Raw genomic sequence first — 72,089 nt, forward strand, 5'->3', positions numbered from 1 at the left:
AGAGTCAGCTAGGGATTCAGGTGCAAGCAATGTAATCCAACATGTACTTCCAGAAACTACTGTCCAAGGGTGGGAAGATGAGAAGCCATAGCTAGTATTCAGCAGCTATACACCATTATGTGTTGTTAAAATATGTAAATACCTCCATATTAACCAGTAAATGGTGGTAATGCTATACAATTAATAATGTAAATTCTAGTATATGTGGTCTATCTCAGAAACCACAATGCCAAAAATATTCTTCTATTTTAGGTACAGGATCTTTTGCAATCCAGGTACTGGGTTTTATTTTTCCTTTTTTTTTTTTTCTTGATTAACTTGTACTTTTGTTGACATAAAAATTGTACCTATGTTTGGGGGCAGTATAATGCTGTTATACATGTGTATATTTTATAATGTCAAATCATCTAAGTATGTATCATTGCTTTGTGATAGGAGTAGTCAAAATCCTCTTTTCAGAGGAATTTACCTTTCTCCACATTATACTACTTCTCCAGTCATTATATTGTTCAGCAGTGTATGAGAACTTATCCCCAGATAAAACTGTAATTTTGCAACTGTTCACCATTCTCTCTCTTTCTCTCTCCCTCCTATTTTACCTGGCCTCTTGTAACCATTATTCTGCTCTTAATTTCTATGAAATCAACTTTTGAATATTTCACTTGAGTGACAGAATGTGATATTTGTCTTTGTATGCCAGTCTTATTTTACTAAACAGCCATGTTAAATCCAGGTTGATCTATGTGGTCACAAATGACAAGATTTCATCCTTTATTGCTGAATAGTGTTCCATTTGTATACACATATTTATTACATTATGTTTTCATTTGACAAACACTAAGGTTAACTGAATATCTAGGCTTTTGTGACTGGTGCAGCAATATACATGGGTATGCAGATAGCTCTGATTTCATTTCCTTTAGATATACAGTATATCTAGTAATGAGATTACTAGATTATATGATAGTTATAATTTGTGTGTGTGTGTGATTGACACACTGTTTTTTATAATGGCTATAATGATTTATAGGAGTTCACCGTTCTCCACATTCTCACCAGTGCTCTTTTGTCCTTTTGATAATAATCATTCTAACTGGAATGAGGTAATATTTATTTCATTGTGGTTTTTATTTTCTTTTCCCTAGTAGTTAATGACAGCATTTTTTTTCATATGGTCCTTGGCCACTTACATGTCTGCTTTTGAGAAATACCTATTCGTATCATTCATTAGCTTGGTTTTTAATTGTATTGGTCGCAGTTTCATGAAACTGTCCTGACTGGGAAAATCACAGAGAACCGGCACCATTAACCGGGAAGCAATTGGTTGGGGCATTCTCCATGTCCTGGGGCAAGGACAAAGTGAGAGCAAGAGGAGGCTGGACAAAGAAGAAAGATGAGCTGGGGCTACTGGTACCCTTCTGAGGTGCATTTGATCTGAGCTGGGGGTACTGGCGGGGTTGGTGCAGGGGCTCTTTGCCAAGATATCACCTGAGAAGGCACTGGGGGCTCACATGGCCTCTGGCTGAGATGTCCGAGGCAGAGTCCCACTTGCAGATTCTTTACGGTGTCAGGAATGGCTGCTTCCCATTTAGAGATGATGAACTCCTCAGGCTCACCCAGAAGCCTTGTACTGACATCTGTCTAGGTTCGTGGGCCCTGGCCATCTCTTCATCCACTACCTGAGCCCAGTTAGATTTGGTATTTCTTCTGGATAGGTAAGAATAGATCTTCCTTAGCTTGTTCAAGCGGCTTGCTTCTCTCACTCAAAGACCTTTGAACAAAAAATAGCCTCATATTAACATTAAGCAACCAATTCCCTCCACAGAAAGGCAAACCAAAGGCCTAGGTCTTAGCTCCTGCGACCAGAAACAGCCAATTTGCCCTTTGCTTGCTGTCCCCAGCCTTCCCTCCTCTTCTGTGCCTGGGTTACTCCTTTGCATCTCTGCCCTCAAGGCAGCACTGGCAGAGTCACAACCCAGATGGTTCTAGACTGACTAACTGTGGGAAGAGGAAGAGTGAAGAAATGAAGACCCTTAGAAAGTTTAAAACAGAGACAAAGGCACAAACCCACAGCCAAATCCATCTCCCAGTGGCAAGCATCATGGGAAAGGCATTGGAAGCACCTGGTGCAGCTGCCAAATTACAGCTCTCACAAATGGTACTTTAAAAGAAGTTTTAGATTATATAAACTTTCATTTATGTAGAGTATATACATAAAGTGTTAGATCATATAAACTTTCATTTGTATATAGTACATACATAGTACTATATATACTATGTCACATGAGCACATAAAATAAAATTACATAAGCATAAACACATAGTATATGTAGATATCATTTACTATATGTAGTTTAGTTTGGAATTAAAGAAAAAAATTGTTTTGGTATGGGGGATCAAATTGATGACCTCACACTTGCCAGGAGAGTACTGTACCACTGAGCTATATCCCCAGTCCCTTTGTTTTTATATTACATACCAGCTCTTAAATATTTTAGCTACAAATATAATCACATATCTAATTAATGATAGTTATATAAGATATAATAAAATAAGACATAATGATCCTATGCCACTCACAAGTGTGAATCCTTTAGTATCATAGTGACTAACTCCATAATACTGTACTCCAAATAATTAGTCTAAGCCTATTATGGTAAATCTAGCTCCTTACCAGTCACTAATTAAGGAATGGGCATACAACTCAGTCCTTCTCAATGCAAAATCATATAAGCCTCCTTGTGTTGCAGGAAAAAGGATTCTGCATGTAAAGAAAAGGCCACCAATGCACGGTTGTGTTTTGATGCTATTAGGAGCTAGATGACTGAAGTTGCTGAGCTCACCAAGCTACAGACTGAGGTCAAAACCAGCACATTGAGAAAGGCATAGACAATAAGTACAGAAGAAGCCAGGGTCACAAATCTATCATGAACTGTGCTTGTGGAAAATAAGGTTTCTTTTTCCTTCTTTGTGCCATAGCTTTCTACTCTTTTGTTCCAAAGAGATAAGATGGTATAGGATCTCACCCCTAGACTGCCATGGAGGGCTAGGTAGCCATCTCTCAGGAGATAATACCCCTGAGACACTTACTTTCACTATTTTTTTCTGCACGTTAATCCCCCATTTTCTTTCTACGTGGTTGCGACTTTTCTTAGTCATAGCCTCAACGTAAGTGGGCATTTCCTATCTCTTCCCCCAGTTGTTGCTGCTTAAAAGGGGAGCAGCTCTATATCATGACATAGTGGAGGAAGGAATAGGTTATTATTCTGGTATGGTTTAAATGTGGAATGTTCAACATACAAGTAAACACTACGATAGTGACTATTACCTTGGTGGTTCACTTCTTCTGCCTGATTTTACTAAAATAAATCTGTCTATTTCTAAGGCTGTAATTTCCTTGTCTAAAGCTGTCTTATATCTCTTTAGCTCACAGAGGTAGAGTGGGAAAACAGGGCATCATCAGAGAAGCCATTTCTTACTAAAATCTATGCCATTTCTTACTAAAACCCACCTAATCTCAAGAAGGACCCACGCAGTTTTTATCCAAGAATTATCAAGACAGAATTAAACACATTTAATACTGGTTTGCTCTCATGTTTTATCTGGCATCAATTTTTCCATGAGTTATGCATTCTAGAAAGAGATTCTTGCTCTAAGTTCTCCAGGAATTTAGAAACATTAGTCCTTGAAGCAATGTGTTCAGGAGGCACCTGAAGACTTTTAATAATATGTACAACATATTATTTTTGTTACTGTTGGTGTTAAAGGTACCATTAGATTTTTAAGACCATCAGGGGTTTGTTGATACTGACATAACTATAGTAATTGCTACTGAAGATAAGACAATTAAAGATAATACGTATGAAAGGTCAGTTACTAAAGGAGCACCCCTATTTCTTCTTGAGGAGTTTGTGAATAGGGATAATCAATTTGAGAAGTTCAATGAAAAGTAAGAAATTTAGAATTCATTACACACCTTATTTTCAAAGAAGGTACTATAGCCATGACTTCTTCTAAGCAACGTAGTTGATACCTCTAGGTTAATGTCAGGGAACATTCTGGTTGAAATTAGAAAAATGTTCAGGTAACTTTCTGAATAATGCTAAAAATATTACTGATGGAGAATCACTGGATACTCTGTTTAAAAATACTTAAGGAAACCCACCAAGAGCAAACTGTAACACTTCTGACTATAGAAATAATAAATTTGAGTTCACTGAAGTCTGGATGGTGTCATTAATGTTTTAAATGCTGAGAATTATGGTATAAACATGGTAATATATAATATTCAAATTTTTCAGCTACTGAGTTTTCTTATTCCTCTGCACTTCCACTGTATTACCCATCTCTAGCAATCGAAATAGGGGAGTACCTTAAAGATAGCATTTGTGGGATATTGTGTAAGCACACAGGCATCACTCCTGGTTCAGCTTCAACTATAGGGATGGGAAGGAAATAGAAATGTGGAGTCACAGAGAAGACAAGCATTTAACCTAGTTCTCAGACCCTGAGATCTACAGTAATCAAATCATGGACCATCCTTCTCTTTCCTTGTCAGGTCATATATTAATGTAGTGAGAATTAGATTTGCCCATAAAGAGATGTTTCCTGAAGTATTGTTTGCAGGTGAGTTGGTTGTAGAAAAAAGCAATAGAAAGAGCCCAGTTCCCCAAAATTTATCCAAGAGAACTATTCCTTAATCTCATATTTAGGAAGACCTTTAGTAATATTAACAGGGTATGTGCATATTTTTCAACATTAAATTGAAATTTTAAAAACATTTTACAGATACCAGTTTCCTTGCAGTGACTTCTGATAAAAATAAGTAACAGAAGGAAAGTTTTTCTTTCTCTCCTAATACAGCTTTCATGCAACCACTCCATTCTTTGAGAGCTCGGAGCTCTTTGATCCTCTTAAATGAGTAAAATTTTGAAAATAGTTGGAGCTGACAAAGCCACTACAATGAACCTCAAGAGAAGGGTGAAAATAAGGACAGAGCGTTGGCAGGCCCTCGTGGTCAGAAATCTCATCAGAAATCTAGCAGCAAGGACAAATGATGTGGATAAATCAATCAAGAAGAAAGAACACTTACCAGACCACAGTCAGAGCATCTCTGCTCATGCTTCAGAAGCCCTTGGAGGGACAGCCTCTCAAAGCAGATACAGGCAGACATCAGGCTTGATGAGTGTAACCTGTGTACCTTTCTTTAATAAACCCTCACAAGCTCTTCACTCTGTCCTTGCTGAGTTTCTACAGTGCAAATTACAAGATTCAGGGCACAAAGATTACCCTTGCCTCCAGAGATGATGACCTGTGTCATTTAGTATAACACTGGCTTCTGTAACAAACCTAAAAATTAATAATAGAAGCACAATAGAGGTTTACTCCTTATTTACATAATAGTTGTTGGTAGAGAATCAGTTGTTCCACATGTGTGTTCAGAGTGCTGCTTCATCACAGATCTTCAACACATGACTTCCAAGATCATCTTGAAAGTCATCTCCACTCCAGGTAATTGGACAGGGTAAATACCATGAAGGAACTGACTGGGATTTTATAAGCCAAAGTGGGAAGAGGTATATGCGATCCACTTCCCAGTGCACTGAGCTGAACTCAGTCAAATGACCACACTGAACGCTGGGAAGGCTGGGATATTAATAAATAGAGTTGAACCTGATCCTAGAGCCCATATCCTTGCTACCACACTAAACCAGGGGCAGGCATCAGCCTGATAATTCCTGAAAGTCTTATTAAAATTTTGTGGTGCACATAAGAGGAAGACATAGCTCTAAATAGATCTTTCAGATTCCAATTTCACATGTCATTGTGTTTATTTAGAAAGAGGGAACTATAAGCCGGGCGTGGTGGCTCACACCTGTCATCGCAGTACTCGGGAGGCTGAGGCAAGAGGATCGTTGTGAGTTTGAGACCAGCCTGGGCTACAAAGTGAGCTCAAGACCAGCCTGAATCGCACAGCGAGACCCTGTCTCAAAAAGAAAGAAAGAGACAGAGAGAGAGAGAGAGAGAGAGAGAGAGAGAGAGAGAGAGAGAGAGAGAAAGAAAGAAAGAAAGAAAGAAAGAAAGAAAGAAAGAAAGAAAACTATGAAAGTTCATTTCTTTTTGCCTTGGCATCATTCAACCCAGGATTTCTTAATCAGCAGCTGACTCTAGAGTTCAAATTTCTTTCTGTATCTACATACAAATAATATAAAATACCAAAAATGCTCTTTAATGAAGAATGGAAACATAACACAAAAATATATATTCTGAAATCTAATAGTGAAAAATAGAAAGTAAGCAAAAGTCATTGTTTTGTTCAAATCTAATAACATTATTTATCTACTAAAGCAAACATCCATAAATCTGATGTTCATTCCTGGGCCCTCCTTTGACTGATAACTTGACATAATGGAAAGTAAAGAGGCCAGGAAAAATTTTCTTTGCTCTAAGACCATGAAGGTTTTTTTTTTTTTCCTCTTTTCTTTTAAGTGCACCACACTACATTTAGAAAGGTTTATTTTGAATAACAGAGTAGGCTCCCTGAACTATCAACTGTGTACCTTCAGGTTCCTCATGGATAAAAATAAGAGTAAAATTAAGACAAATAAGATATTACAAAGAATGCAACACAACATTAATACTATTGTGACTCAACTGCTGGAATTAGTGGCAAGCATAGGGAATTTTAAATAATCATAAGCCTTAAGATGACACCTTCTTTGGAATTTGACCAACTGTGGAAATGTGGAATAAAATAATTCTCCCTAAATTTTAGAACAAATAAGATATAATAAGGAAGGACTCTTTCCTGGGCCCTCCTTCAACTGACAAATTTTCTTTTGTCACTGAAAGTAATTCCTCCAGAAAGCTTCTGTGACCTGACCAACTGGGTAACTTCCTGAACTATGGTTCCACTGCACATCCACCAACCTCTGTCTGCAACTGCCATTACATTCACCAAGAAGGAGCCCATAACTGCTCATTCATCTCGGCAGTGAGCACATTTTGTGGCAGAATTGTGTCTTATTTACATCCTTGTCAGTCTGACAAACATTTATGAGGAAATGAATGAGTGCTGATACCCAGGAGATGTCTGCATTCTGTGCAGAATTATAGATCTCAGGGTAGGAGGGAAGCCATGCTCACACCTACTAACTCCAGCTCCTTCCAAACCAGTCATTAAAGTCTCCATCAGAAAACTTTTAGCAAAGACTTCTGACAGCTTTCTCTAAGATATTAGAGAAAAGAGTGGCAGTTAGATTGAGAGAAGCAAAGAGGATAAGAAGGCCATAGTTCCTTTTCATTGACACCACAGAGAAAGGATCTGGTTCAATGAAAATTATATATACATATATATATGTATATATATGTATATATATATATATATTAGAATGGAGTTAATTATATATATAATGGAGAAAATATATATATATATATATATATATATATATATATATATATATATGAATGGAGTTAATTTTTTCCTTTTCACTCAACACTGAAATAGGGTTATTTTTTTAATAACTTGTGGCAGCTTGCTTTCTACAGTAGCTCTTTAAATTGAACTCACATGGTAATAGTTTACATCAGAGCAACTGAAGCAATTGGAAAAATTCCTGAATGAGGAAAAAGATGAGAAGGAGCTAGCCAGAAAAGCCATTGGATTTGTTTTCATCTTCTTTCTGAGATTATCATTAAGCACAGCATCTTTTTTCCAGACCTGAAAGATTCAAACAAAGACTAACAAATCACACAGTAAACCAGCAATAGGCTTAGCAATTACTCTAAGCCAGAAGATGTATTTCTTATGGGAAATGTGATGTGAGTACTGAGATTTTTAAATTCACCTCTGCATGCTCCTGGGCCATGCTGCCAATAACAGGAAAATTCCAAGCTATTTGGTATTCTCTCCCAGGTGAGCTGGGCATCATTATTACCTGATCACTGTTGTTATTTAACATTCAGTGACTATCCATCCGGGTTAGGTTCTGTTCTGATTCCATTAAAGTCACTTCTCTCTTCAATCTGTTTGTATCCCAGAATGAAAAAAAAGGAAGAAACACAGGGAATGAAATGTTTTAGAGATATATTGTGGCACTGGACATGGCTTGCATACTTGGGCAGGACTGGCAACTTTCATAAAGAAGGAAATTTCCCCTCAGAAGACAAGAGACTTTAATACTCAGGCTATTTCACAGGTGAATGCTAGATGCCAGGCAGTAAAGGCATTTTCACCCTTAAAACTATTACAAATCAATAGTGTGGGATCTGTATCAGTTTCATTTGAGGATAACCTTTACTACTTTTTTCTTTTTGTTCTGGCATATAAATGATTGGTTAGGCTGAGGGTTTTGTCAGTGCAGGCAGCAAACATAGCAATCTAACGCAAAATGAAACAATGGATAGATGGAATGCCAAAACCAAGCAGAGGAGGAAAAACCGGGTGTCTTGCACACACCTATTTAGTAACAAAAGACATCCAAAAGAAAAATTCATGAACATTTTCTTCCCCACATCCAGTTTACTACATAACTTACACTACACACACACACACACACACACACACACAGACAACAGAGAAAAGGAAGATTTTTTTCAAATGAGTTAGAAACAGAAAGTATCAGTCTAGATGAGGATGCTCTCGCAGGTAACCAGCACAGTCTGGGAGAAGCAGCCACACTCCCAGCCCCCATACCCATGTAGGCTGCCATCAGGATTCTCGCATGGGTAGCCAGCATGAGTAAGAAGAAGAATGCAGGGTGGCCATTGCCTTCAGGGACTTGTAGCCAGCATGCCTGGGAGAACCAGTCAGTCAAACCTTAGAGAAACTGAGAATGTCTGGAGAGGTCGACTTCATATACCATCAACCTCCCAGAGAACTTGGGTTAGGAGAAATCCAGGTGCCTGACCCATCCTCCTACACCGTGGATGGGTAGCCAATGTAGGAAGTGCCCGGGACCCCACAACCCACATGTCTGGAGGAAAATGTCAAGACAAAAGAGTAAAAGGCAATATCTGGCCTCCAGCCCAACAGAACAAGTCCAGGAGACATGGACATGTAAGGAAGGGGAAATCACACACCTAAAATTTATGGGATGATGGCAACTTCAGTAAAGAAACTACTCATGAGGCTGTAAAAGAAATAAGATCAGAAATAATGTCTCAGATAAAAGAAGAAATGACAAACATAATAAAAGGGTTGCTGAGCAAATCTTTTTTTTTAAAAAGAGGAGTATAGGAGAATGAGGGAAACCCTGAATGAACAATATAGAGAAGAATCAAAATGCATGAAACAGACTCAAAGAGATATCCAGGAAGTTGAATACTTCATTGAAAGCCAGTAAAACAACTTGAAAGAAACTGAAGATAGACTTTCAGACCTGCAGACAGGATGGAAGCTAGAAATTGCAAAAAAGAAACATCTCTTAAAAATAACAAAGAACCAAGAAACAACAATTCAGCAGCTACAAGATGGAACAAAAAAATAATTTAAGAATAATAGGCATCAGTTAAAAAGCAAGAGTCAACACAAATGACATATAAAGAGACAATTTACAGAAGTAATAGAGAACTTCTCAAACATGGGAAAGGACTTGACATACAGAGAAGTGAGGCACATACAACTCCAACTAGCCATAACCAAAATTAATCTACAGCCAGACATATAATAATCAAGATGCCAGAAATTCAGCACAAGGACAGAGCATTAAAGACTGTCAGAGAAATGAAACAAATCACCTATAAAGGGACCATAAGAATCATGACAACACAAATCATCAACTCAAGAAGAGCTTGGAGTGAAGTATTTCAAGTCCTGAAAGAAAACAACTTCTGATGTGTACTAGAAAACTATCTTTCAAAATTAATGGAGAAATAGGATACTCCCATGACAAAGGGCAACTGGAGGAATTCATGACCACTAAACCAACCCTAAAAAGAATACTGAAGGACATGCTAGCGAGAGATAAAAATGACTATTCCAGCCACCAAAGACATAATAAAGTCAAACAAAGCAGAATGGAATAAAACCAATCAAAACAAGGAGCCAAATGCAGGAAAAAAAAGTATGGCAGAGATGAACCAGTGCATGTTGGCCGTAACCATTAATGTAGATAGCTTCAATTCACCAATAAAAAGGAATACAGCCATAGTAGATCAGAAATAAGATTCATCAATATTCTGTATAAAGAAATACATTAACTTGAAAGGAAATTCATAGGCTGAAAGTCAAAAGAGAGAAAAGAATGCTTTATGTGACAGGGAACTAGACAAAAGCAGAGATAGCTTACCAATCAACCTGCAGAATGGATAAGAACAATACAGTATTTTTATACAATGGAAAACTACCCAGCTAAAAGAAGGATAATCATGAGGATTTTGTAGCTAAATAGATGCACTTTGTGATTATGCTCTCGGGTGAAATGATTCAGACTCACATAAGTGAACATCAGGTTGTCTCCCTAGTATAAAAAACTGAGTTTCTGGGATTTGAAATGTATAATAGACATTGTGAAAGTGATAAGGAAAGAAATGTCTGAAAAGGAAAGGTGGTTGCCATTGTTGGTTCCCTATTGTCTTGTTTTGAAGTCCTGTATCATTTTCATTGGTTTTATTTTATTATATTTGATGGCATGGGAAGCTATTTTGAAGCTAATAAGATACATTATGGTAGTCAGGTTGATTTCCTATTGTCTTGTACTGTATCACTTTCACTGTTTTGTTTTGATTGGTTTTATTCTATTCTGCTTTGTTTGACTTTATTATGTCTGATATTTTATGTAGCTCTTCTGAAAATAACAAGAGGCTTTATTCTGTTTTATTTTGTTTGATTTTATTGTCTTAAAAATAAAGAAAGAGAGAAAATGAAAGTATCAGTCTTCTTCCAAATGTTTGCATTTCTTGTCTTGTAGATCTCCTGTGATGGTACACTTATATCTGGTTTCCTATATTCTTGAGGAAAGTGAATTCAGTCCATCCTTTCATAATATTAAGAAGTAAAAGTTATCTGAAACGTCTTAGGTCTTAGTAAAATTCAAAAATGGACCCAGATGGTTATATTTAGACTTTATCTCATTAAACAAAATAGAGTAATCTGAAACTAAGGTGTTTGGGGCAAAAGGGATTTTTCAGAAGGCTTTGAGAAGATAGTTTGTCCCATTGAGATATTAAAAAGTGACAAAATGATGACTGGATACACGGGAGTAACATTGCAGAGAGGATTGCAGTGGACTTCTTGTTACATAAACTCTGCAACACAACCCTCGGTTTGGAGGGAGATATCCAGTTTCAGGATTTGGCTTTCCTTTTGGTACCTAGATGTTAACTGAGGTCACTTTGGTTCTGAAAATCAAATAAAATTGGCTTGTATTGATGTCACATCCTATGGGAAATCCATGTCCTCTTCAAGTGCATATGAATTCCCTTGCAGCTTGTGTTTTCAGTCACATGAGTCCATGCTGTGGCTGGCGTCTCTACCTCCCTCTCATTGTACTCACTTTCCTTTCTAACTCTTTCTGCCCACCACTAACCCAGGACTATCACACCCTGAGATCTCCAAAGCATCTTTCAAGCATTCAGAGTTGGATCATTTTACTGATTCTTCATAGTGAAATCAAGATGTTATTACATTGCATCAAAGTACAAGCCAGCAGATATACCTGACAGTTAAATGGCCCTGTCTCTACACAGTGCCCCCAGTAAAACCTGCTACACACCCAAAGCTCACACACCCACCAAAGGGGCTTCCTTCTTGAACCCAGTAGTGGTCTTCTCTTCCCAAATTCTTGTGCATTCATCCATTTCCAAAGCTACTTGTAGCTTCCTATTGTTTGCTCTATAACTGTACACAAAACATACACACTTGATGCATACATTTTGGTGAAATTAGACATGTTACACTCATAATACCATCAACACAAAGTACTAACCTCAATTATTCCTACCAACACTGTATTTTCTTATCCCTGTATTTTTAAGAATATTTATTTGCTTTCTTATCTCTGTATTTTTAAGACTATCACGCTCTTGGCATATTTTAAAGTACATAATGCCATATTTTTACCTATAGGCACCACATCATACAGCAGACCTCTAGAATTTATTCTTCATTTTTAACTGAAACTTTACATTTCAATATTCCTTTTCATTTTTAGCACATGGAAGTTAACTACCTACAGCTTTTCCCTAGCACACCAAGGGACCCACTGGGACATTATCTTCAATAATTCCTAAAGCAATAAATTTTTCACTCAACCATACAATCCCTAATTCCCAATCACAATCTTCATTCAAATTTTCATTACTTCATGCTTTAGCAGGACTCTTCCCTGCTTCTAGTTTCTTTCTGTTTTAATTTAATCTGACGCTAGCAGATGCATCTTCTAAAAACCTGCTTCCACAAAGTCACACACACCTCCCCCTCAAACACCTTCCATCACTCCTCACTGCCACTCACATTTGTCAATACATTTTCAAACTTGATTTTTTCCAAAGAAAAATCTTGAAAGCATCAAAATCTTGAAAGTATCTCAGTATATCACCAGAAGAGAATGCTGATCAAAAAATAAATCTACAATTAATACATCATTAAACAAGAGCTGTTAATTCACACAGGTCAAGAAATTATGTTTCCTACACATGATAATAATTAACACAGGATATCTGTGGCACTCCACATGCTTCGTGGATACAGCCTAATTAATTACCCAGATAAAGATATTACAAGTCTTTCTTTTATTATCAGTGGATCCACTAAATTTCCCATTTGGTTAACAAAGTAATTTCCTGGACTCCTCAGTTTCTGAGCAAGGTGAAAAGAAAGGAAAGAGCAGCAGAAATGTCCAACTAGAGTTACTTTTAGTCCTTCTCCTTTCCTGAGAATCTTAGGAAAAATCTACAAGAGTCCCTCAGACCATAGCCCTTGCTCCTGCGGAAAGGGTTGAGAAGTTTGGCTCAGCTTCAGCCAACATCTGCCTCCAACCCACAGTCACCATTCTTACACAAACATTCTGGATGTGAACACACCAGCTCTCTCCCTAACAAGTACACTGCAAGGGTCAGTTCTTCCCTTGGGGTAAAGAATTCAGAATCTTTCTGAAGCTGATCTATATGCTCTAGTTATCAGATAACTCTCATATAAAGGAAAATGGTACAAACCTCTGACAGGCCCATATCACATTCTATTCCTTTGCTTCCCTGGATTTTCATTCCTGCCTATACACAGACCTTTGCTAGAACTTTAGCATTGTTCTGTGAGAGCATTCAGAAACCTTGGGTCAAGACCTACAGATTTGGGCATCTAGCTCTGTTGTCACCAATGAGGTTGCAAATTCTGGCCTACTTGGTAGTTAGGTTTATAGAAGTCTAACTTTACTGCTAGTCTAGAATTGAAATACTGAAAGTTCCTACTGAAAACCACTGGAGACTATCCCTACCATCACTGTCTACACACTAAACAGTATAACAAAGGCTAGACAACTGTATTGTAGGCAAGAACATCAACTAAATTCAGTTGAATTACAGCTCCAACATTTATGTAACCTTAAGAGTCAAAGAAGTTTTGTGGCAAGCCTTGAACTTTGTACTAGTTGTGACTAGGTTCAAATCATAAGTCTTTGAGATGAAAGGAACAAATAAATTTGAAAGTACATGGCATAGAGTAACTATGAATAAGGAGTATTTCCTTAGCTCCATTCACTCAGTCACCTTTACTGCTACTGTAATCAGGACTCTAATCATGACATCTGATGTCCTAGGGTGACACAAAGTAAAATAATATTTTGGCTTCAAGTGTTAAGAAATGGCCTTAATCTATATCAACTGCAGTCACTGGACAGATTTTATAAGATATTTTAAGCTCCAAAATTTTTAAATCTACCCTAATAGTTCTCATATTGCATACCTTCCCAATACACCTTCATAGTCACCAGTGTTGTTCTTTCATGTTCAAATAATCAGAATTAGACTCTTGGACATCCTGTCCAAATTCCCTCCTATCCTAGAGAGTAAAAATGGTACTCTTTACCATTCTCATTGTACTCTTGATGTAAGAGGACACCAATGGGTTCAATGTCTATTTGTCAACTAACAAGAAAGGGGCAATGTTAAAGAACTTTATTCTTCATGAAGTAAGAATTCCTAAAGAAATCCTAAAGTGGAAGCAAAGTTTCAAGACTTTCTTCTCCTTCTGAGCCCACTGAGATTTATAGAGCAATATTAAACCTGTATTCTATAATGGACACTATCCCTCAACATCATATCAGCCCTGTGAGACAAAGTTTTGTTTTATAACTGAGAAAACTCAAGCACAGAATAACCTAGATTCAAAAGAGATCTAAAGAGCTTCCAGCTCAGTAGACTGTGGGGAAATAGTTATCTATTCAGAGGAGAGTACCATTAGAGAGCATTTCCTGACTTGGAGCAGCTGTGGGTTGGGTAGGAGGGATTAAGTGCAGCAGAAATAAGGGATTAAGTCAGAGGTCCCATCTCGAATCCCTGGGCTTTCTGAGAGAGGACCGTTGCCAAAGAACCTGTGGCAGAAATAATGACATGTCCTCTCTCACCCTATTTGCCTTCTTTGTCCAAGGTTGCCTGCCGCTTGGTTCGGCCATGTGACTCACTCCTATATAGGTAGATATGAAACATACTACCTGAGGCCTGACCCTAAGGCTGCCTTTACAAGCCCACATATTCTCTGTCTTTGTCTCCAAGCCAGGGGCAGCAAGTCCAGGAGTGTCCCCAGTGCCCCAGAGGACAGAAGAGTCCTGGGCTCTTGAACGACTGCCTGGAGCAGAGCACTAGCCTCCCCCACCTGCACTGATCTGTGATGTGAATGAAGAGAAACCTCTGTTACCTTCTATTTAGCCAGCGAGAACTGGAGGTTGCACATGATTGCACCCAGCACATCCTAATGCAGATCTGTCCTCAGTAATTCTGCGGATTAGGTGAGGGTTTTGGCCTCCCCCCCCCTTTCTTCTCACCCCACAGAGCTCTTGTTGTCTTTCCGCTGCTCATTAGCACTTCTAACTCAGCCTGCACTGAGAAAATTTCATCAGAAGATGAAATTTAAGTCAGTCATTTTTTTCTTGTTAGCAGCTCTGGTTTTAAGACAAAGCAAAAAATATTTAAAAATAAAAGCTCAGTGGAGTCAGAGAAGAGGTTAAAATTACTGCTGAAAATGAGGCATGAAAATCATCTGTGGATTTCAGTTTTCTGCAATCTTTCTTTCTTTAATTAATCAATAAGTGTGTCTGTTACCAAGGAGCACAGAGTAGAGGGCCACTCCAGCCTACACATACTTCTGTTCTCTTTCTGGGTACTAGGAATTCATATCCCTCATGAAACCTCTGGAAGATGAATGCTGACAGCCACCAATGATGGACAGATGTCCCATATGTCACTTCTGCTTCTGTTGCAAAGCAAATGGTCATAGAGTCTAACCAAGTTAGAAATCATCTAGCCCTACTTGGTTATTTTGCACAGGAGTAAATCAAACACTCAGAGAGGGAAATTAATTTTCCCACAGCCACACAGCAATGCCTAAGACCAGACCTCCTACCTTCCAAGTAAGATGGTGAAAATATGTACTTAAAAAAAAACACAGGAAGGGTGTGAAAATAAAATTTAATGTGTATTAAAATACTAGCAAAGAATATATTAAAATATCAGACAGCATTTGTAAGAGAGTCAGGCATCCCTGAAAATAGCATTGTTCAGTTATTTTTTGAAGGAGGAGAGAAGGAAGGAAGAAGGAAGGAAGGAAGGAAGGAAGGAAGGAAGGAAGAGAGGGAGGAAGAGGAGAGAGAAAAAGGGAGAAGGGAGAAAGGGGGACAGGGAGACGGGGGGGGCATGATGGGAGGGTTAGAACTCTATTCTCAGCACAGCCACCTCTGTGAGGTCATAGCCCTGGTATCAACTCCCAAGTCATGACAGATATAACTTGCAGAGGTTCTCAGATACACTTGATGCTGAATCTCAAGCATGAAATCTTGGTATGGATTTAAAAGTTCTCAGCACTATTATCCACAGGAAAATTGGCGACAATCATACCTTGTGCCAGAAGTAATCCTTCAGAAGCATCTCTACAGCACCCTGGATGAAAGACATTCCTGGCTGGCTATTCACTTAAGATAGAAAGTGCAGGTGAGACATTTCTAACCTTGCATCTTTAAGTTCTTCCTCAAGGATCAATCCTGAAAGTAAAAGTTTTAACGCAAAAAAAATCAACTTATTAAACCCATCCAAAGACATATTTGAATAAGAGTCACACCTGAAGGTGTGAGTGGGCCCACTTTAACTGGCCAAATCTAGAGCCAAATCCTCTAGCATTTAGAAACTTGCCCCCAAATCAGATAATATTACTTAAATATTTCAAACTTATCCTCATATCTAGAGCTCTGGAGACAAATATTGGGAAACTGACATTCCCAGGCCTCCTTTTATGGGTCAGTTTCATTTTTTAAGAGAAACATGACATCCAATTCTTGGAAAGAGGCAATGAAGAAATAATCTTAGTGAATGATTGAGCTAAAGTCAGCCTCTGCTGGGGTCTCTATAATCTCTTCCAGACTCAATATAATTCTCCATCTGGATTCCCAAAGACTGTGAATCAGTCAGGGACCCATCAAGATCCATTTTAGATGAACAGCTCAGAAAAAGACTTATGAAGAGATCACTTACAGAAATGTGGAAAAGTTTGAGGAGGGAAGGGAGGATTGCTGGAGCATTTGGAGGCTGTCAAAACAGAACACTAACCCCGAGGGCTAACGAGACAAAGAAGGCAACTTCCTGAAACTCAGTGAAGACTATGATGTGGGGGGACTTTACAATAGCAGATGTAGTTCCCAGGTGCCATGAGGGGCCTGGGGAGCAGGTCAAGCGCAGGAAGAAAAACATGCTCCAGCCTCTGCCCGTGTTCTCCGCAAGCTCTTACACTCAGCAAATGTGGCTAGAAGCCAGAGTTAGAAACTCCTTTGGGACAGTCCGTATATGAGCATCCCAGAGCAAAGACCAACAGAGAAGAGGCAACTACAAAAAAAGGATAACTCAAGTCCGTACCTTACTGTAGCTCCTAAGCTCCTCTTTTCTCCCCTTTCCAAATCTTCAGGCTCTAAAATTGCCTGTTTCTACTTTTCCACTGCAAAACTCACTTTATCCGCAATGTGGAGGAACAGTTATTTTGATGATGAAAATGACTAACTCAGAATAACGAGTGAATATGATTTAATATACATTTCAAATAATATTTAGTTTATGTTGTTTTAAAAAGAAGCCATGATGCTTTACTGTCATTGCTTTCTCATCCAGTTCTCTTATAGACATCACTAGTCAATTATAGTTTCCTTTGAGTCTGGATATTGTATCAGAATTCTTCCCAGCACAGTACCCTAAGAACTCACTGCTAATCTGATGAGTTTAAATGCACCAGTTGTTCTCAACGTAAATATTTCTCTGATCAAAATCCCAGAGTTAAGTAAATAATTTAAGATTGTGCATCAGACACTTTTCAGATGCACTACTGCTTGAAAAGAGAAGCCCAGTTTCCTAGAACTCATTGGGCAAGGAATAGTCACTAAATAAAGCCTAGAAAAGGTACTTTATCCAGTGCCTGCTACCACCACCATTTAATCTTAGAATCGCTTCTTGCCTCATAGCTCCTCAGACCCTTCCTCCTCCCTACACTGCTCTATCTCCCCAAGAACTAGACTACAAATAATTGCACAAGTCCCTATCTTTCTTTGCTTCTATCCAATCTTACTCAAGGGTTCTAAATGACAGTTGCTTCATTCTCTATCTCAACGGGATATGATCAGACAGATAAAAAAGGGAATCAAAGGTATGGCCAGATCTGGCTGGATGCTCCCCCTAGTGTGTCCTCTTCTTCTGGTGCTCATACATGGGTAGATTATATATCCCCATCCCTTGCAGTTAGGTGTAGACTGCATGGCCAATGAGAGCATGAATTCACAGATCTGGACTAGGTCTACAAACTCATCCAAAGGGGTGTCTTGCATTCTCTTTCTCACTTTACGGCTACTTCAGAAGACACATTAAAGATGACAGAACCACAAGACGGAAGGAGAGTGAGTCATGAATTATTACTTAGAGGAGAGCAATTCATCTGTTAGGAGCATTCATCTATATTTTGCACAAATGAAAAAATAAACCACCTTCTTAGCCCTGAGACTTGAGGGATTAACTATTACAGCTACTAATGTTATGCTGTCTCAACTAATGAACACTCTATTTTCAGGTCAACCAACTAACAACTTGTCTTATGTATTGCATTATCATGATTGGTAACTGCAAAGCATAATCTACTTAGAAATTAAATGCTCAAATAGTTTTTGAGGAACATTGTTTCATATTTTAAAGCCTTAGATATCATACAGTGAACTCAACTGAAAACAGAGATTTTCAAAATTTATTAATACAGATTAATTGTACAAAGTAATGGATTTCACTGTCATATTGTTGTACGTCCATATGCTGTGCACTGATTATGTCCATCCACTCTATTTCTACCCAGGGCCTCCCTCCCTAACTCCACACTTCCCGACTCCTAAAGTTTCTCTCCTCCTCCATATCTTTTTCTATTCTTCTCTGTTGTCCACTACTTCATTCTATACTTCTACAAAGTTTATTTGTTCCAAAATGAACAAGAACATGTGATATGTCTTTATTTTCTGGCTTGTTTCATCCAACATTGTGTTCTCCGTTTCCTTTTATGTTCTTGCCACTGACAGAATTACATTGTTGTTTATGGCTACATAGTATTCTGTTGTATAAATAACACACATGTATAAATCACATACACTTTTGAGAAGACAATCCTTTCTTCTAAGGATGGCAGTGATGGCATTCTGTTGAACCTCTCAGTGTTGGCTCACTCCTTCTACTGGAACAGTCTCTTTCGTGGATAGCAGTGACAATGATAATCCTGTGGAGGAGGGGTGAAATCTGTTCTCACATCGCTGGGAACTCCACCTTCAACTCCCATCAGTTGCAAGGCAAAAGTCTAAGCACTAGATATGCCAATTGCTTCAGCATGGAATCTATGAACTAAGTGTTGTTAAGTTATTCCTAAAGACTATTCAGTTATTCTACTCAGGAATTTTTCTCCATTTCTTATCAGTTGAATTCAGGTTTTCTATCAACTTGGGTGTTTTTTTCCTGACCAGAGACCATCCTCCACTCAGCACATAGAATTGAGCTGAAGGGCTCTTCTTCCAAATAGAGAAGATGACACAAAATAGACACCTACAATCTATGTTTGTTATTGCTGCCCAAATGTCATCATATTGGGCTAAAGAAGCCAATTTCCTCACTACTATAACTATAATTGACAAGGAAGGAGCTGATTAGTGGAGGAGACGTCATCAAATACCATGAGTCTACATTAGCCTGTGCTGAGTTATGTATACTTTAACTATCAGAATCTTCATAAAAATCTAGTTAGGAAATTGCTGTTATACCCATCATATGAATGAGCAAACTGAGATAATGACAGATATCCAGCCAAATTACTGGTTTTACAAATGAATAAATACTGCCAAACTCCAGACTTGAATAGGAATTACCAGAACATGATTTTAGTTTCAGCTCTGCTATTCTTGATGCTTTGTCAGAGAAGTGTTGTGAGAAACACTGCCCTGCCACCTCATGTTACTATTCAGGAAAGTGAACAGGACTTCCTATGTTACATGAAATGACACACAGAGTGACTCAGTGGAAAAACAGAGATACAAAGGCATTTAATAATATATTTTGGTAGCACCAATGTGACAGAGCCAGTGAGACACCTTTTTGGAAACAGCCTTCCAAGTGCTGGTGGAGGTGGACAAATGGGCCCTGTCTCCCCCTCAGACTCCCCTTCATCATGGGTGACACAGGCACAGGTGGCTCCCATTTATTATCGTCCCACACAGAGGGTAGCAGTGATTCAGAACAGGCAGAGCTGCAGGTAAACCTCCTGTTCAGAGTGCTTCAAAAACTATAAACTTCTTTTTCTCTAGGAGTACATGTTCTGGGGAACCATGTGGTAAAGCTATACAGTACATGAGTAGATTATGACGACTTCCATGCCCTGTGCAGTCATACATCTGGAAAACCTGGAATGACTGGGAAGAATCCAAGCACTGTGTGCTGGACAAAGACTTGGCTTTTCCAAGTCAAGAACCAGCAATTTACCCAGTCCATGGCAGAGGCCTATGAAATCAGAGGTGCATATAGAACCACTTAAATGTGCATGAAGATCTCCACCCCACCAAGAACATAAAGACATAAAATCACCACCCTCTTTCTAGAAAAACCATAGACATCATCATAGGAATGACAAAGAGCGGGGAAAAGTTTGATAAGGATTGGCCTTGACCAGGGATTTAGTTCAATGGCATAAGTGCCTAGCTGGCAAATGTGAGGTTGTAAGTTTGCTCCCTGGTACAAAAAAAAAGAGGCTTATTTCCAGAAAAATACTGAGTTGCCTCCAAAATAGAGTTTTAAACATACTGAGAAGGATATCTGGGCAAGATATACTCAGCAGTGGATAGAAAGAGGGAAGGCGGAAGAAGGTTCATTATTAACACTAAATCAGTTACAGAAAAATTAAGGAGCTACACTGTCTTGGCACCTTCGAGCTGAGCTGCACGCATGTGCAAACCTACTACCAATTTCACCAAACCTCTGTTGCTTGAAGAATGCATCCAGCAGCACCACAAGTCCCCTGGTGCCGCTTCTCTACACATTCCATGAAGCTCAACTGGCACAACTCCATGGACCTCATTTCCTTACACTTGTTTATAAGTTTAGGGAAAACTCTTTAAGAAATTGTGTTCAGACTGGCAACCTAGGAGGTAACTAAGTTGAGACTCTGATTTCTTAACAATATCTTTAATGAAAGTTTGCATGATGACATACACACTATTTGAAGCTTGTCTCTTTTTTTTTTCAGAAACAAAAACAGGAAATAAACCCAGATATTTATTTTTGACAGCAAGAAGTCTAATGTCAGGCTGATTCTCACTGTATCACAGGTAACCTGCTTTTTATTTATAAAAATGCTAAAATATTCTTGTCATTCTTAAAACTTTTTAATTTTGTTGGCTGTGTCTAAGTATGGATCTTTCTTCTCAAAATTCTGCTCAGTCTTCACTGTAAACTAGGTCATTGCATTTGGAAGACTTTTACTTCATCTCTGAGAAAAAATTCTTCTATGTTTCATTGGTTTCTTCTACACCATTATATCTGTCCTTACTCTGGAACTCTTAATCAATGCACACTAAACTCTTTCTTCCTCAGTCCTCAGTGGAAAGATGAATGAGATAGATGAAAGATAGATAGACAGACAGACAGACAGACAGACAGACAGACAGATAGATAGATGGATAGATGGATAGGTTTACTTTCTTAGTGAAAACTAGGTACAATATATACTATTAACAACAGGGAATTAATTTTATCTATATTATACCTTTGTGGTAAGACATGTAGTAGTTTTAAATGGTTTTTATTAAAGAAAATCTAGCTGGATTTGCAGTTGAACACAAAAATAATAAATAACAAATGTACTAGAAGAAACCATCAAGAAAAAGAAAAGTTTTAGTGTCAGATTAGGAAAGCGCTCTCTAAATGTGCTACAAAACCCAGACTGTGAGAGAGAAATTGGCAAATTTGAGTGAATGAAGTTTTGAAGTGAATGAAGGGTTCATTCTACCTTTTTGGTAAAATTGATAACAAACAGAGCTGTGTGCAGGTGCACATACTTGTAGCACCAGTTACCCAAGAGGCTAAGGCAGGAGGATCCATTGAATCCAAGAGTTTGAGGCAATCCTAGGCAATATAGTGAGACTCCAATTCAAAAGCAAAAGTATATGAATATAATACAAATTTTAAAAGTATATGCAATTGTGCAAGTTGCTAATTTTCACAAATTGTATAATTAATGTAGCCAGCATCCAGATAAAAAAGGAAATGTCAGCACTACCCAGAAGGCACCTCACACTACTCCCATCGCAAAGGTTCCTCTTGACTTCCTACACTTTTGGTGCCAAGGAATAGTCTTGCCTGGATTGAGTTTTATGTACAGATATGTAGGGAAATAATACTGTAGGAACTCATTATGACTGACTCTTTTTGGTCAGCTTTATATTTGTAAGATTCTTCCACACTATTTCACCAGATTGCATGATGTTCATTTTTACTGCTTCTTCCATTTGTGAATACACTTTGGTTTATCTCCATTCTGCTGCTCTGATGATCTCATCAACTTTTATTTTTTACTCCAAAAGATTTCCTTTACTGACCTTCCAACTTTTGTGTTTAACACTGGTTTTTCTATGTCTTCTGTAATCAGAGTCTTGAGTTCTTTCCTCAAGTATATTTAGTGTATTTCTAGTTTCCAAGGATTCCACTTTTACTAATTGCTCATTCTTTTTTATGAAAAAAATAACATCTTTGCTTGTAATAGAAACAATACTCATCTGTTTCTTATGGTAAAGATACTATGCTCCCTTTTATTTCTCAATTATTTCTGCTCCTCCAATCTAAGATTGCTATTTTTTAATCTTCATTTTTCTGTTACTAGTTTTCCTTCGATGGTTGGTGATTCTTGGTTGAAAGTCCATTTTCATGAGTAAAGAGCTAAATTTCCTCCACAGTCAGCCAAGTGTTTTTCTCTAACATACTTCTCCATGAGTGAAAACTAAAAGCAGGCTCCCCCAAGGAGAAGGCCTGGTGATCCACAAATTTGCCTACTGTGTGCACCCATAGGAAAACTAAATTGTCCACAATAGCCATGTAAAGAGGGCTTGAGTTTTGGATAGGAATGCTTTCCTGAGTGGAACTGTTTTGTTCTTGATGTTCTTATTTCTCTCATCCTAATATTCGTTTTGCTGAGTTAATTTCTAAGTCAATTTCTGACCTGTTCAGCTTTTTCACAGATCCCAAAACCACAGGAGAGTCTCTTCCTCAAAAGAACACACATTTTTTTTCTTCAGGAACTAGTTCCTGGACTCTGTGCCATTGTAAAATGCTCTGTGTATAGAAGTGGGACAAAAAGGGACATCTTTAGGAGACTCAGAGGTTAAGAATTGTTTTATTTTTCAGTTAATAACCCTACTTATCATCCTATGACCGACAATTTTTATTTATTGACTTTGACCTCAGAGATTTTTCTGTATTACCTTGCAGAAGTTCTGTCTCCGGTGCTTTAAGCTGTAGTTTGTCCCATTTTGTTATCTCTATCAAACTGATCACATCAATTTTTTTTATTATTTAGGATCTTCTTACAGCTTTCTTTCACTGTTAGCTTTTGCCTTTACTTTCTAACTTTATTGTGTTTACCATTCTTAAAAAACCCCTTTTTGTAATTTAAGAGACTTTTGAAAGACAGGAAGCAAGATACATCAGTCTTCTATTTCAAAAGTGAAACCAGATATTCATTTTTATGTCACTCCACTAGAGATTAGAATGAAGTACAGAAGGTTGAGAATAACTGCAAGAAGGCATGATTGTAATAATCCGTGCAAAATAAAATAGATCCTGAGGTTGGAATGCAGACAATAAAAATTTAGAGGCATGGAAATATTTAATAATTAAAGAAATGGAATCAACAGGAATTGGCGAAATATTAGACATGGGAGTTGAGGGTAAAGCTTCAAAATGATTCTTTAAAGGCTGGTATCATCAATGGACAGAGTGCAACTAACATGAAATGTAGAAGTTATTATTGCTACTATTTTTTGTTATTACAAAAAAAATGACATTGCAATGCATGCAAACATTCTTGATTGTAGATAAATATCCTACAGGATGTTGAAATGTGAAATGTGAAAAGTGTGAAATGTTCAAGTTGAACCTACAGTCTTTGCATTTCCTGAATCAACCGTGCTAGTGAGATGCACTGAAGATATTTGCTGGAAACTTCACTGAGCAAGCTCAAAAATCAAGCAGCAATAATTTCCAGAATGTTTAGACCTTACCTGTGTCTTAGGCCACTAAACCACTTAGATTGTGTCTTCAAACAAGTTTTAGGGTAACTTGCATGAATTTTAGAAATGAATTATCTTGGGCAAAACTTTAATCTTTTATTTCCTCTGGTGTGCTTCAATATAATTAACTTCATGTCAATAAGTGCTCTATTTTAATAGCATACAAAACTTGGACTGTTTCATTTTGATGCCGTTGGCAGTCTTTGGGGGAGGATGCTAATATCTGACTTCAGACAGGAAAAGAGAATTATTAGTTTATTTCTGGAAATGAGAAAAAGTATAAAGTGAACTTAGGAAGGCAGTCTCCAAACCTAGACCTGTTGCCCTCCACTGCACGCCTCCTGTCACCTTCTTTGAGTGCCTCCCGACTCCTTAACTGCTGTGTGTTCATACCAGACTACAAGGTGATTTAAGGAGGAGTGGCTTGTCGCCAGTATCGAATACCCCATTAACAAAAAAGACTGAGCACTCTTGGAAGATTTGCAGAAAAGCTACTAGGGCTTGTTTGAAATATCTTGATTGCAAGAGCACAAAACCATATTGCAGAATTAGCCAGAGTCAATGACTCAACACATTCTGTTTTCTCTGCTTTATAATAGATTTGGAGAATCAAGGGTTATTAAATAGCTGTACAATTCTAGCCACAACAATCGTTCATTGTTCAATCATATTTTATTTTTCTCTTGGTCAAGTTCATGGGGAAAATGAATTCAAAATGAGTCAAAATACCTCAAAGAAGTTATATAAAAGAGATGAGGTATTGCTGGTAGGAAAGGAAAAGGCATCAATCTTTATTTTGGAAGAAAAGAGAGAAGAAGGAAGGAAGTTTAACAAGGGGAAAAAGTATGCTCAGCACCAGGGCTGAAAGTATAGAAAATGATATGAACATCTTCCTTTAGTATTCTATAAGCTTATAAAGTATTTTTCACTTAACTAATCTTATCCTTATCTGGGATGGAGGATTATTATCTCTATTTTATGGGAAATAACCCCATGATTTTAAAGGAACATGCCCGGGTATTCACAGCTGACAGACAAGGCAATGTCTCAGACTTCCAAATCTCAGTCTGGTGCTTAGTTTTGTACTCTTGAAACCTTGAATGATTTGGGATGAGTCGTGATCCGGCAGGCCAAGGAGCAGCTGAATTGATATTACTCCCTGCTAAAGAAAAAACAAATGGTAAATTCAATTTGATCAGTGTAATTTAAAGTTGACTTTGTGAAATGATGAGGAAGGCAACAGTAATTTGGATTTCCAGCCAATTTGTTGTGCTACATTTAAAATTGCTTTGTAATCACACCGTATTGATTATCTCAAAGTAATATATACAGAGACATGATATGACATGAAATTCATAGCCATTAACCTGGGATTCACTTTTTGTATTTGTATGATCACACAATAGAGAGCCTAAATAGATCTGAAGTACCATTTACTATGTTGTTCTAAGATATATACAAGAAAGAGCACATGGTAAGGTGTACGCAAATGAATGTCTGTATATGTATGTACATGTACATGTGCATGAGTGTGAAGGTATTTCAACATGCTACAGGGCAATAGATTTGCTCTTCTCTAAAGTGAAAAAAAAGATATGCATATACATTTTCCTCAATCATATACATTTCCTAGAATCAGAGTCTCCATGGGGATTTAAAAGCACAAGATCTGTGCGGGACTGAAGAGTCATGCTCTCAGGAGAATAGAGTAGAAGGATTAGGACAGGACGGAGGAAGGATCTGATCAAGGCTGTGATCCCCTCTGGAGATGAACTTCTGTCTTTCCCTTCTGGGAGCACTGGATTATGAACTGTGTCTCTGACTTGGTCCTGCCCTGAGGCAAGAGAATTGATTTTCTTTATCCTTGTATCACTTAGTCATTGGCTTCAGACTGTAAGCTGTATAAGAAGAAGTGAACCTCATATTTTGGCCCAGGCAGCCATTGTTTGACTGAGGGCCAACTTTTCAGACAGGGGAAACTGTAAACCAAGTTACACTAACACATGACTGTAGCAGTCTTTCCAAACCTAGGGGGTCAACAAAGTTGTTAGAATAGTCATCTGCACATTTCATGCCAGGAAATGATACCTACACTGTTTCTCAGTTGGTGCTTCACATGTTAATAAATTTTAAGAAAGTCCAGATACATTCTGGTTGGCCATAGGCCACCTCAGTCTAGTTTAACATATAAACTACTGTTTCAGGGTAGAGGAATACTCCTATTTTGTTGCTGCCAAAAACACTTTGTCCCCAAGTCCCTAATGAATCTAACAAACTGAATTTGTACAATCCTAGATCTTTCTGCCTCTCTCCTTATTCCAGTAGCTCTTCCACCTGTGGCCAACCAGAACGTACCTGGACCTCATTCTCATGCAACAGGTGTCCTTGAAGCAAGGGGATCTGGTCAGAGCTAGATATTTCATTTGTTTTTATTTTTGGAAAGGCAAACTGACAAAAGTATACAATGTTTCCTCTAGATTTTTAATCAGCTGCTAGTGCATCAGAGGTGAGAAGCCATTTGAACTAAGAATCAGTATCAAGAGTTAGTAAGGTCTATGAGTCTACTGATGGCTTCATGCAGTTAAAAAGCAAAAACTTACCGCCAAAAATTGAGTGATTGCAGTGTGCTCTGTAATTGAACTGAGCTGTGTCAGTATTTTTCAGGTTTTAGTGATCTACTATTAAGTCTTACAAGATGTCACTCATGGAAGAAATGGGGTGATGGGTACACTGAAACATTCTGTACAATTTTTGAATATCTTTGGCGTTTCCTTTTGAAATTTTCCTGGAAACATAAGATCTAGAGTTAAGCTGGCATTTGAGTTGGGACTTGCACAGCAGTAAGCTATGAAATCCATTATATCACAGACTCTTTGAGGAGAGCTACTATACTTTGTTCTTCTCAGTGTTTCCTGTCCTATCACACAGACTGAACCCTGAAAGATGATAAAAGAAGAAATCACTCAATGACTCACTGAACAAATTAGTGAATAGTTAAGCTTCACCAATTCTGCAAGCTCCCTGAGCCTTAGTTTCTGCCTCTATTAACGGCTAGTTGTCAAGATCAAATGCATTCACCCACAAAAAATGTTGAGGGCAATCTGAAGTTGTTCATTATATTGTCATCAAAATTCAAAACAGGGTTATAGGCTCAGAATCTTCTGGTGAGAAGATTTAAAATGTGGGTTCTCAGGCCTGGCTCCAATCCAGGGGATAAGGCCTCAGAATCTATAGTTTTAATCAGCTCACCCAAGTGATTACGGTACACAGCAGAAGACCTGAGCATGTCAATAACCTGCTAAGCCAAAGGCAAGTGAAGAGAAAGAGAGGACGAGGACAACATAAAGAGGAGCCAGGAGTGTTGCTCAGTGAGGGGAGCTGTCCCATGATCCCTAGCCTCTTGAGCAGATTGCTTCCCAGCCTGCGCCCAAACAGAAATCCAAAGAGAAATGGTGATGTAATTTCCAGTTCACTTTGCCATGAATGCATCATCTTGAAAATGTTTCTAGGCCTCTTTTATTTGCCCCAGAGTGTCCTAGGATCTTACCAGACATAAAGTGACTCAGCCTTTGATTTCAGAAGAATTTTTTAAGCCAGCTAGTGTTGTTTCTATATATAAAAAGTCCGTCGTTATGGAAACATGTCTCAAATATAACTCTCTTCAACAAAGTAGAAGTCTTCTAAATATGCTAGCACCGCTTTATAAAGAGACTGAAAGAACGTGTAAGAAAGACATTAGTATTAAACTGTGAGAAAAAATCTGCAGTACAGTGATATACAGACAAATACGTCATGGTTGCCATTGCAGAGCTAACAAACAGTTTTCCTCTCCTTCTACTTTCTAATTTTGCATCATAAAAGTGGAGATTCACCTTTGGAAATGGCATCCTCCTTTTTTATGGATTATTGTTTTATCTAGCTGTCAGATGCCACTCATGAAAGTCTGTGTTTGTTTATCCATGTATGTCTGTGCCTGTGTATATGCACCTGATCTATGTGTTTATGTATGTTTGTGTGTCCCTATCTGCATGTATGTATCGATAGGTATGTATGTGTACATCTATGTGACATTATTTGTATGTATCTGTGTCTCTGTACAGGTTTATGTGTCTATGTATGTCTGCATATGTCTGTTTATCTCTGTGTGTCTGAGCATCTGTGTCTGTGTGTAGGTGTATCTGTGTGAATCTGTGTATATCTATGTGTATACACACGTGTGTTGTGTGCATCTGTATCTGGGTGTGTCTGTGTGTATCTGTGTGCCTATATATGTATCTCTGTGTGTCTACATCTATGTACATGTATCTAAGTGTATATGTTTGTGTCTGTATGTGTGTATATAAATCATTCTCTGACTCATAGCATAAGAGAGGGATTCATGTTTGACTTTCTCTATAGCATGATTCTCTGCTCCTGAACTAAGATCTCTTACGTCTGAGTCCTTCCTCTCATGCCTCTGATGCCTGTTGGTTCCCGCAAGCTTGTAGCATAGTAGTTTTGTGCTTGCAGGACACAGGCCTGGCTCAGGCTAGTGGGCATATCACTCAGCCTTCTTATCTCTCTTTTAGGAAAATTCTGCTTGCCTTCACCTCCTTACACCAGTTCACAGAGACACCATGAAAACATCACTATGTGCTTTACAGATTCCACATTTCAATTACTTTTGTCACTGGCCATGTCTCAAACACTTTATCCTTATCTGCTGTGATAGTGAGGGAGCCCTCTCTGGGTGTTCTCTGGCATCACTGCCAGGTATATGCTTAGTGCTTTGCTTGTGCACCTCATTTACTTAAAACAAGCCTCTGAATTAGAAAAGAAGTGAAATTCAACACAGCCAGGTAAATGATTCCAGAATCTTCTCACCACTACGGAGCTGGGTGAATGGTGATCCACGCTGATGTGATTGCACAGTCCATACTCTCGTATAAGGTATGGGTCTAGATTCAACGTCACTGCTTTGTGGGAGTGCTTCCCCATGGATTCACCTGCCTTCCTGTAGCTTCTATATGGATTTATTTCATCTTTAAGGGATGAGTCATCACGTTTGATCAATTAATTTCATTATCTCAGTTGTAAGAAAGGACCATTGTGGATTGCCTCAGTGAGCCACCTTCTCATTGCCATTTTGCCACATTCCAGTTTGCCCATAATGTAATGCAAAATGCCCTCTCCAGTGCAGTAAAATTCTCATGAGTATGCACATATATGGGTCTGAGTGCTATCAGTCTGATTGCTGTGTTCATGGAGGTCATCAGTTCTCTCTTTCACCCATCCAACAGTTGATGTGAAATTCTAAGTAAGTGTGCTTTTGTTGTAGAAGCACAATATGAGAAATCTGAAAAATTCAACATTTGCATGGTATTAAACTTAAAAATCTCTGTAATCAATGCTAATTTGACATGATAGACGCAACACTTTTCATCCTCAACACTCTTCAAAAATTAATTACCAACTAATCTAAAACTCTAGAGCATTATTATCTGTACACACTGAACTTGGAAATGTTTATATTTTAAAATGTAACAGATAAAACTACTCCATGATACTTTAATGTAGAAAAAAAGTTCAGATAATTCCTAGATAAGGATGTCAGTGAAATGAGACTGCTGTATTATTCTGAGGACAGTTAGTATCTCCCTGGGAAGTGCTAACACAAATATTAAGCTGGAAGTTTGCTGGAAGAATTTCTCCAAAGCAATAATGCTAATCAGTCTAGAGTAATAAAAGACATGAGAATAAGCCGTTCTATATGCCCTTTCAGAGTCCAGAGGAGATTTTAGTCACAGCTGCTCCCTAAAATAGTGCTTTGCAGAGAACAGGCAAGTTGGATTATCCCAACAGACAATGAATCGTTAATCAGAATGAGGAGGCAGAGAGGGAAAGAGGGAGGAAAGGAGGGAGGAAGGAAGATATAAGGGAAGAAAAGAGGAAAAGGAGTGAGGGATGCTGACAAGCAGAGGGGAATGGAAATGAAAAGGTGAAGGAGGGAATCAAAGAAGAGAAGGTGATAAACTAGGAAGAAAGGTAGTAACCGGTGGTTTCAGACTGAAACAACAGTGCATAGCACTGCTAAAAGCTTGAACCGTTTCTGTAGAAGAATCCTGAACTGCAAAAATGTATTAGACCTTAAATTTCACTTTAAGATAAAAAAAAAAAAAAAAAAAAAAAGCAAACTCTTCCCAAGACCACGAAGTAAGCCAGATGGTTAGTACCTCTGCCAAAACATCTTTCTCTTTAGCCCCACCTCGTGGTTGTCCTTCTGTCAAACCACAAATGAATCTACTCTGCAAGAAAAATCAGCTGAGCTCATGGCACACACTTAATAGGGAAGAGACTGACCAGAAAATGCATCTGTCTAAAACTAGGGTTTCTCAACACCTCTATTTCTATAACCCTCAATATCTCATTCATTCACCTCCTCTTTTTGCCACGAAGTGTGGTTACAGTTTATTTCAAAGCTGACAACAGAGCAAAAAACCCAGATAACACTGCTAGATTCCACAGTGAGAAGGTGATATAGGCTGAGCAAGCAGCAATCCATAACACAGCAGGAAAAGCTCTGCCATTCCCAGGCTGTGAAAAGTCTGAGGTTTTACAATGGAGGAAGCAAACCAGCTGAACAGAGGCATAATTTGGACTGTGAAAGATGTTATACATCTAGCTCTGCGGCCACATACCTTAACGGCTTCAAACAAGGATGTATCACAGCAACAGGAGTTTGTGTGTTATTACACTGTTTTGGGGCAGGCATACTGACTGATTAATATTTACTCATAGGATCTGTACTACAGGTGGAAAAAGGAAAAGAAAATTGAAAAAGGATTTCAGAGGTGCCAATGCCTTCCTGAAATAGCAACACCTGGCTTTGGATAACCTTGGTCTTCAAGAAGTTCCAGATCTCTAAGCACAGCATGAAGAAAGGCTCATGACTATGAAAGGCTTCCCAGCTTTGCGTCAAATGTCTCACACTGCTGCCCAGCTTCTGAGCCCCTGGACAGCTGACCATGCAGCCTGCTTCCCTTTGTACTAAGCCTCCGTCAGCAGTGCTTCTGTGCACAGGGAAGCTGGCACAGCAGTGAGCTGACAAATATCATTTTAAATTAAATAGTATATTTTAAAATGCATTTCACACATCAAAGGCACAGATGGTAAGGCGCCCATGCTTTAGAAGACAGCTGCACAGGGGAGTGAACAGGTGTGCTCTGTGGCTCATCCTCACACATGCTTTCTGGCACATTTTCCTGTGAGAAGTTGAGTTACCTGAACAGCCTCTCTGCCCTTGGGCTTGAGGCCTTGCTGGCAACTCTAGACTCCCTGGATTATGCCTGTCTCAAGACCAAGAGTTTCTGGTGTTGAGCTCAGCTCATTTCCAACTAAAAACACTGTGCAAACACTATTTAATAACACCAAATGCAATTTTTTACTTTGTGTATGTATGTATTGGTGGTTATCATTATTGATTAGGATCACTTCTATTGTGATTTTTTTCCTTTGGTTAATTTTGCAAAGAGATAATGAAACAAAACTGAAATGCCCAGATTCCCCCAGAAAGCCTTAGTTATTGGAGACCACTTAAGTATGCTCCCCACACCATGTAACCCTTTTATTGAATGACAACAGTGCTTCACAGTTCCCATCATTCGGGAATATGCTAGAAGAGAGATATTCTTAAGATCCATCCTATACTAACTGATTCAGAAACTCAGGAGTTGGGTCCAAGAATCTGTTTTAACAAATCCTTCAGGTAACTCTTACACTCGCTCAAGTCTGAGAACCACTGGCCTTGGGTTCCCAGGGAAGGTTTGTTCCCAGGGATATAATGTCCTGATCTAGTCTGTTCTAGCCAAGTGGGCTAGAACAGGGTCTGTTTTAGGGCTTACCAGGGTCTGTTTTCTATCACAAAACTAACACATTTTCTACTGTCTCTGTTTCTTGATTTCTTAGGAATTCTGCAGTTCCTGAGTCTGTCTTTCTTTCTTCTGTTTAATTTTTAGGAGTGTAGTAAAAATTCTTTTTATTTTTTCAACTTTTTGATTTTAAACAGGAAAACAGGAAAAAGGATAGAAATGATATAGAATGTCAAAAATAGTAGGCAATTAACACTATCTAATATAATGCATATTGTTATTTTAGAAGTAATTTTCAGATTACAAGATTTAGGCATGAAAAAATGATCAATCAAACAATGAAAACACAAACTGTTCTTTTTGATAAACCAACAGAGATTTTTATAACTAGATAGTTATCTATCTTGATATGTATACATACACACATATATATGTATGCCTATATACATATAATCTTTCTCTTCTCCTTTTCTCTATCCCAGTCCTTTTGAGCACTTTCTTTCCCTTCCACTGTCATAATATTCATTGTATATTTTGGATCTTATTACTCTTTCAGTTTTTTAACACTAGGAAGACAATATGATATTTATAAATGTGAGTTTGATTTATTTCACTTACGAGCCAAACTTGATTCATTATTCTCTCTGGAACAGAATCTGCTGGTGAAGAGTTGGGAAGAAAGAATTGAGGAAAGATTTATATGAAGGAATATTATTCCTGGATATTTCACACCCCCAGAATTCTGCTCTGGGTTAGGTCTGGATCACTGCGTCTGAAAGAGGAGGGTCAGAACTGAAATTGTGGCAAGGGTACCAGACTAATGCCATCTTTTAAATCTTTCCTCAATTCCTTCTTCCCAACCTCTTTATCAGAAGATTCTATGCCCAGAGAGAACAATGAGTCAGGCTTGGCCCATGGCTCAGTGAGAGCTCACAGTGCAGTCAGAGAGACAGCTTTGGAAACTGATTCTTGTAATGCAAACTGATTAGTGCTGTATAGAGGCCTGAATCAAGTGTCTGGGCATATAATGTAGCCCTAGGGAAAACAAAGACACAATACCCTCCTAATCTCTCCAGTCCTGGCAGAGACCCAGCACCCTAACAGGGAAAAACACACAAAATAAAATATCCTTCCACATAATACTGTTCCCTATTCCTTCCCTGTGAAAAAACAGCTACAATAACCACCATGAGGCATGTCTACATGGACTCCTGAAAACAGTTAGAAAAAGTAGGCAACAAAACCTCCTTAGATAACCCCTGAGCACAATCTGGCTCCCTGTGAAGCTACAGGAGGTGATGGGGGGGGGGGGCAGAGAACATTAGCAAGGGGAGGAAAAGCCTCTCCATTGTTTTTACACCTTTAATTGGTAAAAAGTAGCAATTGCAACTAAATTTGAGGAGTTCCAAGATCAAGGTCATCTCATTCTGAGATTTTGACAGTTTCTACCCAACCTTTTAATTGGCATAATCCCAATTAAATATTCATTAATGCTATCATGGTAGGAGTGACATCAGGATCCTTACCCAGCTAACCTCAACAGAGTAAGCCATCACCATCACTCGGGCCTCCGCCACAGGACAGTAGAGCTTTTCTGTCTTCATCCACACCAACTCAGCCTCCTCTCGCTTTACCTAGCAAATGTCCTACAGCCAGTGTTCTGGTTGAATTCTATGAGAATCTTCCTGAGAGTTCTTGGTTGTGAATCTGGAAGATTAGCCTGTTTTCTCATTTTGGTCTGTGAGCAAGGTTCTTCAGTTCTCTGAGCTCTTCTGTCTCCACTAGAAAATGGGCAAGGAGGTCCATTCCTGTCTTGCTAAGAGAACACGATGAGGATTCAATGGGATGTCTATAGAATGGAGCCTGGTCCTGGTGGGGTTTAGAAAAGGGATTCACAATAAGATGCTATTCTGACCAATATAGACAAACTATATACAAGTTAAATGAGAGCATGTCACTGTGCTTTCTGGCAGGCATTGTTAACTTCAGTCTTTTTTTCTTTAACCTAAATGTGTGATAACTCAGACCCCAGTATAAAATCCAAGGAAGCAAGAAATTAAAATTTGGGGAGCAAAGGCTTTATTTTAAGCCAGGCCTAGTGACACAGCCTCCAGGAGCCAATTTGGAGACTGTGCACCTGACAGCTAAAAGTCAGGGCTTTTATCTTGTAAATCCACAAACAGCTGCTGGTCACACAATGTAAGGAAGGGGATGGGGGTGTGGCACAAACAGAAGCGGTGATTACACATCTTGGGAAGAGCAAGATCAGGTAAGGGTTGTGCTAACAAGCAAGTCTCCCTGCTACAAGCAAGTTTAGATAAGAAGAAATCTTGTTTTTCGTAGCAAAGAATAGAGAAGTCTAAAAGCAATTAACAACCTTTGTTACTTTAGCACCACAACTGTTATTTGTAGAGGGCAACAATGGTTAACATATCAATTAGGTAAGATTTTATAATTTGTTACAGAGGAGAGCATTTATTAACATATCAATTAGGTCACCCAAAGGGAAAAGGAAAACACATATACAGTAAAGCCAAGTTACAGGTGTTGCTATGATACAAATATAACGAAGCTATTTTTGTGAAGAATAGTACAATCTAATACAATCTAATGCAATTAACACAATTTGTGACGGGCCACCGGGTAGGGAAGTTGGGTGTCAGGGGCTATTAGCTCAGGCTTTTATGGCCTTTTGGGAAGTTAAAACTTAACCTAGTTAGATGTGAAGGAAGAAGGGGAGGGGAAGCAGCAGGTGGGCTTATACAGAACAGGCTTCAGCGCGATAGTTAGGGGGCCTTAGGTTATAACAAATGCACACTGCCTAAGAACTACAAGAAGCACCCACTCAGGGCAAAAGAACTACAACTAGCTTAAAAAAAGCCACAAGGAAATGAGTTTGAAGCACTGAAGAAACTAACTCTGATTGTAACATGGGGAATGTATCTGCTTCATATCATTGCTTTTATTTTACCTACATCCAAAAGCGGCACAGAGCTGCACTTTTTCCACTAACTGACAGAGGCTGAAATGTAGCTACCCATGCTCACTCTGATCACCACGGTTCAGTAGCATGCCCTATGCCCATAAATTTTAAACATGGAGGACTACCAGGGACCAAGGAGGTACTATATGAGTTATGTCAGCCTCTTCTGGAATTACAATCCCTGGTCCTTTTGATAGAGAGAAAGAAACTTCCAACCTACCAGATGTCTGGTTCAAGTTCATGTTCTCTAAAATTAAAGAATACATTTTAGGAACAATGGAGGTTAAGAGCAGAATACATGTATTGAAAGAAAGCTTCTGTCTGAGAGAGAGATACAAGGGGTCCCACATGGGTTGCCCAAAATTGTCTCTTCTAGGGACTTTTATAAAGCAAAACTACAAGGTGAGGTGAGGAAAATATGGGAACTCGCAAGGTGGGCATGAGGTGGGACACAACAAAGGTCAACCAATAAGACTGCAAGTATAATTGTTCAGTTAAGATTGATTAAACTGGGGACAAATGGGACAGCATGAATAGAGAGCAAGGGCTGTGTCTGTAGGGGGTTGGGTCAGTGACTCCTGGCTTCTTCTGGGTAATAGAGAACTGTTTAGAAGATCAATCCCTGATGTTTATCCTTAGGATGTGGGTGTATTTGTTTGATCTTTTGTCTTGAGGTCTGGCCCACAATAGGAGGTGTCTATCTCCTCACAATTGCAAGGTATCTGGTCTTCTCCACTGGTTTCTTTGAGAGCCCAGCCCTGACTGCCTATCATATTTCTTTCTAACCCCGTTGCCTGTGACACTTTCACAAGATCTACACCAAGACTGACCAAGGCTTCAGAGTCATTAGAGAGTGTCCCCACGTCTCTGATGCAGGCTACAACCTAGTTCTTGAGAGAGACATTATTCTGCAGAAGCAGAGAATTGGCTTGTATAAGGAAGAAACCAAAGCTTCAGTCACTCAGGAAATACCACTGGAAAGTTAGAAAGGCAAAGCAGGTGAAAACAATGCACTAAAGACCCTCCTGAGCAGTACAACAGTCCTGTCTAATTAGTGCTGTCTCCATCTTACACACAAGGTAGGTGAGTCTCAAGTATTTCAATGCCATGTAGCTGGAGGGGACAGAGAAAGAACTCTGTGTCTAAGTTTCTGTTAGACTTTCCTTTTGCACCAAGCAGAGTCAAGGAGAAGGTGATATCTGAAACCTTACTCTTTCCTTTGAAGAATTCTAGACAGTGCCTGGGCAGTGAGGATGTGCTGAGAAGATGGGTCAATGAACCATGACCCACTGGGCTCCAAGCCCACCTCTGCCACTATATTCATTTCTTTCTGTGCTAGATCTGTCAAAATATCAAGATTTACCCATTTTCCTCCAGTGCCTTTCTGCTGTTCACAGTACCACTGTGCTTGAGGAGCTCATATCCAGTTCCAAAAGACGTAGTAACAAGCAAGATTTCCTTCCTCTGAATTCATTCACACCTCTGCTTCCCTCTAACTTCCCCATTCTCCTTACTCCTCCTCTGTCTCCCCAGTTTCTCCCCTTTTCTTCCTAATCTCTATCATCTTCTTCTATCTATTTTTTCCACAATTTCTTCTATCTTTTGCAACTCTGTCTTACTACTTCCTCTCCCTTTCTCCTTTTCTAGGTTCATCCATAGACCAAAAGCTAAAATGGTAAGTCCAAAAACCCACTCACATGAATTGGAGCTCCTCACTTTTGTACATAAGCTCTCAGCATCAAACTGGACCTGGTGCCTTACAGCTGCCTGATTAAAGCACCAAGCGAGTTTTGCCTGGAGATGGTTTTACAGTGTTTGCTGAAGGGGGAGTTGCATTTTGTTCATATGCCAGAATGAAGCAAAGTTGTTTGAAAGAGGAAGTAGAAAATAAAAATCCCAGCCAGCCCCTCATCATATTGTTCTGTATGCCAGTGACTTGATGCTTTTTCAGGGTGGGAGGAGAGTAACTACAAATACTGCCCTCTGCTCTGGCCCAGGCTTCCTCCTGGCCCACACTCCTCAGCATGGCAAGGGGCTGCTCTGAACAGAAGACAGCAAAACAATGGGAAAACTGGGCTCGCAGCCTTCAACCCAGATGCTCCGGCTAAAAATGATTTTTACTCACATGGGGAGTGTTATTCAGCACAAAGGGGAAAGGAGAGAGCGAAAGGCTTTGTAATGATGGCTCAGGAAAGGCGCGGGAATGTACCAGGAAAATTGTTCATCTATTTCTGCAGCACTCGGCCTTAAGAAACCACCCAGTTATAAAAATATTTTTTAAATATTAGTATTTTCAATTCTGTTTCAGAAGATGAGACTAAACTTGGGTGCTGGAGAGGCCCGCTCCTTCCCTTTTCAGATGAGATAATTGAGGTCTAGCAAATGTAAATTCGTTGCCAAGGTTGTTGAAACAAGACTATCCCACTTCAGACCTTCCTTGTGCTTTCTACCATCTCTCACAACTGCTTTGAAAACACATGATTAGTCCTTTCTGACTCCTGGAATTTTCATCAAAAGGAGTTTGAAACTTGGTCCCACACAACTTGTGAGCATCAGGTACTAGCAGCAGACCTTACCTACAAGGATAGAGCTCATCCATATACTTTGAAGAGTTCAAATTCTCTTTCAAGTAAGACTGGCAAGAGTCTGAAGGCCACATTAGCTTCAATGCATGATTTATTCTCAAATATACTCCCACACTGTGTTCTCTAATTATTATCCTTCATATGGCTAGCTATTTAGGTTTAATTTTTCCCCTAATCATGCATCAATCTCTACCTTCACTATTCTCATGGATTTTGAGGTGATTTTCCTGAAAAAAATGAGTGAGACAAGAACCTAGGTGAACCATGATAACTTATGGCTGAGAAAGCCAAAAGGGAAAGCAGATTTTGGAAGAGGAAGGAGCTCAACAAGGCTATGTAAATGCAGATAAAGTCTGGAGCATATCCTAATTAACAGAAGAGTGCAGAAAGAAGCCACTCTGCTACCCATATGAGCAAGGGGAACTTTGAGATATAAAATGGTTGATCCTAGCAATAGTCTTGATCTAGTATTCCCGCCCATGTCCTAGTATCCACAAGGAGACACAGAGATAAATTACAGTGCAGTGTTGTTGCCTCCTTTAGAGCTAACATATTTACCCAAGTGAAAATGAGTCTGTCATTGGCTGAAGGTTTCCTCAAGATGGGGAATGCGTAATTTCCAGAGTCAAAAACACTGCAGACCATTCTCTAGAGAGAGCGTGTAATGCCAGTGTGGATTCTAAAGCCAACTAAATCAATACTCCACCCTAACCACGATTTCTCTTTGCCTTGTGCAAGTCTCCAAATTACAGTTCCATTTTGTGCAAAAGTTATTATTTTATTAGCGTTCTGCACTAAGCCATAAGTTTCCAGCAAATTTGAGTGATGTCATCAGTATTTTGTGTTCTCTTCTACCTCAATGATTAGCACATGGGAAGTATCCACAGATCTTCCTTGGAAAAAAAAGAACAACCTCCGCCCAAGGACTTGAGCATTTCATTTCTACATGTCATCAGTGATCCTGAAAAGTAAGGGAACATGTTTTCTAGGTGACAGGTGTTTCTTATGAAGACTTGCATGAATGAGTAGTTTTCTAATTTCATGCTAATGGTACCATTCATAATCATTCCTGTCGCTAAGTTGTTGCTTTAATGTTCCAAATCCTTGAAACATTACATTCCCCCCACATCCAAATCCTATGCTGTACTGAGTTATAGTCTAGCAGTTGCCTCATTAAATATTAAATATGTGATTTTATTTTTCTTCATTAGCTAGAGGAAATTTAAATTGTGCCACATTCTCAGTACAGAAACCAAAGTAACTAGAGTAATAAACCTTTGAATGGTAGGTGCACAATGAGCAACACCAGTTCTCCTGTGAAAAACAAAACAGCCATTTTATTTTTGAAGTTGTAATAAACATTACCAGTGTACACCAATATCCACATCTTTCTACCTTTGCTGAGTACTCGGAAGGCTATACCTGTATCTTCCTTGCAATTATCTGGCCCCTATGACCAGCTATGACAATAATAATAATAATAGGAATAATAATAGGAAATCAGAGAGAAAAGTGCCTCACTTCAGTCCTGAGCACAAATGTCCAGCCTCCTCTTCTGTTTCTATCATTCTAAGGAAAGTCTTATCATGAGAGCAGCCTGACTTGCTGAGTCACTGCTTGGGGGAAAGCTACTCTCGAGAATCACCCAAACCTAGCACAGATTTTGCAAGAATAATAAATAAGCTTCTCTTACGCTAAGCCACTGAAACTCTGAAATTTTTTGTTACTGCAGCCTATCCTATCCTAATAAACAGAAGTAAGAAGAGGAAACCACTTCACTCCCTGTGTGGACAAGATTAACTTTGAAACAAAAACTGGCTTACTCCAGCCAGTGGTCTTGATCTAGGGCTCCTACCTGTGATGTCCTAATGAATATGGCTGTTGATGAAATAGACAATCCCATCCGTGAAAGTCATATATTGGAACATTAAAGGGCATTATGTACTGTTGGCCATGCTTGGCATAGAAGAAATGGGATCTTCGTCACATAAAAAAAAAAAAATCACTGAACTCTATGCTTGGATCTTTAGTAGCAAAAACTACTTTAAAAAGTAGTTACCAGCCACATAATGGAGCAAGAAGGCTGAGTAGTGCAGTCACTTGACATCAATTTCCTTGAGGTTGCGTAATAACAGCCCAAACTCCCCGATATAAATAAGATTCTTTTTTCTAATTTTCAAATTTTGGAGAACTGGAGAACCTGTTGTAGTCAGGGGTTTCAAGGAGAACAATTACATACAAGATACATAATTTATAGTATTATTTATAATAGTCACCAAGAGATAAATACAAAAAAAGTTCAGGAAATCTGTCCACAGTACTGAAGACCTAGAAAATCTAGCTGAGGGTCTGGATCCCCTGGCAATAATCTGCATCCATTCAGCTGAAAACCTAGAGCCCATGACAATGACTCATGCAAGTCTGTTTCACAGATCTGTGCTGGGAAGGCCCAAAGACCAGCCGTAGAAGCTAGGAAATCGATGCAGGTGGGGTGAATCATCTGTGGCCATAGGTTGCTGCAGTGGAGCTAAGAAGCAATGCTCAAAAAAAGGGCCAGGGCTCCCCTGAAAAGTTACCACAGCCATCCCCAGTGACGACAAAGTCCCAACTTCCTCTGATGATGAGAACAGTCAAGTTCATATCATGAAGCCAACATGACAAGCTTTTCCTAGAGACTGGACAGCACATATCTTCCCCTCCAGAGCCAGGAAACAATCCTCAAAGTAAGGACCAGAGCTCCCTCAAAAGTGAACTGCAGCCATCCTCAGCGACAAGGCTTTGAATTCCTCTGATGATAAAGTCCAAATTCATACCATACCAAACTCCACAAGCTACTCCAGGAGAACCAACAGCTCCAAAAAACACTTAGAAGAACCCACAATGCTACTCTTTCTCTCCATGTCTCCTTTTTTATTCTGGCAACAGTCCTTAGGTGGGCCATCCATACTCAGCATCACACTGATTTAGTTCAGCTGGTGTTTAAACTGACCACCAGCTACCAATCTATTACAGAACCAAACCATTTCACTCAGAGGACTGGAAACATCCATCCCCGACATCTTCACTATTGACCATTTTCATATTGCTCTCAGGCCTTAAAAGCTCATGGAATGAGCCTTACTCCAGTGTCCATGAAGGAACAGCCCAAGTTCTCAAGAACTACAAGAGAAAAGCTGGTCTCCATGGGGTCTGGAAACCCCAGACCGTATCTTGTTTCTCACAAAGTAGACAAGGAATAGCTCTGAGTTTTGTCAGAAGTAAACCAACTCTGGAACTTGTAATCTGCTTCACGAATTTTTGCTGCCTATTGTATAGACAATGTTCTAGGCATTGAGAATTCAACAGCAATAAACAAAGACACAATCCATGATATCTGGGGCTGGAAGACACATAAACAGATGAATAAATGCTCATGTCACCTAATATCTAATTCTGCTAAGTGTTGTGGAAACCATGAAATAACGGTGTTCTACAAGTGGACTTGATTTAGGGGTAGCTGCTTCACTTTGGAAGTGAATTTCAATTATTTTTAGTTTTTTTAATTGAGATATAATAAACAGTAATAACTAACAATAATTGAGGGCTTTCTTTGTGCCAAAGAAGTGTTGAGCACATTTCACTTAGTTAATGTTTTTGAGTTTTCTCAGCAATGCCATGAAGTTAGTACTATTATTTCCACTCTTCTAATTAAAAAAAAAAAATGGAAGCAAGGAAGTACTTGGTTATATAACTAACATCACACATGTAAAGAGGGGGAAGCAGTCTTGTCATTCAAGCAGTGGCTTCTCTTAACCATTATACCATTTGCCTTTTAACAGACGATATACAGAAATACAGTATGTGCTAGTAAGATTTCAGCAAAAAGCCTATGGCAGGGAGGAAAGCAAGCACAAAGTTTCTGTCGGGAAAGCAGATCTGTGGTCCACAGCAATCTTGGTTAGAATAATCGGTCATTTCCATCCCTGACCAAACCAAGACAGCTGGTAAAATCTGGCTGAATCTCTCACTATGCTGCCTGATAACCTCTAACAAAATATAAAGAATATGTTGCATATTTTATATGATCTTGGTATAAAGCCCAAAATAATTGTTCTCTGAAATATTAAAACCCTCTATGGCTCCCCCAAATATCCAGTGCCTTATGAAATCTAATTTCATCTTGGCAAAGCTTCTCACAAGATAAACATAAGCCTACTCAAGAAAGTCTTAATTCGATAGCACTCAAAATGTGCCAGAAACTGATCAAGACAGACCTGGAGGCTCTATACAGGCCCACTATGTCTGAGCATATTCATCTGAGGGATATTTATTAAGTAATCTGCAACATGCTGAGGTGGCACTGGGCATGAGGGTCATAAAGAAACAAAGATATTGACGACAATATTCAGGAGCCCAACTTTTAAAATTGCAGTTATACCAATTTTCAGTCCTTTGCTTGTCATGGTGAAAATTTGTCCCAAATTACTAAAGAGGTAACAAAATTTTGGAGCTAAAAACTGAGGAGATGGCTGGCATACCCTCTGAAACTCTGAAAAGGGAGAAACATTCAAGACTATTAAAGCCCTCAGCGAAAATTGAAAAGCTTACTTTCTCTCCTTTGTGTCAAAACACAATCACTTCAAGGACTTTCAGGATGTAAAATAGAAGTGAAAAGAAAACTGTAATAAGCTGCATGCATCGTAATCCAGATGCAGGTTTCTAGGAGAGCTGAATGCAAAGCCTCCTCTTCTGCAGGCTGTGGCTTGCCAAGTGCTGAGCATTGCAGGGATGCCTGGGCAAGCACAGGTGAGAAGAATAAAACACTATCCCAGGGATCTGATAGAGATTTTAATGTAGGTTGGGCATCTGTTGCAGAATTATGTAGAGATTTTTGCTGATTTTTCAATCTCAAAGCAGGTGGACCATGTCCAGAAAGCAGACCAAATGTGAATATATGCAATTAGTGAAAGCCTCTCCTTATATTGGTGGCTCTAAAATTTTTGTATCAGAATCACCTGGGAGATCAGATGAAGACTCTTGACCTCCACCTCCAGTGTTTCTCATTCAGTAGGGATGTTTGAGGCCTGAGTGTTAGCAATTCTAATTCCTCAAAATACAGTGATTCCCAGGGCCAGGGACACTTTGATAACCACTGCTCAGTAAAATGGGAAGAGATGGTACAGGAAAGAGGGGATTCCAGCAGTGCATGCATTTTGGAAAGCAAAACCTCAGGAACTCTCCAGCTTGAAGAGTTCTGCTGGTTGGCCTCAGCCTGGGATGCCCCACTAAAGGCACTTTCCTGCTCAGGAAGGAAGGGGATATTACTTGAGTACCAGCTGTGCAGGAGGACTTACTATGCCAATCACACCCACAAGGGTTTTTTCCTGAATCTCACAAGAATCCTATGGGCTATGTATCACCTTCTCATTTCAGATGTGGAAACCAAGTCTCTGACAGGTAAACGGATGAATCAGAATCCAAGCGTCTTCAACACTAAAAAGCAAGCTCTTTCTGACAGAACACTTAACTTTCAGGTGCTGTCTTTTCTAACATTTCACACAGTTGCAACAATAAAACATTAAAGAAAATTGTGAAGGTAGTTGCAATGCTCCATAAACAAGGCCCTGTTGAGTTGGTGGATTTGTTTTGTTAAAGCAATGATTTTTCAAGGCAATAATCCTTTAAGATGCTGTTGGGTTCACTGTTGGACTCCTGGCAGGCTGCATCAACAAACCCAAGGATTAGTGTACCCAGGGACCCTCAGCTCCCTCTGAAGGAACCAGCAACCACTACCACTACCACTTTGACCGTTCCATATCACACCCACAACCACCAAGGGGTGTTCACCCCTCTGAATCTCTAGATAACAACCAAGAGCTGTTATTTCTGTAACACTGAACACACACACACACACACACACACACACACACACACACACTTTGGATAGTAAAGTTTTGGAGCACAGAGCAAAACTTATGTTTGTGGACTCAGAAGGACTTCTACTTAAGTGACTTTCCTCTTACCAGTGCAGGATGATGGATGTGGTCCTCACGTGAGTGCCTACCCATTTTCCCTTCTTAAAGTTTGCTCAAACCTGTTGGCTTCCACACTTGTTCATAGCAAAATATCATGTGTGACAAGAGAAATACTATTAAATAAAATGACAGACACACCATAAATGGTCCACAAGAGGAGACAGACAACAGAGTTCCTCAATCACCCCACTTGTCTTACTCCTAATGCATCATCTACATGGTCATAGCTTCACTTGTGTAGGACACCTGGAGACCCTGAGGAGAAAGCTGTGATGGTGGAGGCTTGTAGAGTACTGCCTCAGGAACCATACAAATGTTTTCTGCTCAAAACATTTTGTTTTTGTGACAGCTATGCACTACCACTCAAATTTTGCCCTAACTATATGTTTTTACGCTATCTACTCATGTGACTCATTTAGTTGAGAGTGGGAATGCAGACAGGAATAAAAGTGTGACTGGCTCTATAATAATGACCAAAGGAGTTGGCATAATCAGTGGCCATGATTTTATGGGTATTTGGATATGTGTGCTTGGATACTCTGTTTTGTAGGTGCCTCACTCTACCCTTTCCCAAGGATGTAAACAAATATATTTTAACCCACTGTTCTCTGTTAAGAAAACATGCCATAATTTTTGGAAGGTAATCTGACAGTAAGAATCTAACACTTTAAAAATGTTTATAGCTTGGGATCCAGTAATTCCACTCCTGGGAATCTAGCCTGAAGAAATCATTCTAATGCATAAGAAACCCTTACGCATTGTAAAAATCAATTGAAACACAATAAATATGTAGATCTACTGGAAAGCAAGAGCCAGAAACTCCTAGTTTTCAGTCCAGTCTTCTTGGGAAGGGGTCCTTGAAGCTTGAATATCTAAAATTCCCACACTCAAATATGAAAATTAAGGTACAACTATGCTTTGAAGTATATAGCCAATAAAACTGTTTTCAAAGTGTAATAACATGAAATAAACTTAGAATTTTTACAGTAACTTTATACCTACTGAGAGGAGCATTTTATAGGATGGTCAGAACCTGTACATTCTCAGATAACAATTAAGTTCACTGGTGCTGTGAGTCTTGAAAAAATGGTGGAAACAATGTAAATATACTGGGCAGTTATGTATAAAGATGACAAATTGAAGACAATTTAATTTTACTCCTTTACAAAGCCTCACTAAGTGGTGGTTAAGGGAATTTCTTAAAGGCATGATTTCACAAAGATGGAAAGACAAAAGTAAATAACCGCAACGAAATGTTGAAACTTTAGAGCTACTGAAGAATGGACAGGAGTAACTGACCTTACAAACTGTAGAAATTTTGTCTTTTTAAAAACCAATAGAGAATCCAAGACCAATTAGAGTAGTACAGAAGTGTACTCAAAAAGCTCAAGTAGCATTAGTAGTGAGTGTTTCTGGAGATGAAAAGTCAAGCCTTACTAGAGTGAATGAGGAAGTAGGCAGAACTCCAAAGCCCACCCTCATCCCACAAAATAAATTTCCACCTGCAATGATTTCTAGAATTTTTTCTGCAAAGTTAGGTAGAAAGTTCCTGGACTGGCACAGATGAGGGTGGAGACACAGCCAAAAGGAGTAAAGTTGGCTAAAGCTATGCCTACAGAATGCAAAAGTCAGCCCCCATCCCTGCTAGCCCTCAGAATACTCTAGACATGCCTCTGCCCTCGGACCAACCCAGCATCAACCCAGTATATAGTGACCTCAGGGACTCTGCTCAGACAGCCTCACAATCTTCAGATCACTGTCTTCAAAGAAACTCATTTGCTAAGAGTTTCCAAGTTTTTAGTTCACATCTCTCATGCATGATGTTGTGACTTGACAGACACAAGTTATAACATGGAACATAGAATCTAAAAACCAGATAAATTCAGGAAGACCTTCATGCAGTCATCTGTGGCTCTTTTCAGAGACGGCTGGATCTAGAGTACATGGTGCTGGGATCCAGGGTGTGTGATTACTAAGTTGGTCCATGGTTGGGTTGACATAGTTCTGAGTAGGATTGAGGATGCCCATCCTGGGTGTGAGTGCTGCCCACACTAAGGTGAGCCTAGATAAAATATAAGTGGCAGCCAGACAGCTGTTATTTGTCATCGTCTGTCACTGCTTCTTTGTTGCTTGCTGCTTGACTCTTGCTGCTTGCTAACTTGTTGCCTTCTGCTATCCGCCTGCCGTGAACTGTTTCTCCTCTGCAACGGGCCTTTCCCATGCAGGCCTGCCTATGAGCCAGCCAGCTTTGAACAGAAATCTGTGCAAAATGTGACCCAGTTAAACCTTTTCTTTTTTAACTTTGAGTGTAGGATATTTTGTCTCAGCAACAAGAAAATAATCAAGACACATAGCACAAGTTAATAATCACCAGCCTTCTTTAAAAAAAATTCCTGGCACAAAACATAATAATCAAAAAAAGAGGGGGAAAAGGAAATAAAACCTATGCAGAATGGAAAAAACTATCAGAAAATACATATGCTCAGAGAAATAAGAGAATAAAATGCTCAATGAAACAAGAATGGTATACCAAAAAAAGGAGCAGCAGAGAAAAAGAGAGAGACTTGTAAATAAAAGCCTAAGTGCAAGCATTAAATCTCAACAAATGAACTGAAATATTAAATGCAGAAAAAATCCTCAAAATTAGACCAAATTGGGGCTGGGGATTTAGCTCAGCGGCATAAGCACCTGCCTTGCAAATGCGTGGTCGTGAGTTCGATCCCCGGTACCGATTAAAAATAAAAACAAAAAAACTAGACCAAATTGAAAAGCGATTGAATATAGAGTTTAAAAACCAGAAAACCTACAACAAAATAGGAGGGAGGAACAGTAAAGAAAGAAGATGTGAAAAGAAAGAAAGAGAAAAAAGGAAAGGATTTTATTAGAGTTATTCAAGAAAGTTTTCCAGAAATAAAAAGCATTGCTTCCAAATTCTGAGGGATTAAGTGCTCAGGATTAACTTGAAATTTTACAGGACTAATCAGAGAGAAGGCATAAAAAAATTAGAAATGAAAAAGGCTTTGAATTTCTCAACAGTATCCAGCATACGCTTTGAATTTCTCAACAGCAGAATATGGTGACTCTTTTAAAGCTTTCAGTAATAACGAACATCTCACAGCAGCATGAGTGCTACAGGTTCACCACTAGTGGTATTACAAAAGTAAGAGAACCACAGAAGATCCTTTCAAAACTATCTCAAACCCAAATTTTAATCATTAACAAATTGCCAATCAAATAGGAAAATAGAAAAAAGACCGGTTGTGGCATAGATGGTTTATTTAAGCATTTAATTTCACTGCAAAGTTTGAAAGGTAATCATCTGAATCACAAGAATGGGGAACAATCCTTCAAAAAGTGAGAGATCCATATATATGTAAAAGTGGAACATTACAAATTTCACCATTTTTCCAGAACCTTGTTTTTGTTTTGTTTTATTTGTTAATTCCCAAATTCTCATTTTGGCCTGCTCTAAATCCCAGCAGGTTAAGGAACTTGTTCATCAATTAACTTAGCCATATCTCCTGGATGATTTGCTGCAACTCATACACCACTCTGGCTGCTTCGTTGACAATTTCATGTTCATGGTTCCTCCCTTAACCCTTGCAGACCAATGCTAGTTTCAAACGTTTCTTTTGCTGGTTTATCACCACTATCAACCTTCACAGAACTGAAGAGAGTTGGGCCCTTAATCCAGAATAGGCTTTAGTTTAAGGAAATATCATGGCTACTTTGATCTGCCCAGACCACTAAAACTTTCCCCAGGTCATCAATAAGACTGTTTGGCTTTGTTATTATTTGTGTGCTCACACTAGCAGAGAACTTCAGATTTTCCTTAAGAATTTGCCTTTGCTCTCACCAGTTGGCCTAATTGGTGCAGAAGCCCTAGCTTTTGGCTTGTCTTGGTTTCTGATATGTCTTCCTCACTGAGCTCAATCTCTTTTTGCCTTTGATTTAAAATGACAGATGTTCAGCTCTTTCTTTCAGTGAACACTTAGAAACCATTGAAGGGTTATTAAGCGACATCCTTTCAATATTGCAAGCCTGTGGAACAGGGTCCCAAGGAGAGGGAAATGGGAAGTAGGGGGGCTGTAGAACATTCAAGACACATAACATATTAATCAATTCAGTTTGTCTTCATACATGGGCACTGTTTGCGGCAGCCCAAAGAAAATGAAATCTAACACAAAGATCACTGTTCACAGATCCTCATAACAGATATAAATAATAATGAAAAAGTTGGAAATATGGAAAGATTTATCAGATGACATCAAGACATGAAGTTAACATTCTATGGGGGAAATGCCTGATGCAACATTGCCACAAATCTTCAACTTACTAAAAACATGATATCTTCAAAGCAAAATAAAATGAATGAAGCACAGTAAAATTTGGTTTACCTCAACACAATGTTCAGAATAGCACAGAATCATTATTCCAAGCTGAACATTACCCAGATGTCCCTCAACAGTACAATGGATAATCTGTGGTGTATTCATAAAACCAAGTGCTATGTAAGGGGATAAATTAAAACTACAAGCAACAATATGCACTTATATTGTAAGATTCACCATCTTATGAGCAGTACTGAGGAGCAAGTGAGCCATAAAGGTCTGGTGTTCCATTTGGATCAAATTCAAAATCAGATAAAACCGATCCAGAGATTAGATAGCAGAACAATAATTATTCTTTGGTTAGCATCTAAGTTTCTAATCATTAATCTAGAGACTGGTTATATAATGCATTTCATTTGAGGAAATGCTTTCAATTGTACCCTTCTGATAGATGCACAGTTCTTTATGCCAGGAACAAAGTAACCAGGGCTAACATACTGGATGGGGATAATAGCCAATCTGACCACAGAACCATTTAAGCAAATCTCTGTAGCTGACTGCTCCTCAATACATATGACAATAGGGCCTGGATACCAGATACCCTACCAAAACTGGCACAGGAAAATCAGATACCTCTGCCACAGGGTTTATCAGAATAAACCCATTGTAGGTAATGTTTCACAGGGCTCTTATCTGCCTCCAACCTCATTTCATTACAGGTACAATTTCCTGGCCAAATCCAAGTGGACAAGGACACAAGGTGAATGAGTAGCACTGGCTGTATGATTCAGTGGAGATCTGCTACAAATGATGTAAGATCTGAGGCACCATGGGGGAGCCAAAGATGCCTAAGTCACCATAAAATCATATACTGTCTTTGCTTCAAGGATAGGCATAGGTGTCTGATTTCATTTGGCTATTTCTTCTAGAGCCTTATCTCTTGTAGCCTAGCTATGCCCCACCCGCTGCTCACTGTGAGCTTCTGTCCCGGGTCTGCTCATCACTGGTTAGCATTGTTATATTTGTCATTCACTATATCTCAGATGTATTTATGACCACCTGCTGCTAATAAACAGAATCAATCAAGTCAAAGCCATTGCATTGAAAACATACTGAGATTTGCCCCTTCAACAAGATAATATGCCCCAAATTCTGATTTCTCCTTCTTTCTCTCCGCATGAACCTATGGAAAGAAGTTTTTCAGTCATTTTGAAGGATGCTAACTTGACTATGACCATAGAGCCTTTCAGCCCTCATTGACCTTACAGCCTCCACTGTTGGAATGGAGAAATATAGGATCAGCACATGGCAGACCTATACCTATTTCCTCTCAACATACAGAATCAGGACAGTTACAAATTTATTTATAAGGATTCATTAATGTGTCAGGTACCTGGCTATGGACTTCACAAAAGTCAATCTACTCTTTCTTCCTTACAGACTTGCAAGGCTGATATGATTACTTCCATTTTTCAGTGGAAGGCATAGGACCAGAAAAGTGAAAAGATGTACTCAAAATTCCATAGGAAGGTAGAAGTACTTTTTGTGAAACAAAATAACACCACAAGCCAGACCTTCATTCCTTACATGACCAATAGATATGTATTCTGTTGTATATTAACAAGGTTTTCACACTAAAGCCTGAAAAGCCACTGGATTCTGGGTGACACCAAGCCACTGGATTCTGGGTTCATTACTCTCCAGATCCATTTCCTGAGAAAGAGAGAGGTCCTGTTCAACCTTTAATTGAACATTTGAAAATAACTAGTAAGTAAGATTTAGAATGTCCCCAATACAAAGAAATAATATATATCTGAGATGTATCACTTACCCTGATATGAGCATTATATATGTATATGCTTATTAAAATACTACACTGTACCCCCATAGTAACAATTAACTATGTGTCAATTAAAAATAAAAATACATCTTTAGATAAGGATAGAGGAGTCCTCAAGCAGGAAATAGAATTAGAGGAGACAAGCTGGACTGAGTCCCAGCTTCCTCTTGGACTTCAGTCTGATCATTTAGCACAATGTGGATGAGACAGACCAGGTTCTTCTTTGTTGCTGTGCAGGGAGCATTGTCCTCCTCCACATGCCACGTGACTTTCTGCCTACACCCATCTGCACTCCCTCCACCTGTGGAAAAATTACTTCTTTTGAGAGGTCTGATCCTCCATCTCCTTTGGCCCAGGAGAAATTAATCATTTTTGCTTTGTGCTCTTTCCGTACAGCACTGTATTATAACCAAGTGTTTACAAAGAAGCAATGTCATCCTATGGAAAGGCTTTGAAACAAAGAGTTCCGTGACCTGGTTTCTGGAGCTGTCACTTGCTGGGTTTACTACCTTAAACAGGCCTGTGGTTCTCATCTGTCAAATGCAGATAACACTTACCTCACCTGCTCTGCAAACAGGGCTAAATTAGATGTTTGTGAAAGTCATTAAAAATGGGTTAGTGGTTTATTGTTTGGGGTTTTTTGTTTGTTTGTTTTCTTTTTTCCTTCTTCCTCTAGGCTGCAAAGGTAGAAGTTTGTCTTAGAGGGTGTAATAATCCAGCTGTGAAAAATAGACTGTCTCATCCTTTACACATAGCATTTAATTGTCTTCCTTCTCTTTCCCACCGTGTGTGTGTGTGTGTGTGTGTGTGTGTGTGTGTGTGTGTGTCCTGGTTGGTTTTTGTGTGGGTGCAGCTGGGTGGGAAGGAGTGTCCCATCCCTGATACCATCCTTTTCTCTGAGCGGTGGCATCCCAGTGCTGTGGAGGAATTCTGAGGCAGGTTGATGGAGGCAGGCAATAACTGTGTCTAGATGTCTTTTCACAGGTTCACATTACAACCAGCCTTCTTTTTTATCGAACTAACCATGCTGTGATCATTCCTGTATCTTTCAAATTTGAGCAGATTCAGTTTGAATGCACACTGTGGAAAGTGGAACCAGCAAGACCCAAGGGAGACTGATACCCCAGACAGGTGAGTCAGCTCCAAGAAAGATTCTGTGAGCCTCAGCACAGCTGATACACACAGCTTCTGTGCCTAAAGAAGGACGAAGCTCCTCAACAAAAATTCAGTGATTCATTTCTGACATAGAAGAATAGCTGGTGCTGCATAAAAGAGCATGTTTTCCAATTCAGGGTGGATAACCACATCACAAAGGATGGTGACTGCAAGGAGGGAAGTGTGTGAGTGAATAGCCTACAATACACAATATATAATTTTCTGTATGGAGGATTCAGGACACTGAGGGTACATCTCTATCTCACTGATACAAATTTACAGTGAGGCTCTTACAAACTAGAAATTACTGAGACAGACCTGGCCTCTAAAATTTAGCCCAATATGTGTGTCCTTAACTGAGTTATTTAAACTCTTTCCTCTTTCACCACATTTCAGAAAGGTTTATAAAGTGTCTTTTTTGAACCTAGAAATCACTGCATTAACTGCTATAGGTAGACTAAAATAAAACCCAGTGCAACTTGAAAATACCTGTAAGCTAGGAAATGTGTAAAAGGGTCTCGTCAGAAACACAGCAGATGGCATTTTAGGCTTTGTCCCTTGTTCATTCCTCTCTTTTATCACAAACCCACACTGATACGTTAAATATTGCTATTAAGTCTTTATTTCTTTAATTTAGGTGTTCAAATGTTTCATCATTCAATGAATTTTAATCCCCCTATGAAACACATCTCTGATGAATTTTTGAATAAAAAACATTTGGTATTTATAAATTATTCGCTGGTGCTTGTTAATTCCAATTACTAGACAAAGTTGATACCATTTAAGTTCAAACAAAAATACTTGATTTATCTGCTACATGGATATTTCATGTATAAGTGTTTTTGAAACTTGAAAGTAGTTCAAGTATATGTTCCATCTATATAGAATCATAGGGTCTCAGTAGCCCAGGTTAGAAATTACCACTACCTGTGACTGTCCCTGGGAATATATACGCACCACTATACAAGGCATTCCTGAAAAAGAAGAGCAAATCAAGCCCAAAGCCCATACAATGGAAGAAATTATAAAGAATAGATTAATACAATTGAGACTAAGAAAATAGACAAATAATTCATGAATTGAACAGTTGGTTCTTTGAAAGAATAAATAAAATTTATAAACCTCTAACTGACCTTGCCAAAACAAGGAAAGGAAAAATCTCAAATTCATGCAATGAAGAACAAAAAGGGTGAAGTTACCACAGATCCTATGGAAATTCAGAGAATGATCAATACCTGCTTCAAAACTCTGTACTCACATAGAATGGAAAACAGAAAAATAGACAGATTCCTAGAGATGTATGAATTACCAAAGATGAATCAAAAAGATATAAAAATTCTAAATGACCCAATATCAGTATTATTCTAATACCAAAACCTGAGAAAGACCCAACCAAAAAAGAGAACAACAGGCCAGTTTCCCTAATGAACAGAAATGCAAAAATCCTCAATAAAATACTGGCAAACAGAATGCAGCAAATCATCAAGAAGATTATACACCATGACCAAATGGGATTCATCCCAGAAATTCAGGGGTAGTTCAACATAAGCAAATCAATAATGTAATCCATCATGTCAATAGAGCCAAAAATAAGAATCACATGATCACTTCTATAGATACAGAAAAAGCTTTTGATAAGATCCAGCACTCATTCATGATAAGAATTCTACAGAAAATCAGAATAGATAGTCTTTAACTCAATCTGATAAAAGTCATCTACGACAAGCCAACAGCTAGTATCATATTAAATGGTCAAAAACTGAAAGCTTTTACTATAAAATCAGGAACAAGGATGTCTACTATCACCACTCCTATTCAATACAGTCCTAGACACAGTAGCCAAAAACAATTAGATGAGAGCTATAAATAAATAAGGATAGGAAAGGAAAAAGTTAAATTATCATTGTTTGCAGATGACATGATACTCTACATAGAAGACCCCAAAAACTCCACCAAAAGACTACTAGATTTAATAACCAAAGCCAGCAGCAGAGGTGGATACAAAGTCAAAAAATCAGTATCATTCCTGTACACAAACAACAAGCTCACTGAGAGAAAAACTAGGGAAACAATAACTTTCACAATAGCATCCAAAAAATGAAATACTTAGGAATTAGTCTAACAAAAGAAATAAAAAGATCTATTAATTGAAAAGTACAGTACTCTGAAAATGAGATGGAAGAGTATATCAGAAAATAGAAAGATATGCCTTGCTCATGGATAGCAAGAACCAACATTATGAAAACTCCCAAAATTGTTATATAGATTTAATGCAATCTCAATAAAAATACCAGTAGCATACCTCACAGATCTAGAAAAACCATTCCAAAAATTCATTTGGATACAGAAGAGACCTCAAATAGCTAGGCCAGGCCTGGGCAACAAAGACAAGAAAGAAAGCATCACAATCCCTCAACTATACTACAAAGCTATCATGATAAAATCAGCATGGTGCTGGCAAAATAAAACAGACCTGAGAGTAAATGAAACAGAATAGAAGATGCAGACACAACTACAAATACACTTGGCCACCTTAACTTTGACAAAGGGGCCAAACACACTCACTGGAAAAAAGATAGCCTCTTTAATACATGGTGCTAGAAAAACTGGCTCTCCACATGTGAAAGACTAAAACTAGACTCATGTCTATCACCACACACTAAACAAAGTCAAAATAGATCAAAGATCTAAGTATTAAAATAGAAACACTAAATCTACTGGAAGAGAAAGTATGTAGAAATCTTGAAGACATAGAAATAGGCAGAGAGTTCATGAACAAAACCCAAACTGCACAGGGAATACTTCAAAGAACCAACAACTGAGATCTCATGTTATTAAAAAATTTTGCATATCAAAAGAAATCACCAACAGAGTGAAAAGACAATCCAAAGAGTGGAAAAAAATTTTAGCCAACTCCATCAGATAAAGGCCTTATATCTAGAACATGTAATTTTTTAAAAATCAGATGCCTCAAATTCAAAGACCTAAACCAAACTTGGGCATCTGAAATGAATACACATTTCTCAGATAAACAAATACGAACAGCAAAAAAATATGAAAAAATGTTTAATATCATTGGTCATGTAAAAAATTAAAACAAACACTGAGATTCCATCTCACTCCAGAAAATGGTTAGGGCTTGCTAGAGGAAGAAAAAGATTTTATTAGATAGATAGATAGATAGATAGATAGATAGATAGATAGATACATACATACATACATACATACATACATACATACATAGAGTTTCTAGGCTTCCTGGATCAGAGGTGGGATAGTTGACAGTGGCTATCTACATGCTTGAGAGCCAGGGGATTCAGTAGCTGCTCAGCCCAAGAGGCTGGAAGTCACAGAACTAGAAGGATCAAGGATCAGAATCAAGATCAACCCAAATTGAAGTCCCAGAAGATTTGCTGGTATGAGTCTGCATTGGAAGGCTGAAAAACTAGAAATTCATACCAAAATTAATGACAGTAAAAGCTACACCCACTTTGAATGGAGCTTTTCAAAACTCACATCAACTTGCTTTTTGCCTTTATTTTATCCAGGCTATGAGTCTACTGAATAGTGCCAACCCATACTAGGGGTCTCCTCTCCCCTCAATGTGCTGGCCTACATGCCAGTCATCTCTGTAGTACTCCACAGACACTCCTAGATTTGTGCTCTATAATCTTCTAGGCTTTTCCTAATCCAGTTAACTTGACATATCATTATTAATAGTCACATAAAGACCCATATAATGTTAAGACTGAGGATCTCTGCATAAACCATCATCACCCCATCAAAGTGGGAGACAAATACAGATAGTCATAAGATAAAGTTTCCTTAAATGCTAGTAGTCTGGAACACACAATTTGAAGAGAACACCTGAGAAAAGATGTACAGACTTTCCATGATGGTGTGGCCTTCTTTCAAAGTGATTACATTTAGAGATTTGTTTCCTCTGCAGATAAAGATTATCTTCATAAATGAGGGGCCTAGTGTTCCATTTATCCCCTTGATGAAAAACAAAGTTATAGTTTGCTATTAATCATGGAATTGATTGCCCAACTTTTAATGCTTTGACAGCATCTTTTAGTTGGCCTAGAAAGCAAGCCTCAGTAGGCAGCCATAGGTACAACTAGACTCTGGCTATTTTTCCCTGTGACCAGTAGGGGAAAAGGCAAAGACAATCTTCTTTCAAGGACAAGGCACCTGATTCTAGGTGTTGATTATGTTCAGTCACAACTCAGGAGAAGCTCAGTGAGACTGCAAGAAGACTGCAAGGAGAGAGATAAACCTGTAAGTACTAATCTTCCTTTTACAGGGCTACTTTACAATACTCTTGTTATCCTTTTGAAAAACGTGAATTAACTTTTAAATTCTATTTTAGTCTTATCATTGTAAAAGAAACTGTCATTTTAGCTTCGTTCGAAAATGTAAATATTGTGTACCTACCAGTCTTCTTTCTTTGTTCTCCTTCACTGAGGCAATATCATTCCTGAGAAAGAGCGGGGCTGGGGGCGTAGCATATTCTTAATATTTTTTATTCTAATTTCATTGAAGAATTTGTTCAACAATATAGTTTTGAATCCTTTTTTATAATTTCTTTTCCTTTAAAAATTTTATTTTTAAGCCAAAATGTTTGTGAAGGTCCTTTTAAATTCAAAGAAAATGAAGTCAGGAATTCTTGGTGCAAATAGCAATTCCAGACCCAGTAGGGGTGTGCTTATGACTGAACAAAATCTCTTCTTGCACACAAAATGTGAGCTCCCTGCCTGGGGTTCACACATTAATGATGGTCTGACTCATTATTATATATGCCTCTGAAGCTGAAGTTCTCTTCTCTGCTAACCCATTCTGTACAGCAGATGCTGAGACATTAACTATGGGACAGCAGGTGTGGCTGGAGTTGCTTTTCTCAAGGTCTTTTCTGCACTGCTTTTCTGATCTCTGTGAGCCAGCCAACATCAAGTTACAGGGATACCAACAGGCTTTACTTGATACTTAGCATAAACTCCATTCCTATAAACAAAGTTATGCATCTCCCCAGGAGTGCATTTTCCCGCCCCTTTCTAATTTAAGGAATATTTGATAGGAGCTTTCCAACTGTCAATGGCTTGTAACTTCTGGATCTGCATCTGATTTTCTTCCATGAGCACAATGTGTTTCCTGAGGATTAAGTAATCATGGCATTTGGAGGAGAAATTTAATTTGGAAAAGTAGAGTTGGAAAGACATGGACTTGCTAAATAGGGAGACCTAGTTCCAAATCCCATTTAAATGCTTTAAAAAAGAGTTCAGCGGTGGGTCAATAATCAGAAATTCTACAGTTATAGTTTTGTCGTTATGTAAGAAAGTTATGGTTTAAAAGTGTTGGGGGAAATAGGAAATACGAAAAATTTGGGGAAAGGTCTTGGCACAGTACCTGCACACAAAAAATTCTTTTAATATGAACCAGTATCCCAGCCCTGATTGATTCCATGCTCTTTGTCATTTGATTTTGCGTGAAACTCAATGGACCTCTTTGCTCCTCAACTGTAGCCTTGTCATGTGGCTTGCTTTGGCCAATGCACTTGGACACAGGTAACAATACATGAAATACAAATCTAGGCATTGATAAGAAACATGTTTCTATTCTCTTTATTGCACTTCTTTTGCTGTCGTAAGACATATACATACCCTCGTTTGTAGCAGCACAATTTATAATTGCTAAATCTTGGAAGTTGCCTACATGTCCATCAACAGATGAACAGATTTTTTAAAATGTGGTATTTACACACAGTGCAGTATTACTCTGCCCTAAAGATAAATTTGAGACATTTGTAGGAAAACAGATGCACCTTGAGACAATAATCTTAAGTAAAATAAATCAGACACACAAGCTTAAACATTACATGGATTCACTTATGTTTAAAAAAAAACCCTAAAATATAAAGGGAAAATGAAAGATAAATAATATGAAGTAAAAAGATAGATTTATTTTCAAGTGGGATCAAGAGACGGGGAAAGAGGACAGGAAAAGGAATGGAAAAAAAGAACTGAGATGTATTATGTACATTGACCAACAATACCCAATAAGTGTAATCATTGTGTAATGCAGATACATATAAAAACAAAAACTGGAAAAAAGAGTTTTCACAGATATTCAGCCTGAGGTCTAGAATGAATATAGAAAGAGCAAACCTGAGCCAGTCTCCAGTAAAAATGGAGACCATTATAAATAATAAGAAGGGGTCTCCAGCCATAACTCGCCTCGCTAAGTCACAAATGACCAAATTACCAAGTTTGGAAATGGAATATTCCATAGATATAACTGAATGATACAATACATTTTAAAAATGTTTAAAATAAAATTTGATATCAGCTTGATACCTACTTTCCAGTCTATCTTCTCATTGAAATACCAGTGTATTTAGTATTTATAGTAAGACAAAAAAAATCACACTATCACAAAAACTTAGGCCAAAATGATAATCTCTGAACTTGGAAAGAACGATGTAATTCAGAGAAAGTGCCATCCAAAATTACTAGTCACAGAACTAAAAATTGAAGCACACTCTCCTCTTTTGACTGTTCCCAGTCCAACTATTCTAAATGGAAGACAGAGTATTAATATTCTTTACCCATATCCAAATGTTCTATAATCAAATTCCATGGGAAAATTGACATGTTTTACTACTGCTTATGGAAGTACAAATTAGTTCAACCATTTAGTAAAGTTATTTGGCAACAGCTATCAAGGTTGAAGATGTGTATGCCCAATGCCCAGCAATTTCACTCCATGAGAAACTTCACATACATGCACCAGAAAAAAGTACCAAGAATACTCATAGCAATAGTTTGGGTAGAATGGCACTTAAACATAATGGGGAACAATCTAAATGTACATAACCAAAATACATTCATGAATTGTGATGCATTTGTGTAATGGAATACAAACAGCACTTTACAATAGTATGATAACTTGTGAACATATTATTTAGTGATACAAGTCAAAAAGAATTCATTCAATATAATCTATACACAGCTCAATAACAAATAAAGTTAAACATGCATGGTATTATATAGAAGTACTTAAATATATGTTGAAAATATTGTCTCTAACTGAGATAAAATTGAAGAGTATACTACAGACCTTGCAGTTGGTATTCCTAACTAATGCTCTCTCTTCCAAGATAATGGAGACATTGCTGCTCAATTAACATTAATTATTACCTACTTGTATCATAAAATATTCATTTATATTATTCAATCATTAATTAAAATAATTTAATTTTCCCTAGTAAATCAATGTATTCATTTAATCTAGAAAATAATTAAAAGTATGAGTAACAAAAGGGGTACACATGCCCTATTAGTGAAAACAATTGTAAGGTATAGCAATTAAAAGCAATTTGGCACAAGCAAAGGAATATATAGAACAATAGATGGAAAATATCTAGAGTTCATAAGTGACATCAAAATTTTGTGGGAATTATATCATAAAGTTGAAATGTATAATATACATGATATTATAATATTGTATCACCAGAGATAAGGGTAATATTGGGACAATTGTTCACTATTTGGAAATAAGGTGAAAACAGAGTAATACTCCAGATCTTATACCAAAATACTTTTCAGATAAATTGATCATTTAAAAGTTTTTTTAATATCTCTAAATTACTGGATAAATTTATCATTTTGAATTTTAAACAATTTTGAATGAAAAATGCCCTTTAAACTGAAGAAAATTTTAACGATTGAAATAAATCTGCAGTGCATATGATAGAAAAAGGGCTATTTTAAGAATCATTTTATCTTTAATATCTATTTAGTACTATTATGAAGTGCTATTGTTAGTGCTTTACATGAACTGTCTATTTTAATTCACAAAACCTAAGTTATGTCCTTATTATTTATATTTTATAGATGATAGGACTAATACACAAAAAGTTTAACTCATTATAGATCAAACAGGTAATAAGTAAGGAAATAGAATGTGAAATCATGCTAACATGAGAGCTCTACTTTTAACCACCACTTAATGATGTGGCTAAGATTGCAGCAGGAGAAACTTACCTTTTACTTCATCTTATTAAATGATGCCTGACATTTTAGCGTGTAAATACTATGATTTTTAATCAGAAAAAGATCATTGTAGAAAATTGTAATCATTGTAATCATTGTAGAAAAATCATATTTCTTCGATAAAAATCAGAAGAATGCATATGAAACTCTTATTTAATAATCTGTGAAACAAAGAAATACAACAGTCTTTTTTGCCCAGTGTCCCTAGAAGTAATTGAAGAGTACGGAATCAAATTTCCTGAAAGTATTAGGTGACTGTAAAGAGGGAAAGAGGAACAAGGCCTCATCGTGGGATGAAAAACGTTGCAGTCAAAATAAGGAGCAAGATGAAGTGAAAAGAGAGATGGTAGGAAAAGGGCTTATTGGAAGACAGCTCAATAAAACTCAGTAAAAAGTACCGAAAGCAGCAAGATGCAAAGCCAATGTTAAAGAAATTGAATCTGTGCTTTAAGGGTAAACCTGAGAAGCCTTGCAATCATTCCAAAATACACAGAAAAAAACTAAAAAGGTAAATAACTATCAAATACATATGAATAGAAATGAAGTGGAACAGGGAAACACTCTAAATTCAGGTGTGGTGGACTGACTAATAGTCAGCTTGTAACACCCTGCTGAACTGAATCAGTGTGGGGCTGGCTGTGGAAGGCCCACCTGAGGATTGCTGCCAGCAAATAGAAGGAGAACTGGAAAAGATGGGTGCTGCTGATTCTCCTGGAAAAGCTTATTACACTGGCTTTCCTGATATGAACTTAGCAGTCCTCATCACCAGAGGTGCTCGGGTCCTTGCTATCACTGAGAATGGCTGTGGTTCTCTTTGGGGGAGCTCTGGTCCTTACCTTGAGCATCACTTCCTGGCTCCAGTGCAGATGCCTCAGCCTGCTGTTATGGATCCTTTATCTCTCTGCAGACTTCCTAGCTTCCATCACTGACCTTTGGTCTTCCCAGTGCAGATCCTTGATGTAGACTTACATTAGACGCTGCCGTAGGCTTTAGGCTTCCAGCTGCATTCCTGGAGGATGTTACCATGGGCTTTGGGTCTTCAGCTGGACTCATGCAGGACATTCCCATGGGATCCTACCTCTCAGATGGATTCTTTGAGTCTTAAGTGCCTGGACAGATCTCCTGCACTCTTCTGCATTTGACTTTTGGGATGAATATTATAAAATAAACCTATAAATTGTGTGTCCTGTATTAAATCTATTACCTTGGAAACCCTGACTATAACACCAGAAGATAAGTAAGACTGCAGTTTCTAAAGGACTGTGTAAAAAAAAATTCTGTATGGCATAGTAACTTGAGCATCTTAAACAGAAACAAGTATCACCTTCAATTATGAATCCTTTGCATTGTGACTTCACAGTATCTACCATTAAGGAGTGGACTCTGTTTCCCTCACCTTCTCTCTGAACTGGTAGTCTCACTACTTGTTTTGAACTACACAGTACGTTAGATGTCATTCTGTGCTAGCTACGAGCTTAGAATTTAAGAGACTCCATGTTTGTCTCGTCCCTCTTGGAACCCTACCATATGAACAGATGCCATATGAACAGACCAGGCGTAGCCTGTTCAGGAAAAGACTCCAAGGAAGATAGAGCCGTTCTAGATGGTACCCGCTCCTAGTGGCCCTAGCAGGTGACTAAGGATGAGGAAATGAGGGAATGAGGACATTTTAGAGCAGTGCTCTCATCAAAACAACCTAATGTGCTAACTTGCAGAATTGGGTGCTAAAGAAATTATCATTTTAAGTCACTATTTTCAATTTTTAATTGACAAGAAACATTGTATTTATTTATGGTATGACACTTATATGGTATTTATGTTTATATGATGTGATGTTTATATCTATTTACAATATGATGTTTTGACAAATCCATAGGAGTGGGGGGAGTGAAGAAAAGGGGGAGGCAGAGGCAGAATAACTAAAACAATCCATTTAACACATGCATTGCTTCATATGCATTATTTTTGAGAGGAAAATTTCCACTATCTTAGTAATTTTCATACACACAATATGTTGCAATTTACTACAGACACCATCATGCACAACAGACCTCTTGAACTTGTTCTTCCTAACTGAAATTTTTTGTCATTTGCAGAACATTCTTCAATCTCTTCAAACTCAGTCACTAACTTCAAATGTGGTTTCTAGGCAGTAAGTGCTAATTAATATATTCTCACTGTCTATACATGTCATTCATGTTGGAAGGCAAAGATAATCTCAAGGATGAAAAGGACTTAAAAATATATTCTCTTTAAGAAATTATCTGAGGACCAGGCATCAAGGTGGCACATGTCTATAATCCCAACAGGGAGGCCTAGGCAGGAGTATCACAAGTTTGAGGCCAGTCTGGGCTACATAATGAGTTCGAGAGCATCCTGAATTACATAGTGAGACCCTGTCTCCAAAATAACCAGAAGAAGTAAAAAAGGCAGAGGAGGAGAAGTGGGGGGTGAAAAAAAGGGGGAGGCAGAGGGAGAATGAGGGTATGAGGAGTGGGGAAGAGGAAGATTTTATTATGCATGAAACAATGAAATAGACAATACAAAATTTTGAGGACAAGTCAGGAGACATGGCAGAACAAAATTTAGTGGAGATTAGTGGGCTAAATTGTTGTAAACATGATTTAAGACAGTACAACTAGTAACAATATACTTGTAAACATCTGTAATATAAAACAGTTATGGGATTACAGAAAACTGGATTCAAGTTATAATTTTATAAAAATTTTATAAAAAACCCTTGGATCCCTAAGAGAATCTCATGAAAGCCCTTTCCTTACTCAAAAGCAAGTGCTTATCCATATATGTCAGGGGCTATGGATGCCCTGGAGCTGATTTGTAAACTTCTTTGTGGCTCCCTATGGCTTAACAGGACTAGATAAAAGGATAGGAGGTAAATAATTAATAAAGGTTGGTTTAATAATTATCAGACTTTAACTCTCCGGAGAATAGATTTCTTGTGTCCATAGGTCATTCACAAAAAAAACCATTATATATTAGACTCAAGGAAAATTTAGAATTCTAAAAAGTTGCAGCCACTGTCTCTAATCAAAATGCAGCAAAGTAAGAGATTAATAAAAACATACTCACCCTAAAAATAGAGCCACATTAAATTGTAAAAAGTATTCTCCACAATAATTCTTTGATCAAAGAAAAAATGACAATACAGCTAAGAATTTAGCAAAATAATATTACATACTATATCTTAAAAAGTAGAATTAATATATAAATTAGTTATTGAAAGCAACCTTTTTAAAATTCTTATTAGCACGTTTGTAGTACATAATAACTACATTCATTGTAGGGAGTTTGTACATGTACATAACACATAAAAATTCTTTATCTCTTCTCTTCACTCCTCTTTTATTTTGCCAGCATCATATCTATTTATTTATAAGTCATCATAAAGTTAGTTATCGTATAAACAGGTTAACAATTAGGCTAATAGGCCAAAAACATAAAATACATAAAGAAATTATACTAAATCAAATATATACTGATTTTAGATACACTGACCATGCTAAATAAAAATAACTTTCCTCTCACTTTTTTCCTATTACTCATATTTTATTTCACTTTATTTATATATTGAGTTTTCAGAGAAGAACCCCATACGATGTTTAAGCTTGTGTGCCTTTACTTAACATTATGCTCTCAAGTTGCATCCATTTTCCTACAAACGATTCAAGTATATCCTTTCTTAAGGCAAAATAGTACTACACTGTGTATAAATATCACAATTTCTTTTCATTCATCTGTTAATGGACATGTAGCTTGTCCACTAAGCTATTATGAATTATGCTGCTAGAAACATAGGTATGCACACATCACTGTAGTATGATGTCTTCCATTTTGGGGAATATTTAGAAGGCATATAGCTGGGTCAAATGGAATTTCTACTTTTAGTTTTTTTAAGACTCTCCGTACTGATCTCCACAGTGTTGTATTAGTTTACACTCCCACCAACAGTGGAGAAGAGTTCCTTTTTCCCCACAGCCTTGTTAGCATTTGTTATTGATTGATTTTTTGGTAGTGGATCATTCTTTCTGGAGATGGGATCTAGGTGTTATTTTAATTTCCATTTCTCAAGTTGCCAGCAATATTCAACATTTTTTCATGTATTTGTTGCCCATTTGTGTTTCTTCATCTGTGAAATATCTGCTCATTTCAGATGTCAATTTTTAAACTGAGTTATAAATTTGGGAGGGGCCTAGTTTTTTTCAGTTCTTTATATATTCTAGATGTCAGCCCCTTGTCTGAGGAGGAGCTGGAAAGATCTTTTCCCAGTCTGTAAGTTGTCTTTTCATTCAGCTGTTTGTTTCCTTTTCTGTTCAGTTTTCCTTTAATTTGATGTGGCTCAATTTGTTGATTCTTGGGATTCCTTTCTTGTGCAGAAAGTCTTTTGCTATCCCTCTCAACAGTTTTATTATTTTGTGTTCTAGGAATCCAAATGTTTCTGTTTTAATATTGAGTTCTGTGATCCATTTTTATTTTAGTTCGGTGCATTGTGAGAGATACGAGTCTAGGTTCAATCTTAGGTATGTAGAAAGCCAGTTTTCAAAGCACCATTTATTAAACTGACTCTCTTTCCTCCATCAAAAGAATTTGACACTTTTGTCAAACTTAATGTACCACAGTGTACATGGAGTTTTTTTTGGCATCATCTATTCTGTTTCATTGATCCATAAATCTGTGTTTTTTTTTCACAATGCAATGCTGTTTTTATCACTGTAGCTTTGTAGAATAACTTGGAGTGTAAGATCATGATGTCCTCTGCTTTGCCGTTGCCTCGAATTGTTTTTGCTATTCTAGATCTCTTCTAGTTCCATATGAATTTTAGAATTGCTTTCTCCAGTTCTGTAAAGAATGTCATTTACATTTGGTAACCTTTCACAAGTTGGGATGGGAAACCAGATTGACAAACTGGCACTAAGGGTACAAAAGAATAAAGAATAAAGGAAGAAGCTAAGTCAGCTGTAATATCAAAAGGAGAGACATCTTGAGCAAACATTATGAACAGGTATTTAAAGAAAAGATAAGGAGAAAAACATGAAACAAGCAAAGACTTCAGAAATAGATTCCAGTTTCTGTGTGAGTTAGTTTCAGAGTAAAGGTGGTTCTATTTTTTATTTAAAAAAAGATTAAGATAAAAGAGGACATAACAACACAGGTCAGAAAAGAACAATTTAAGCAACATAGTGTTTTACCACAAGACAACCTGACATAACAGTAGCTACCATAGTGTGTATTTCCTTGAAATATTTGAGTATACCTTCATATACTATATTACCAAACATAAAAACAAAGTGTAAAACCATTCAAGAGAATAAAAGTATTACAGGGTATTCAGAACCAACTAACAGAAAAGGAACAATGGTTACTATATTATCTCATTGTTGGTAAAAAAAATTTGTTTATACTATCACATATAATAAAATCCAATAAGCTACAACATGATAAAACTAATGGAGATAGAACAAAATCTTGATGGTGGGTCTTCAAAACGAGATGATATTAAATCATCACTAGCTATTATAATGTCTTGTTTTCTTCAAAATAGCTTTTCATACCATCACAGACAATAAAATCAAACAACCCTGTATAAAACCATTCCAACTAATGAATGAAAACATGATAAGGCTTCAAAGCAATATAATGGGGAATCATGATTACCACACACTTTTATGTATTCTTACCATTTCTTACACTAGGGAAACTATTCAGTATTTATACATGTGAGTTTGATATATTTCACTTATGACTATGGTCTCAAGCTGCATCCATTTATTGATAAGAATCTCAATGTGATCATTCTTTGTAGCTGAGTAGTACTCCATTGTATAAAAATACCACAGCTTTTTTATCCATTCCTCAGTTGATGGACACTTAGGTTATTTCCAAGACCTGGCTATTACAAATTGTGCTGCTATAAACATGGGTGAACATATATTACTGTGGTATGATGTTTTCAGTTCTTCTGGGAATATCCTTAGAAGTGGAATAGCTGGAACAAATGGGACTTCCGATCATAGCTTTTTGAGAAATCTCCAAACTGACCTCGACAGTGGTTGCACCAGTCTACACTCCCACCAACAGGGCAGGAGAGTTCCTTTTTCCCCATGGTGTCTCCAGCATTTGTTGTTGGTAGTTTTCTTGATCCTAGCCATTCTTTCAGGAGTGAGATGGAATCTCAGGGTGGTTTTAATTAGCATTTATCTAATGAGTAATGATGATCAACATTTTTTCATATGTTGATTTGCCATTGGTATTTCTTCTTCTGAGAATTGTGTCTTCATCTCAGATGCCCATTTTTGGATTGCATCTTGGAATTTGGGGGTCTGATTTTTTTAATGATTTATATGTTTTAGACAGAAGTCCTTTGTCTGAGGGACAGTTCACTAAGATTTTTTTCCCAGTTTGTGGGTTTTCTTTTCACTATGCTGGAGATTTCTTTTGACATGCAGAAACTTTTTAATAAGAGGTGATCCCAGTTATTGATTCTGAGAAGTATTTCCCATGCAGTTTGATTCCTGTTCATGAATTCTCTACCTACCCCTATGTCTTCAAGATTTTACAAATTTGTCTTCCAATAGACTTAGTGTCTCTGTTTTAATATTCAGATCTTTGATCCATTTAGATTTTAATTTAGTACATGGTGATAGGCATGGATCTATTTTAGTTTTTGGCATATGGAGAGCCAGTTTTTCCAACACCATTTATTAAAGAGACTGTCGTTCTTCCAGTAAATCTGTTTGGCCCCTTTATCAAAGATAAGGTGGTTGAGTGTGTTTGTAGTTGTGGTTGTATCTTCTAATCCATCCCATTGATCTTCAGCTCTGTTTTTATTCGAGCAACATGTTGATTTTATTACACTTGCTTTGTAGTATAACTTCAAGTCAGGGATGGTGATGCCTCCTGCCTTGCCTTTGCTGCTTAGAACTGTCTTTGCTAGTCTATGTCTCTTCTGGCTCCAGATGAATTTTAGGAGTGATTTCCCTAGATCTCTGAGGTATGTTGATGGTATTTTTATTGGGATTGCATTGAATCTGTATAGCAGTTTGGGAAGAATGGTCATTTTCACAATATTTATTCTTTCTATCCATGAGAAAAGGATGTCTTTCCATTTTCTGAGATCCTCTTCAATTTCTTTTTTCAGTGTATTATAATTTTCCTTATATAGATCTTTCACTTCTTTCATGAGAATAATTCTTAAATATTTCATTTTTTGGTTGCTAGTGTGAAGGGTGTGGCTTCTCTTATTTCTCTCTCTGTGATCTGTGATTTTCTTGTTAGTGTATAGAAATGCTATTGATTTTTGAGTATTGATTTTGCATCCAGCTATATTGCTGATGTATTATTATATATATGTGTGTGTCTTTCAATGGAGTTTGAGGGGTCTTCTATGTAGAGTATCATGTCATCTTCAAATAAAGATAATTTAACTTCCTCTATTCCAATCTTTACCCTTTTTGTTTCTCTCTCTTGTCTAATTGCTCTGGCTAGTTTTTCCAGTACTATATTAAATAGGAGTGGTGATAAGGGACATCCTTGTCTTATGCCTAATTTTAAGGTAAACACCTGCAGTTTTGGGCCAATTAGTATGATACTGGCTGTTGGTTGTCATAGATAGCATTTATTATATTGAGATAAAGACCATGTACTCAGGGGCTGGGGATTTAGCTCAGCGGCATAAGCGCCTGCCTTGTAAGCAGGCAGTTGTGAGTTCGATCTCTGGTACCGATAAAAATGAAAAAGACAAAAAAAAAAAAAAAGACCATCTACTCCAATTTTCTGTATGGGTATTATCAGGAATGAATGTTGGACCTTATCAAAAGCTTTTTCTGCATCTATAGAAATGATCATGTGATTCTTAATTTTTTATTTATTGATATGATGGATTTATTGATTTACGTATGTTGAACCATCACTGCATCCCTGTGATGAATCCCGCTTGGTCATGGTGTATAATCTTCTTGATGATTTCCTGCATCCTATTTGCCAAAATTTTATTGAGGATTTTTGCATCTGTGTTCATTAGGGAGATTGGCCTATAGTACTCTTTTCTAGTTGGGTCTTTCTCAGGTTTTGGTACTAGAGTAATATTTGCTTCCAGGAATGACTTAGGAAGGATTGCTTCTCTTTCCATTTCATTGAAGAGTTTGAGGAGTGTCAGCATTAAGTCTTCTTTTTATTTCTTATAGAATTCTGCAGTGAATCCATATGGACCTGGGCTCTTCTTTGTAGGTAAGGACTTAATTACATTTTCAATTTCTTTAATAGAAATTGGGTTATTCAGCAGTTTTACATCTTCTTAACCTAGCTTTGGTACTTCATATGTTTCTAGGAATACGTCTATTTCTTCTGTGTTATCAAACCAATGAGAGTAGAGATTTTCAAAATAGGTGTTGATGATCTTCTGTATTTCTACAGAGTCTGTAGTTTACCTTTTTTATTCCTTATTGCATGAATTTGAACTTTTTCTTCCTTTTTTTTAAATAAGAGTGGCTAGGGGCTTATCAATTTTGTTTATTCTTTCAAAAAACCAAATCTTTGATTCATTGATTCTTTGGATTGTTTTCTTAGTCTCTATTGCATTAATTTATGCTTTGATTTCTATCATTTCCTCCCTTCTTTTGGCTTTGAGCATGACTTGCTCTTCTTTTTCTAGATATTTGAGGTGTAGCTTCAGGTTGTGTATTTGTTTTTTTTTGGTTTTTTTTTTTATTTAAGAGGAAAAAGAGAAAAACACAAAACAAAACAAAGCAGTGTAAGGTTACATATAATACAGAACTACAAAAAAAAGCATAACAGTAAGAAATCACCTGTTAATAGATTACATATTATCATCTTGGAAATAGTTGCTCAAATCACAGTATCAAAGAATACAAAGTAGACATTCATACAGAGAGACTACAAACAGCTGTGTTCAATGATCCAAAAATATTAATATAGTCAGCTATTCAACATCCCTATACACACTTGCTGTTATATCCGTTAGAGCTCTTTTTTCCCCTTCCTCTCTTTTTACAACAAAATTTACACATTTTAGATTTTATTACTCCTTAGTTCTTATTACTTTTTTGGGCGGGGGAGAATAAAGTCAAATAGGCAGAACAAAGCTGTCAGTGAAAACCAAGGATAGACTTAGCACATGATGTAGAACAGAGTATACGGTTATTAACAATAGTTATCAACGTTGTCTCTTGTTTCCTTAAAAAGATTTGTCTATCTCATTAGATATTATAAAGTTGGACAAAACAGTAGAGAACAAGACCAATAAAACTTAGACATTGTAAACATTACAGGACTTCCAAAGGAGACAATAGTCAAACCAGAATGGGCATCTTAGTGAATCTTACTGCCTTCAAAGTAGTTGCCTATACCCTCGGACCTGATACTATCCCACAGAATGGAACAGAGTCTAATCAGTCAAAACAAGATCGTGGGAGCATTACAGGACTTCAAAACAAGTTAATAGGAAATCGAAAAGAGTTACTATTATATATCCTAATTTTTTAAATTTTTCCCTTAATTAAAATAAACATAAGAAATAACTAAATAATTTTTTTAAAGAATAATAGTTACCATAGTGTCTGTCTTTTTCCTTGAGATATTTGGATAAAACTTCATATACTATAGCTTCAAATATTTCCATATCAAGAAGCCCGGAATAAAGCCTTTCTAATTAATAAGTGAAAATTTTATAAGGCTTCAAGGCCACATAATGGGGAATCATGATTGCCACATATTTTCATATATTTGAATCATTACTTACATTACGGAAACTATTCGGTATTCATACATGCGAGATTGATTTATTTCACTTATGAGTATGGTCTCAAGCTGCGCCCATTTATTGATAAATATCTCAATGTGATCCTTCTTTATAGCTGAATAATATTCCATTGTATAGAAATACCACAACTTTTTTATCCATTCCTCAGTTGATGGACACTTGGGTTGTTTCCAAGATCTGGCGATTACAAATTGTGCTGCTATAAACATAGGTGCACATAAATCACTGTGGTATGATGATTTCAGTTCTTCTGGGAATATGCCTAGAAGTGGAATAGCTGGAATAAATGGGATTTCCAATCCCAACTTTTTGAGAAACCTCCAGACAGACCTCCACAAAGGCTGTACCAGTCTACACTCCCACCAACAGTGCAGGAGAGTTCCTTTTTCCCCACATCCTCTCCAGCATTTGTTGTTGTTGGTTTTCTTGATCCTGGCCATTCTTTCAGGAGTGAGATGGAATCTCAGTGTGGTTTTAATTTGCATTTCTCTGATGACCAATGATGATGAGCATGTTTTCATATATTTATTTGCCATTTGCATTTCTTCATCTGAGAATTGCGTATTCATCTCAGATGCCCATTTTTGGATTGGATCTTTGAATTTTGGAGGTCTGAGTTTTTTTAATTCTTTATATGTTTTAGACAAGAGTCCCTTGTCTGAGAGAGAGTTCACTAAAATCTTTTCCCAGTTTGTGGGTTTTCTTTTCACTATGCTGGAGATTTCTTTTGACATGCAGAAACTTTTTAATAAGATGTGGTCCCAGTTATTGATTCTGGGAAGTGTTTCCCGTGCGGTTTGAGTCCTGTTCATGAATTCTCTACCTACTCCTATGTCTCCAAGGTTTCTACCCACTTTGTCTTCCAATAGATTTAGTGTTTCTGTTTTAATATTCAGATCTTTGACCCATATAGATTTTAATTTAGTACATGGTGATAGACATGGGTCTAGCTTTAGTTTTCGGCAAATGGAGAGCCAGCTTTTCCAGCACCATTTATTAAAGAGACTGTCGTTCTTCCAGTGAACCTGCTTGGCTCCTTTATCAAAGATAAGGTGGGTGAGTGTGTTTGTAGCTGTGGTTGTATCTTCTAATCTATTGCATTGATCTTCAGCTCTGTTTTGATTCCAATACCATGTTGATTTTACTACTGTTGCTTTGTAGTATAATTTCAAGTCAGGGATTGTGATGCCTCCTGCTTTGCCTTTGCTGCTTAGAATTGCCTTTGCGATTCTAGGTCTCTTCTGGTTCCAGATGAAATTTAGGAGTGATTTCTCTAGATCTATAAGGTATGTTGATGGTATTTCTATTGGGATTGCATTGAATCTGTATAAGAGTTTTGGGAGAATGGCCATCTTCACAATGTTTGTTCTTCCTATCCATGAGCAAGGGATGTCTTTCCATTTTCTGAGATCATCTTCAATTTCCTTTTTCAGTGTATTATAGTTTTCACTGTATAAGTCTTTCACTTCTTTCGTAAGAGTAATTCCTAAATATTTCATTTTTTTGCTTGCTAATGTGAATAGTCCAGTTTCTCTTATTTCCCTCTCTGTAATTTTGTTGTTCGTGTATAGGAATGCTATTGATTTCTGAGTATTGATTTTGTATCCAGCCACATTACTGAATTTATTTATTGTATCTAAGAGTATTTCAATGGAGTTTAGGGGGTCTTCTATGTAGAGTATCATGTCATCTGCAAACAATGATAACTTAACTTCTTCTTTTCCTATCTTTACCCCTTTTATTTCTCTTTCTTGCCTAATTGCTCTGGCTAGTACTTCCAGTACTATATTAAATAGGAGTGGTGATAAAGGACATCCTTGTCTTGTGCCTGATTTTAAAGTAAAGGCTTTCAATTTTTGGCCATTTAGAATGATGCTGGCTGTTGGTTTGTCATAAATGGCCTTTATTATATTGAGGTAAAGACCATCTATTCCAATTTTCTGTAGAGTTTTTATCATGAATAAATGTTGGACCTTATCGAAGGCTTTTTCTGCATCTATAGAAATGATCATGTGATTCTTATTTTTGGCTTTATTGATATGGTGGATTACATTTATTGATTTGCGTATGTTGAACCATCCTTGCATTCCTGGGATGAATCCCACTTGGTCATGGTGTATAATCTTCTTGATGATTTGCTGGATCCTATTTGCCAATATTTTATTGAGGATTTTTGCATCTGTGTTCATTAGGGAGATCGGTCTATACTTCTCTTTTTTAGTTGGGTCTTTCTCAGGTTTTGGTACTAGAGTAATATTTGCTTCCAGGAACGACTTAGGAAGGATTGCTTCCCTTTCAATTTCATTGAACAGTTTGAGGAGTGTCGGCATTAGGTCTTCTTTGTATTTCTTGTAGAATTCTGCAGTGAATCCATCTGGGCCTGGGCTCTTCTTGGTGGGTAAGGACTTAATTACATTTTCAATTTCAGTAACAGAGATTGGGTTATTCAACAGTTTTACATCCTCTTGATCTAGCTTTGGTACTTCATATGCTTCTAAGAATCTGTCTATTTCTTCTGTGTTATCAAACTTTTGAGAGTAGAGGTTTTCGAAGTAGGTGTTGATGATCTTCTGTATTTCTATTGGGTCTGTAGTGATTTCTCCTTTTTCATTTCTTATTGCATGAATTTGAGCTTTTTCTTCCCTTTTTTTAATAAGGTTGGCTAGGGGCTTATCGATTTTATTTATTCTTTCAAAGAACCAACTCTTTGATTTGTTGATTCTTTGGATTGTTTTCTTAGTCTCTATTGCATTGATTTCTGCTCTGATTTTTATAATTTCCTCTCTTCTTTTGGCTTTGGGCTTGACTTGCTCTTCTTTTTCTAGCTGTTTGAGGTGTAGCATCAAGTTATTTATTTGTATTCGTTCTGTTTTCCTGATGTGGGAACTCAGTGCAATAAATTTTCCTCTCAGGACGGCTTTCATTGCATCCCACAGGTTCCGGTAAGTTGTATCTGTATTTTCATTTTCTTTTAGGTATTGTTTGATTTCTTCTTTAATTTCCTCTGTGACCCACTGATTACTCAAGAGTGTGTTATTCAGTTTCCATGTGTTTGTGGGATTTTTGCAGTATCTTTTATCATTAATTTCTAATTTCAGAGCGCTATGATCCGATAACATGCAAGGGATGACTTCAGCTCTTTTGCACTTGTTTAAATATGTTCTGTGAGCTAATATATGGTCTATTTTAGAAAATGATCCATGTACTGCTGAGAAGAATGTGTATTCTGATGTTGTTGGGTGGAACATCCTGTATATGTCTATCAAACCCATTTGTTCACAGGTATGATTCAGTTCTGTTATTTCTTTGCTCATTTTCTGTCTGGTTGATCTGTCCCTTGGTGTCAATGGCGTATTAAGGTCTCCTGTTACAATTGTGTTACTGATAATTTGAGTTTTCATTTCTGTTAATAATTGTTTTATATAACTTGGTGCTCTGGAGTTTGGTGCGTATATATTTAAGATAGTTATCTCTTCCTCTTGGAGTTTTCCCCTTACAAGTAT

Source organism: Cavia porcellus, unplaced genomic scaffold (assembly GCF_034190915.1).
Source record: "Cavia porcellus strain 051 isolate PalLab524CR breed Dunkin Hartley unplaced genomic scaffold, mCavPor4.1 scaffold_13, whole genome shotgun sequence".
Lineage (NCBI taxonomy): Eukaryota > Metazoa > Chordata > Mammalia > Rodentia > Caviidae > Cavia > Cavia porcellus.